This window comes from Anopheles marshallii, chromosome 2 (assembly GCF_943734725.1).
Source record: "Anopheles marshallii chromosome 2, idAnoMarsDA_429_01, whole genome shotgun sequence".
Taxonomy (NCBI): domain Eukaryota; kingdom Metazoa; phylum Arthropoda; class Insecta; order Diptera; family Culicidae; genus Anopheles; species Anopheles marshallii.
In genome coordinates, this window is record NC_071326.1 from 3,399,225 (window position 1) to 3,467,775 (window position 68,551).

General features: G+C 46.2%; 9 protein-coding genes across 9 annotated transcripts; 4 read left to right on the plus strand and 5 right to left on the minus strand.

Annotated features, from left to right (window-relative positions):
* The first annotated feature begins 3,657 nt into the window (after positions 1-3,657).
* Positions 3,658-22,526, plus strand: LOC128719399 (1-phosphatidylinositol 4,5-bisphosphate phosphodiesterase epsilon-1-like). Its single transcript, XM_053813023.1, has 14 exons — positions 3,658-4,278; positions 11,661-11,828; positions 11,997-12,142; positions 13,732-13,855; positions 13,953-14,609; positions 17,138-17,282; positions 17,367-18,219; positions 18,294-18,427; positions 18,516-18,742; positions 18,821-19,058; positions 19,160-19,371; positions 19,448-19,605; positions 19,678-19,814; positions 19,894-22,526. The coding sequence occupies exons 1-14, from the start codon at positions 3,658-3,660 to the stop codon at positions 22,524-22,526; spliced, it is 6,453 nt and encodes a 2,150-aa protein (XP_053668998.1).
* A 3,651-nt stretch (positions 22,527-26,177) lies between these two features.
* LOC128709516 (ADP-ribosylhydrolase ARH3-like) lies at positions 26,178-27,387 on the minus strand. Its single transcript, XM_053804519.1, has 3 exons — positions 27,225-27,387; positions 26,452-27,131; positions 26,178-26,390 (listed from the first exon to the last, which is right to left on the minus strand). The coding sequence occupies exons 1-3, from the start codon at positions 27,385-27,387 to the stop codon at positions 26,178-26,180; spliced, it is 1,056 nt and encodes a 351-aa protein (XP_053660494.1).
* Positions 27,388-27,914: 527 nt separating this feature from the next.
* LOC128707468 (threonine aspartase 1) lies at positions 27,915-29,132 on the plus strand. The gene is made up of 3 exons (XM_053802420.1): positions 27,915-27,942; positions 28,009-28,946; positions 29,052-29,132. Exons 1-3 carry the CDS (start codon positions 27,915-27,917, stop codon positions 29,130-29,132), a joined length of 1,047 nt encoding a protein of 348 aa, XP_053658395.1.
* Positions 29,133-29,381: 249 nt separating this feature from the next.
* On the minus strand, positions 29,382-30,469 carry LOC128709518 (cyclin-J). Its single transcript, XM_053804522.1, has 2 exons — positions 30,268-30,469; positions 29,382-30,202 (listed from the first exon to the last, which is right to left on the minus strand). The coding sequence occupies exons 1-2, from the start codon at positions 30,467-30,469 to the stop codon at positions 29,382-29,384; spliced, it is 1,023 nt and encodes a 340-aa protein (XP_053660497.1).
* Positions 30,470-31,700: 1,231 nt separating this feature from the next.
* Positions 31,701-32,606, plus strand: LOC128706868 (polycomb group RING finger protein 3). The gene is made up of 4 exons (XM_053801810.1): positions 31,701-31,806; positions 31,883-32,035; positions 32,110-32,393; positions 32,481-32,606. Exons 1-4 carry the CDS (start codon positions 31,701-31,703, stop codon positions 32,604-32,606), a joined length of 669 nt encoding a protein of 222 aa, XP_053657785.1.
* A 1,788-nt stretch (positions 32,607-34,394) lies between these two features.
* LOC128719212 (dihydropteridine reductase) lies at positions 34,395-35,284 on the minus strand. Its single transcript, XM_053812835.1, has 3 exons — positions 35,201-35,284; positions 34,568-35,088; positions 34,395-34,494 (listed from the first exon to the last, which is right to left on the minus strand). Exons 1-3 carry the CDS (start codon positions 35,282-35,284, stop codon positions 34,395-34,397), a joined length of 705 nt encoding a protein of 234 aa, XP_053668810.1.
* Positions 35,285-48,884: 13,600 nt separating this feature from the next.
* On the plus strand, positions 48,885-49,895 carry LOC128719537 (serine/threonine-protein phosphatase Pgam5, mitochondrial). Its single transcript, XM_053813164.1, has 3 exons — positions 48,885-49,069; positions 49,138-49,534; positions 49,614-49,895. Exons 1-3 carry the CDS (start codon positions 48,885-48,887, stop codon positions 49,893-49,895), a joined length of 864 nt encoding a protein of 287 aa, XP_053669139.1.
* A 1,507-nt stretch (positions 49,896-51,402) lies between these two features.
* On the minus strand, positions 51,403-59,586 carry LOC128709527 (calcium-binding protein 4-like). Its single transcript, XM_053804530.1, has 4 exons — positions 59,553-59,586; positions 59,146-59,405; positions 51,663-52,350; positions 51,403-51,565 (listed from the first exon to the last, which is right to left on the minus strand). The coding sequence occupies exons 1-4, from the start codon at positions 59,584-59,586 to the stop codon at positions 51,408-51,410; spliced, it is 1,140 nt and encodes a 379-aa protein (XP_053660505.1). The 3' UTR covers positions 51,403-51,407.
* Positions 59,587-67,082: 7,496 nt separating this feature from the next.
* Positions 67,083-68,210, minus strand: LOC128707563 (vacuolar protein sorting-associated protein 37A). The gene is made up of 3 exons (XM_053802520.1): positions 68,167-68,210; positions 67,881-68,073; positions 67,083-67,799 (listed from the first exon to the last, which is right to left on the minus strand). The coding sequence occupies exons 1-3, from the start codon at positions 68,208-68,210 to the stop codon at positions 67,083-67,085; spliced, it is 954 nt and encodes a 317-aa protein (XP_053658495.1).
* Positions 68,211-68,551: the final 341 nt, after the last annotated feature.

A 68,551-nucleotide genomic window follows, 5' to 3' on the forward strand; every position in this document is an offset into this window, starting at 1 on the left:
ACAATTGATTGCTTGTTGACTTTGACTTCCTCAAAGTCACAGCGGTGACGCGGTGCAGAGTGGAATTTAAAATGGCCACTAGAAGGAAGAATAACACACTCCCTCTCGCTCCCTCTCTCTCCGCTTCGGATACTTTTGTGCGATCGTTTCATTAGCGTGTCTGCCTGCACGAAATGTCCTGCAAAAACCTCGCACGACACTTTAGAATCCGCGCGTGCACAGGAAGACACACACGAGTGTCTCGAAAGCGAGAAAGCTCACTCACTCGCAAGTCGCTCAAGTAGCTTTCGCACCACATTTAAGGGCGCGCTCGGCTTTCTTGGTGAATGATTGCTCTAGCTGTGGATCTTTTGCACTCTTCCTCGCCCGTTGGCGTATGACATGTGGACGACTGGTGCAAGAAAGTCCCCGCCAGGGGTGGTCTCGTCCCACCCGCCCACGGGTGGCCACTTGCCAAGTAAGCTTGAGTCGTTTTTTTTTGTCGTTTAGTGCTGGATCGGTGTCCCACTCGCAACTTGCGGTTGACTTGTACGGTTGACAGGCCACACACTTTGCTGGCGATGTACTCGCCGGCCGACACCCGACACAAGGATCTAACTACTGCCGCCGTGCCGCTTACGAAGCGGCGTAAGGTGGTCTTGCAGGTTTTACTTCTTCTGCCAATGGCAATGAATTGGGTCGCTTGGTACCCGACCAAACAAGGATTACTCGGATGAACGGACAGCTATGGCGTGTCCTTTCACACACACACACAAGGACTCACACACGCATGGTTGGCTCAAAAGTGCAGCCAGAAGTGTTTTTCTTCCGTTTGTTGTTTTTTCTCTCGCCTTCCCCTCTCTCTCTCTCTCTCTCTCACTCACTCAACGGCAGCTTCTATTCTGTTCTGCCCTGTCCATGTTCTGTTTATTCATTGCCACTGGCAGTGAACACACCAAGTGCTGGTGGGAATGCATACAGTGGGTGGCCAGTGCACGTGTGGGGTGGGGTTTTCATTTTCCACAGCCTCTTAGCGTCAGTGTCAGAGTGTCGGTCGGGTTTTTGGGTTGGCGTTGGTTGATCATGGACGCCCTTCGGGGCACGTACGGTGGAGCAAAACACACATACACCGTGACGAAACATGTCTGCCGTCCCAGTGTAACCGCAGCTCTAAATCAAAAGTGGAACAAGGCGGCAGCAAAAAAAGTGCTACAACCTTCAAACAAATCATACCTAACCCCAGCTCATTACTACAAGTGTCATCGTGGAAGTTATAGTGCTTTTACGTGTTCAAGACAAGTTCACCGTAATTATCCCACAAGCGATGAGCTGCGCCCTTTGGTGGGAGTGCAGTGGATTCTGGTCCAGATTTGCATGCGTGGCGCCACATATGTGCGCGCGTGTGTGTTTTACGGCCTGTGGGTGGCTCATTTCCAATTCTTTTTCGGCACGTTGAAGCGGAAGCTTGGCCTTTTCAGCCATGGAAATCGATTAACTCCTGCTGCTGGGACTGCTGGTAGGCGGTTCTTTGAAAATGTAATATCGGAGCATCTAAACACACTTCACCCTGCTGCCCCCGGCGTTCCTTGGTGGTGCCGTTCCTTCCGAGAAATTTATGCTACAAGGAATATTTAAATTGCAGCTTGTCAGCAAAGGATGTATCCCGAGGCATCCCCCGTCAGTTGTTGGTCCGAATCCGCTATACGGTTTAATCAGTTTAGCTTGGGAATCGAATGATATGCTTCGAGCACGCTCTTCGAGCCCATAATCTTGTTTTATTTCCCCGCACGAAAAACAAAACAAGAAAGAAAACTCCACAAAGTCGTCCCCGTTTCGCCCAAAACTGACATAACCAGTTCTGGTCGGTTGTGGATTATTAAAGGGGTTACACTTATACATTCACAAATTACACTCTCCTCCCGCCAAGGTTCAACGCCACTTTACGTGCCCTTCTTTTTTTTCGGAATGATCCCCAATCGAACAGCGAATCAATAAAGTCGAAACCGAACAGCTCCACTCGTCTCTCTAAAAACCGCACACACTCCAACACACACATGCATACGGACACGAGCCGTCCATTGAGGCCCTCCTCAACGAATCGATAAATTTGATTCGATTCGAAAAGCTCCTCTCCTCTAGGGGGGGGGGGAGGGGCTTGGTTTTCAAGCCCACGAACCCAGGGACGTGATGTGGGCGAGACTGAAGGTCCTCCACCTTTTCCAGCACTGGGAGGTGTGTGAGAACGCGCCCGCCCACGGTTCGGGGTTTTGTGGCGAAGTCGTCGCATGGCAGTTTTATTGATCGGCCGTTTTTCGCCGTTTGTCAAAAAAGTTTCGAGCTCCAGCCGTGTGAACCCTTCCCATTTTCGGTTTGGTTTGTGCGCGACCCCGTAAAAGATCATCCCGGGCCAAGGGGTGATGTGGGTAGCTTTTCAAGTTGATTCCATTAGCACCTCCCGGGTTTCTATTGGGTTAATGTTTGGAAAGTGGTACGAAATGCACAAAACGTCGGTGCGCGAACGGATTCAAACGAACGAAGCCCGCGGACGGATGGATTCAGAAACAGATGCAAACTTTGTTAGTGGGTTACCCCTTGTTTTGGGGGCGAGGGGGGGTGTCTACTTTGAGTTCGGGAAATTAGAACGAAATTCCGCAATCCCTCGGATAAATAATTTCATCACGAAAGCGTACCGTATTTTCACACCAAAGCCCCCCAGGTTTGGGGCTCGCCCCAAAATGATTCGCTGGAAAATCCTTCATTAATTCCAAACGAATTACCCGCGGAAAGAATAATGCGCCACCGCTCCGGTTGCCGTACCGGTGGTTGGGGAAAGTTTTCCTACCACCAGTGTAGTTGGAAAAGCCTTCCTGGGTTCGCTGCCGAGAGTTCTCGCAGTGCTTATGCTGCTGAAAACATCTGGTCGTATTGTGTACTTGCGCTCAGTTGCAATGCAATTACAAGCGTTAAGTGTATAACTACGAGCCAGCACACGGCGTAAACAAGCGCCAAGTTGTTGCGCTTCCCCATCTGGCCCCACCCTACCGGACCCGGAAAACCCCGTTTGTCCCGCTCTTGTTCCTGGAAGGTTTTGGAGTGTAATGTTTCGCGAACCGATGTCGCGCCTCGACTGTGAATAATTAATTAATGTTCCTAACTCGTTCTCTTCTCTTGCTCTCTTCCCATGCCCCATGCAGGTTAGACACTCGCACGTAAAGCTATGAAATCTGTGCACGGCGCAGACAGTGCGAACCGTTCAGCAGCCGGGACCGCTTCCAGCGCGGAGTAATGGCCGTGAAAAGCGCCAACAGCACCGTTCACCCGAGAGCTGCTGCTGGAAAATTAGCAGCGTAATAGCGAGTGTACCTGTGTGGATGCACCTGCCGTAATAGGAAACGTAGCAGAAGAAGTGACACTCTTCAGACACTCCAGTGATCCACCTGAAAAGGGCTCTTCCGAATGTGGCGCATCAAAGCACATCGATAGAGCGCTTTGGAAAGAGAGAAAAAAAACCCACTTAAGTAACAGCAAAACACAGTCATCAGAAGGCATAGACGACACCAAAATTCCAAGCCCCTTTCCCACACACACACACACACAACTACAACAAAAAAGCACACCCACATACACGCACATACACAGAATGTCAAATTAAATTCTCCTGGCGTCGATTAGCGTAACATGCGTGAAGCTTTTCCAAGTCTTCCATTTGATAACATTACCGAAGAGAAGCTACTACTACTACTACTGCTAGCGGGCCGACCGTGCCCGACGGCGCACCACGAACCGCACCACGACGACGACCGGCGGCCGGACGAGCTGACGATAATCGGCGAAAAGATAATAATTAATCGTGAGGGTGAAACAATTAAGCAAACATTGGTGGATAACGAGCAGGACCAGCCGACGCTCCAGAAGAATGCTGTACTTGATACTGACGACACAGCGCAAAGCCACGCTGGCCATCTGCCAGCAGCAGTCCTTACGGCAGCAACAGCAGCAGCAACGGCGACGACCGCCACGACGTCACCCTCCGTCAGCTCGACGACCCATCATCAGCATCAGCATCACCAGCAACAGCAGCAGCAGCAGCACTCGGTGGCGGCATCGGCCACCGCCTCGGCTGCCGCCACCTTCTCCACCACCGCGACCACCTCGATCTCGAGCAGCAGCGGCACAGCGGCACTAGCGGCGGCTCCCGTTCCATTCTCGGGCGAGCTGGAGGAGCTGCAGTACATACTGCACTTTCCCGAGGAGGTCGCACTTCGCATCACCGACATGGAGTATCAGCTGTTCTACCAGGTACTGCCTCCCTTCGCCCTCTCCCAGAGAGGGCCGACACGGTGGCGTGGGGTGGCTTATTATTCATTTTCCACACGGCTTATCCAACGGCTTATCCGAGGACCACCGCCGAGAGGGACCCCGGTTTGGGGCGCAATTCTCGAGTATATAATCAAGTTTTACCGTCACGCTGGTGTTCCCGCTGGTCTCCGTTTGGTACTCGTTGGGTAAAGGGACATCAAGCTCGGGCTCAGATGATTCCTGTATGATATGCCGGTCTTAGCATTCAGCGAGATTCACACTAAAACTCACCATCATCATCATCACCATGGATGATGAATTGAATTGAATGAAAACCGCCATGACCAGACGACCTTACGGCAAGCACAAGCGAATCCCTGACTTGACTCGGGAAATGTGGAAAGGTTCGATATCCTCACCCACAACTTTTCCGACCAGACCACGGTGGAGTGATTGAAATTCAGTTTAATTTCAGAAAACTTTTGCTGGCCCCACTTCGCAACCCTCACCCCCACCAAGGGCGTCTTTGCTTGATGTCGCCTCGTCCGAATTCATTTTCCGCCACCATTCCACCCCCTTGCTGGGAGGGGTTTTTGTCGCAAAAAGTTCGGTTCCCACTTTTCAATGCATAACTTATCTTTCGCAACCACCCAATTTCTTGCACGTCTCTGCCAGCACGGACGTTCCCTTTGGGGGAGGCAAATCTTTCCAACAAAAGCGAAAAACACGGAAATCAGTTCCTTCCCTCAGCGCCGGTTTTTTTTTTTTCTTTTAAATCCCGCACGCCACTCATTTCGCACGCAGAATATACCTTATTCATGGTCAATTAATGCCTTCCGATTGACTGGGCCGGCAAAGTTGGGTTTTGGCAGAAAGCTTCCAATGGATAGTGGTGGTCCAACGCGTTGCCGACGCTTTCAGATGAATTCGTTCGGAAAATGTGTGCTCATCTAGCAGCCATTGAATGTTGCCGGGGCATTGTTGTGGCTCTTGATTATAACTACAAGCGCTGGGATAAAGGGACAAAACATACTAACAAAAAAAAAACAACAGGAAGGAGATTGTTAGTTAGGAGTCTCCCGGGGCTTTTGACAGCTCACAGCACATAACAAAACAAAAGCACAATACCGCTGATGATGACAATCATTTGACAGCGGGTCCCGGAACTGTAGGTGGTTGTAAATGAGAAGCAGTAGTTAACTGGGCGTCTCCATTACCGCTGTTTGGTGGAAATTGTTCTAGGAAAGGGAAATTATTTAAAAAAAAAACTCTCTCTCACACACACATTACGTATACGGGTGTGTATTTTGGTAGCTTTTAATCCGTTTTTACGCGGCCATGTCGGTTGCTGTGAAAAGTGAAACTTTACTCCATGAGCATGGGTGTAGAAAAACTTCTCGTTCCGACTAAAATCAACAGACTAACCGTTGCTTTTTATACCCTCTGCACACTCACACACACACACACACATATACGGCAAACAGCTCAATCACCGTCGTACCGTCACGATAATGACCCTGGACTCAATGGAAAAAAACTTTTCCTTTTGGTTTCCTGGATTTTTCACCGCACCATTCGGCTTCGTTTCCGCCCCACAAGCAAACCGCAACGTGTGGCAGACCGCGTTTGAGTTTCGAAATTTGGTAGCCGCCCATTCCGTGCCTCTTTTAGGACACGTGGCACGTGGTACAGCGGCAGTATCGATTACCATCAGTCAGAATAACTCGGACTAGAGGTACAACCACTGGAGCAACATATTGCTTTGGAGTTCGGAGCATAATTTTTACCCTCTCACCATGGTCCGTGGTCTGTTTCTTGAAGCAACAGGAGGAAAAACCCACCCGCTCCAAAACCGATCGGGACCACCGATCGATATTTCCGGTGCGCTACCAATGGGAAAACGCTGGAACGCATATCTAGCAGACCCCATATTTTTCCGGCTCGATTTTCTTATCACGTCCGTGGTTCGGCCCAGGCCCCGTGTTGCCCACTCTGGACGTGGAACTCTTCCTGTAACGGAGCACCATGAACGTAACTGGTGACCCGGACACAAACTCCGCCGCCACTCCCGCATCCCGTTCCACCCCCAGCTCAGCCTAGCATTGCCGAGAAGAAGTATTTCACTCAAATTAATTATCTTTTCCGATGCGAAAGCAGAAATCTTTTGCTGAGTGTGCGGTGTATTCTTCCCACCGTCCGATCAATTTACGTGCGGCGTTGTGTAACGAGCCCGCCCACCCGTTGTACAGCGGCCGGTGCAAAGAAAAGCCCCAAGAAAAGTTGGACAAGTGGAAAGAGTTTCGGTTACGCTGGCATATAGTTGCTTCCCGCTTCTTTTAGTGTGCCTACCCGCGTTAAAGCCGGTAGCTCATATCAATTGAAGATGAGCACAGCCTCTCTTCGGTGCTATCGAGCTTTTGAAGGTTCGGAAAAACTTTCCAGCGGGTGTGCGGAGTCCCCCTTGAGCAATGGGATTGGATTGAATTCTTCGAACCGGCACAAACAACTACCCCAGACGGGCTCCCCACCCGGCCGCGGCGATCGCCACCAACCTTCCGAAACGGATCTAATAAATCACAATACTAAATGTGAAACTAATTAGCTTCATTATGTCTCTGATTATCGGATCATCTTTCGGGCAGAAATGAAGCCATTCGTCCTCCACCATCCAGGCCCGGAATGGAAAAGCGCGTGAAATAGAAAGGGGTAAAAAGGTAAACAGGGGGCGAGGATGGGAGTAAAATCAGCCAACATCCCATCCCAATCAATAACTAACGAACGGACGGTAACAACCGATACGATGGATGCCCCGAAAGCCACCAACGAGGCTGCTTGCGCGCTTCATTTTCCATTTTCCTTGCGTCCGCTGTGCGAGGGGCATGGATAATGGTCGTGCTTGGGGAAAAGTTTTATTCGTTTAAATCGTCCACCCCGGGACCCACCCACCGCCCGGCCCCCCGTTTTGCCGCCCACAAACAATCGCTCGCCGCATCCGTTTGGCAGGAACACAAGTTACGTGCACGTGGTCGCGCGGACTCCGGGGATTGGTTATGCAAAATTGACATGGAAAAGATTCGGTTTCCAGATCATTAATCAGTTTCATCGTTTTTCTTCGCTGTGTCCGTGTCTGTGTGTTGCCTTTGCTGCGTTATTGTGCTGCAGAGCCCTTTTTTCGTTTGCTATTGTTGTTGCGCTCCATGCAGAAAGTCCCGGCAACCGGATCCAGGTTCCGATATCCCATTCCACCATATTGGAAGGCCGATTGAATTGTGTCAACAAAATTATGGACGAGAAATGATCCAACAGCAGTGAGGCCGGTTGCGAAACAGTTCCATTATATAGTCGCTCCACCCTGTCGCTGCTTTTTCCGGGATTCTTTTGGGCCGAAAGATTGTCCCACTTTCTTACACACACACACACACCCGAGAAAGGAGCGAGCGCGAGGGAAGGGGAACGGCGTTGCGGGGCGCGGGATAATAGGGCAAGGTCGAGTAAAAATATGCATCCATACGGCCAGTGCCGCACCGGTGCGGTAGATGGATGGAAGATAATTTTCTGTTGCATACCCAAATGGACGATAATCAATTGAATCGGTCGTTAGATAGCGAAAAAGGGATGGGACGTATCGGGGAAGCGGGAATCCGTGCCACAAAAGGGCTTTTGCTTGATTTAATGACCGGCGACGGTGGAGGTCTGTTTTGGATAATGCCGTGGGATATAATAGGATTGGCCTCATAAACGGTACCGAAAATCAATTCAATCACACCCTTTTGTATTAGCTTCCCTTTTTCCCGGGGCGGTGTCCTCGGGTGCCCTACTTATGCGCGGGACGGTTGAGCGCTCTTAAGGCGTAGCGGCAGGAAAAGTGTCTCAACGATAGGGAATTCGATCTGTAACGTTGTTTGGCAAAACGAGGCGACGATTGCTCGCTAAATTGATTGCGTTTCGCCCAGCAGCTCTCGGGGTCTGGCACAGAAGCGCGTATTTAATCGCCTTTCGTAAGGGACCCGGCGGGGTGGATACGTAAAATCCGCTTTATTTTCATTGCATGTCTGTTACTAATAGTATCTTATCAGATACGAAAAACTGGTGTGATTTCGCCCCAAATGTTAAACGCTACTTTAGAAACATTGTTCGGTTTGCCGGACGCAATTAATTTAAATGAATCTTTTAATTGTATACAAAGTTCCCTCTATCCACGGGGCAACTTAAATTGTAACCAATCAATATATGGTGAAATCGCAAAGCTCAAAGGTTCCCAGAAGAGCAAAATATACTAACAGTAAGTACAACTTTATGATGATATATGACGCTTTCCGACCGTTCTCGGTCAGGGTCGTGACATAATGTGGTGTGTGGAAGTTTATTTATTGCTCTCGTTTGCATACATACCCTACGGTTAGCCCTTTGCTGGAGGCCGGCTTCAAGGGTCAACAACTGTACCGATTAACTTCGCAATTGGTTGTGCTGATGAATTTAGTAATTAAATTTTAATCATATTAAAGAGAATGAAAGGGAGTTCCCATACGATTGGGTCGTTTTTGGGTGACATTTATGGGCTTTATTTCACCTGTTACGGATTGTCCGATTTGGGCGCAAAGTGTGTCCCGGTAGCCTCAATAATACCTCTCGCAGAAGAGTCTCTACAGACTTCGCTCGGTCCCAAAGTGAGTAGAAATCATTCAAAATATTTGTAATGGCGGAAGAAGGCGGCAATCGCCTACTACCAGGTCCGGAGACTATATGATGGATGCTTTAAAACTTCCCAACCAAGCTCCTTTAGTCTGCTCTGTTCAATTCTGACCATATCTGACCAATCTCTAGCGTCAAATAGACTAAGACTTAAAAGTTAAAAAAACTATTTGGTTTTTATTTTTGCCCGTTCAGAATCAACTCATAATGAATGATTTCCTGTCCGTTAATGCTAATTTGGCTACTGTACAAAGACATAATTAGCGTGTCATTATGTCTAAAAAAATTAATATTGTCTTTAGTGACTAGTTGTCTAAGTTCTCAAACGAAAGTTATCAAACTCTTTTCGGTTTAACGACTTGCTAGGACATAAATATATTTATCCAAATTTACCAAACTCTTCGTACCACACAATTCCAATTTTTGCTACTTGTGGTCTTCACTCTACTTGAGATGGCCCCAGCCATGGCTTTCGGTGTAATAGACGGAACATGACGGTTGACCACATGGCTACGCGACCATTCCAATAAAGCCCACCAAAAAAAAAACACCTATAAATGCTTCACAGCCACCGAGCACAGTGCAATCATTAAGAAAAATTATCCCTCAAAGGGCTTCTTAGTTTACCTGGTTCCGTCTTCCGGGGTAGAGGTGTTCTGGGCAACAGCAACACAAAAAAAATGGACCCTTTTCGCCATTCGCCCACATCGATCGGATGCTATAAAGCTTTTTCCTTAATGAGTGCGTCCCAGCTGAATGTAATTAAAAATTGAAATTATCATCAAGGCCTGCCGTAAATAAAAATCATTTGCATCGGTGTGTCCTTTCCCGTTCCGCGTCCGGTTCGGTTAGGCCTGAAAGGTAAACAAACGGCGGCGGATACATCCCGGAAGTGGACCGCTGTCAAATGGGTTGGCTCTCGCTCGCTCGCGCAACCCGCACGGTGAATGTTTAAATTTTGCAGCATAATTTATTCATTTCCCCGTGGCAAAGTGTTGCACCCCCAGTGGCAAAAGCGATAAATCATTTCCAAACCCTGGCACTGGCGATTGCCCATCACGGGCGCACGTTATCGTAACTTTGCAAACTACAATAATAGTGTTCCTGGTGTTTGGTTGGCTTCGGTGCGAGAGCACATAGCACCCGCTCACATATTGGCCAATCACTTTGTCCAATGAAGCGACGGGGCTTACGGCAGTTTATTTTATGCCGCTGCACGCTGGCGTCACACCCACCCGAGATAAGGAAGGCCAAAATTTCATCGTTTCATTGTTTCGTTAAGCTTCGTGGGCCTTCGGGCTGCAAACTGCAAGCTCTGTTTGCAGGGCTTTGGGCAAAGCTCGGGTAGGGTTCTAAAACCTCCTTCCCCCGTATGGGCCTCCCCCGTTCAACTATGAAGTCACATGAGATTTGCCTCCAAAGACCTACCCCGCTTGCCCCAAAATGGCCTCGTTATGCCCCGCTGTATCTCCACACGGCAACATTTTCTTGCTTTCCACTCATTTGATGTTTGTAAATGTGCCAATGCTGTCGGCGTGACTCATGCACGGTTCCCATCCTTTCCGGGTTTCCGAAGGTTCTTTGTCTTTGCCTCGCTGTCGTCGTGGCTCGTTTGCTCGTTCAACTCAATCTCATCTCGCATTGCCCTTCAAAAAGCCATACTGTGGCTTTCGCACAAATGGAAATCTCAAATCATGAGGAAGCGTAACATGACCTTCCCGCTGTACGGTTTCACCCCGGGCGCCCCACAATTCCCCTCCGGTGGGTTGAAAATTCTTGCCCGAAAATGTGTGCTAAAATTCGCCCATTTCTGCTTTATGCATAGCGCCGGACAAGGTACACGACACCCTGGTACGCAAGATTAGCCAAACCGTCGACTGATGGTGCTGCGTTGTTACAAAAATGACAAAATGGCCATCCGTGCCGTCGTCCGTCCGTCCGTCCGTCCTCGCAAAATGGGGCAGGGCAAAACCAATATAAGTCAAACTGTGTGCCGGTAGCTTCCCTCCATCTGGTCTGTGTCGGATGGTCGTTTTCCGGCTCGGTCACGTTCCGGAAGCGTCGTACGGTGTCGTCATCGCACACAAATGATTCATAATGAAAACGACTAACCGGCCCACATGGCGCGAACGGCGTGTGTGGGACAGGCAGAGGGGGGGGGGGGGGGGGATGCCGTACGGAAATTTACAACAAACTTCACTGCCATTTTATTACATTCTGCCGGCGTCCGTTGCCGTGGACTCCATTCTCCATGCAGCCAGAGACAGACAGCAAGAAAAGGTACCTTTCTTCTTGCGTACAACATGGCAGCACTGCGACTGATTCCATCTTCAGAACGTCTCCCTCGAACTAAAAACGGGAAAAACCTACGCGAAAGCTCGCCTGCACGTGCCTGCGCGTATGCAGAAAGCGTGCCGTAAAGCTGTGCTTCAATGCGTTCCGGGCCTCGACAGTGTCTACTCGCTCCCACCACGGTGTAGTGGCGTGGTTGGAAATTTGGTTCCCTTGCCTTGCTTTTGTTTCCTTCGATTTTCCGCTCGGTTTCGGTTCCGGAACGGCATATCGATTAGATTGTCGCAGCTCCAGCAGCCGGAACCATGCTTGAATGTGAACCGATGCGCCACGTCTTGTGATCGTCTGGTTGAGCGGTTTCCTCACTAACTCCATCTTTACTCTTGTTTGTTCCGTAGGTATCGCCGGTAGATTTCATAAACGAGGCCATCCTCGAGCTGAAGCGGGAACGGTGCGGCGTCGTCGGCGTCGGTGGTGGTGGTGGTGGCCGAGAGGGCGCAAGCTTCCAGTCGCCTTTTAGTAGCTTTATATCGTCACTGAATCCCATACGCAAACGATTCGATGAGGTAAGGGCGACGACTCCGGCATGCCGTCGAACTCATCTTCCTGCCGTGGAGTTTTACGGCAAGCGAACAAAAATATGCATATCTTGCTGATATCCTCATGTGATGTTCTTTTTTCCTTCCCTTTCCCTGTTTGAAATATGTTCTTTCTTTCCCCCCCCCACCATGTAGACCAGCGCGTGGACCAACTATATTGTGCTCTCACAAGGTACACAAGACGAACGAAAAGCGGCCTTTGCATGTCTGTTGCGTGTTGCTATTTCATGCTGGAATATCGGAAACTTCAATGGTGCTAAAGAGATAGTGGATGGTCTGAAGTGAGTTTGTTTTCCATTCCCATCATCATCATCATCATCATCAACCATTTTATTCTTCCAGCTCCACGGTGGAGATGATAGCAGCAGGCCTTAAAAATGTTATTTATATCAGTAGATGGTACGTGCGGTCTCGTGCGGGAGGCTTGGAACAAGCGCGGACATCATTTAATTAGGCTCAAGAGGGCTCCAACAAGCCGAGAGACTTTCCTCTTTTTTGTGTATGTGTGTGTGTTTGGAGCGGCGGTTATATTTTCACCTTCGTCGATTTTTCCCCACCAATTGGGCACAACAACGCTACCCACACAAACGCATCGGTGGTTTGGCAAGCCTACTAGATGCCTCCCTGCGCTTTTCAACCGAAATGGAGAGGATTTGCATTTCAAATTCAGTGGTTGTTGTTTTTTCTTATGCCTGCGTTTTGTTTGGTGTGTGTTTTGCTCCCGTTTTCTGCTCCGCAACTGAACGCCACACTACGTAGCAGCGCAGAATACCAATCGGTAACGATACGCCTTCAAGCGCCACCGAGAAGTCAAGAGTCCTTTGCCTGAATGTCGGTTAAGGGAGTGTGATGACCCCGCTCCTGGTTGCCCGGAATTCATTTTCTCTATCTACTTTAAATCGACACGATGGCCCGTGGGGTCGACCACTATGTCTTATTCTTCGCCATTCCCATTCCCCATGTCGATGTCGATGTTTATTGTGTAGTGCTGGGTCACAACTGCTCCAGGCAGGGATGAGCAAAGCGTCGGCGAAGTGTGGGGCGCACCGGGAGCAGGGGTTTCTTTCGGCCTCCAGCAGCATTTGACCGTTGTAGGCCGGCGGAAACTACTTGCTTCCGTCGTCCGAAGAAAACCGGCCCGAGAAAAGCATCAACACCAACGGATGGAGGATGTACACAAGCGTACGAGAGCGATGTCTTGGGGAATTCCTTGGTTGGAGTGGACTTTCCGCATGTTTTCGTTCCATTTTTTTTCTCTCTTTTTTGGTTGGTTGCGCCATTCTTCTAGCAAACGGTGAGGTGTTTCTTTTCAATCTGTGTTAACCATCGTGCACCTCTCGCGCCACCCTCTCCCTGGATCTGCGGATGTCCCATCCGTCCGGAGCACTCCTTCGACTGCTGAGTGGACATTATTCGGTTACGCTTTCAAACAGTGTCCGGAGGGGTTGGATGATTTCTTTTCTTCGTTGTTCCGTCGTAGCGTACCCATCTTCCACCACTGCTCATGAGGGAGTCTATTTTTTTGCCCGTCGGGTGACCACACACCCACAGCACAGCAAAAGCATTCTGCCCCACCGCCGAGTCTATAAATGTGAATTATAATTTCATTATCCAATCGGGTCACTATCGAGGCGCTACCGTTCTTCGGTTCATTGGCAAGCGAAAGCATAGCAAACAAGCATAACGGCCAGGCTCCATCATCCACGACATTGGGTGCTTTTACGGACAGTTGACCGTACCGTTTCATGGGAAAATTGGTACCACATCACACTTCTTTTCGGGCAAACACACACATGGATTTCCTTTGCTGAACATTGCTACAGCGATGGCACATCTCTCTCTCCTTTTCGCTCGTGCGCTTTATTTATAGATCAATCAAAAAGGAAGCATTCTGGACGTCGGCCACGGATCGCACGGGACGGAATACGGTGTACGAGTTTCTTACGACCGTGTTCGATAGCTTCGAGTATGATAATGCGGTTACGCGGGCTCTGGTAGGTTGTTTTTTGGAGTTTTCTCCGCCCAATATCCAATCCCCGAAAAGCGAAATAATGGCTTTGAGCGTTTGTCCCATCATTCCCCGTATTCCAGGCCATTCCCACGTGTCGCATGATACCGTACTTCCGGAACCACGTGGACGAGATCAAAACCCTGCTGCTGACCGTGCCGCAGTCCGTTGGTCCGCCAACTTCCTCCGACGGTGGTGAGAACCCGGTGGAGAAGTACTTCCTCGGAGAGGTGAAACCACTCCCATTGCGGGAAGATGAGGAATTCATTGCGCGATTGCTCCCACTGGCGTTGCCGATCGATTGCCGGGTACGGACACCAGTCCCCACGGAACCACCGGACATCCCATCGGACGAATCAACCGAACCGCTACTGTTGTCCGACGAGCGGGATGAGTCCGGTGTCGCGGACGAGGATCGCGAAGAGCTGCTCGAGCAGATACAGCTACGGGCGGAACCGGCCGTTAATCGGGTGGCCACGTTCGTCGACCACCATGACCAGCTGTGCCGGGAGCTGCCACACAGCCTACTGGAGTACCTACGGGCGGCGGCCAACAGTCCGCGCCAAACGAAAACCCCACTCTACATCTACCAGCCCTCGAACCTGCAGGAACAGGAGGAGGACTACGAGGTGGAGATCGGTAACTATAATCCGGTGCAGCCACTGTTTTACGACCACGGGATCAGCATCATACCGCTCTCGTCCAAGCAAACCAATGCCATCGATCATCACATACTGCAGGTGGGTAGATAAGACACCCCTCCCCCCACGTGATATTGTGGGCTTTATGCTTTTGTCCATTAGGATGCTATGAGCGTCGTAAAATAGATACCCAAATGCTTGGTTCTTATCACTTCTTATCAGCCGAATGCGTTGAATAGAGCATCAAGATATAGAAGAAAATTTTTATTGTTTATCAGGTACATGAGATGAGATGACATGAGGTACATCAGATGACCGGGGTTATATTGATATAGATAGTGTGGGAAGTGTTTTTGGGGGTGGCCCGGATGGGGTATTGGTAGTGGCTCCGGGTTTTCACCGGTTTTCAACCTCCCCGTACGCAGGACTGACAATCTAGCTACGGGTAAGTGAAGTCAAAGAAAGCCAGAACTGGCAGGCCCCCCTAGGCCTCTTGCGGTTGTTGCGCCGATATAGACGAAGAAGAATGTGGAAAGTTGGAGAAAAGGCACTGCTATTCACTCACTCACAACTTGTGGGTGAGATGGCCCACCTAGCAAGTAACTGATAGCGTGCCATTGAGTCAAACTGGGAGATGACAGAGAGATGGTGTTGGTGTTGTTCAAGAGATTCAGGTGAAGAATTTGTATATCAGTTCCTGATTGAATAGGTGTCAAACAAAGGAAAGACCAAATGAGTGGTCCACATTATTATTGCCCTTTCCGTTGTTAAAGAACGCCTACAGTTAAGCAGTACCAATGGAGGCAGTAGTCCACCAAACTCCACTGGAACTCTTTGAAGGATCGCTTCATATTCATAGTGAACTTTTACTGCACAGCATTAAAGTAGTTTGTGGTACAATTAGCATGACCTCCCACAAAACGGTCCGTGTCTATCCGTCTAGCGAGCGAGAACGGAAGCGCTTGTCTGCTATCAATCAGCACACACACACACACACGTGGAGAAGAATCAGCTACTTAGTCAAATTGAATCCGACTACTTCGGGCGTATAGATCGATCGTGCATATTTGCCGCTGGATGAAAATATGAAAAGCCATCGGAAAGGCTCCCCCAATTCTCATTCTCTCTCGCTCTCTCCCACATTAGCTATCGATCATTCCTCCATTCAGTCCCCGCTTGGCTCGGTGCGATACGAAGCGAAATTGATATTGGTCCTCTGCAATGGCTTCTACTCCCTTTTCCACCCTGCCGCCACTGCACTTGCTGCCAATTTGTGTTGCACGAATGCGGCCGGAACTGGCGGAACCGAGCCCGATAACACTCCGCTACACTTCCGCTATTGCCCTTCCCCCCCCATGTACGACCTCCCTGTAACTGTAAGCCTCCAACACCTGCAGTTAGCCGGGATGTTGAAATTTATTACGCCAATATTTCAACGATGATGGCGCAGGCAAAGGCAAATGGACAAGCGTACGAATGTGTACGAAAGCTCGAGTGAAAGCGTTTCCAGCTTCCGGAATCAATTACGATCGGTGCGCGAAGTGGGGTTGCAGACGGGTGACGGCGACGGCGCTAAAGTGCCTTGGTGGGGGTAGAGATGTTCCATTCTACGCATCATTTATCGTGCAGTTATTAGATGTATCGTTATGATAAGATCATACCCCGGTGGCAAAAGGTTCTCGGATCGCGCCGGTCGGCGAAGTAATCCGTGCGTATCGTTGCTGGAACGTTCCGGGATCAATTCCCTGCAATGCTCTCGACGCATCAAGTGATGGCCACTCAATGGCCACTCGATGTACGGGCCGTACAACACTCGTTCCCGAATCCTTCGGCTCTTCGCCTGGTGCGGTAAACAAAGACTGTCCAGCCATTTTGGCCGGTGTAATGGAAGCCAGCAACACCTGTCAGCTCGGCTGGCTGCTGCTGCTGCTATTGACTTCGTGTTTACGATTGGAGAGTCTGCCACGCCATTGTTTCGTTTCTCCGGGGGTGTCCTCCGGTAGAAGCATTGCGATTCAATTGCCTGCCGTACCATGGTGCTCCTGATGTGTGGTCCTTGAACACATCAGCAAAACAAACCGTCCTTACCGGTCCGGTACGAACGTTATTTGTCACAGGTTTTCGAACTTCGCGGGGAATCCATCCACGTTCGCACACACGCTCCACATCACAGGACATCAATCCCATTTATCGGTGTGCCACCGTGTATGTGTGAGTGTGTGTGGGGACACAAGCTCGTGTGCGTTTATAAACCGACATCAATTTCAATCATCGCAAATATCGAATTATTGTGTGACCTACATTAATGTCCTTAACGTCCTGCCCAACCCAAGCGAAACAGCGAAAGCGAGACAGAGCACGATGGTTTTGCCAATGTGGCAGTGGAGAGCCTGGCGGCGATTTAATGAATTACAAATTATGGCATTCCCTTACGCGAATGGCACGCCGGTCGACGTACCACCGGTGGGGAGGAGGTTGAATGGCAACGAAAGGGGACATTCAATCATTTTGGCTCGCTGTTGCTACGCCACACCGTACCATAAATACATATCAATACATTATGCTCTCCCTCCCCTCCCCCTCTTTTTATCTGGCCCTTCCCACCTACCAACTCCGGGATTCTTCAGATTCTTCATCACGGCACCACGTGTGTACTGTGGGAACCGGAGACACCGTCGGACCGGTCGTCCTACGTATACCTGCGGCTGGAGCGCTCCTGTTCGTTTGTGTCGTGGCAGAGGACGGCCTGGCGGCGAATTAAATCCCAACAAGGTACATTAGCAAAACAACCGTACCGCACGGTTTGCCATTACTCACTCACCCTTTCGATTCTGCTCTATTCCCAACCTTAAGCAGACTTTAGCCTTAACGTCAACCCGGAGGAGATAGTGGCGTGGAAGTTTGCCAATCGCTATGCATCGAATGTCGGCGAGCTGGAGGGCCAGTGCCAGAATCTGGACGAGGGCATGCTGGATCTCGGCACGATAAAGGAAATCAACATGGGGTCGCGGAACCACGAGTACGACGCGGAGATACTGGCCGCCGGCAAGCGCTTCGGTCTGACGCACGTCGAGTGCTGCGTGACGCTGCTGTACGGTAACTCGGCGAGCGAAAACCGGATACTGTGCATCCTCTGCCCGCCGATGCTGTGCCGCGCGTGGTACGTCGGCCTGAACTGGATGCTGCGGGGCATCCGGCGGCAGCAGATACTGATCGACCGGTCGATGCTGTGGCTGAAGGAGCTCTACATACAGCTGTACTTCGAGGAGGGTGCCTGCAGCGAACCGAGCGTGGCCGATGCCATCAAAGCGTTCGGAGGCCGCTGTTACGGCCTGTCGTCCATCAAGTCGTGGTCCGGTTCGCAGATTAACGATGCGAGCGAAACCACCAGTGCCGTCGCAAAGAAGGATTCGTCGACGACGAAAATACGCAAGAAGCGGTCCGTCGTCAATTTGCTGAACCAAACCAACCCTGCCGGTAGTGCCGCTGCTACTGCTGCTGGTGGTGGCAGTGGGGGCGATACAACGCCCTCCGACTCGATGCTGCTGGACACGCGCGACTACCGGACCCGGTCCATCGAGCGACGGCGCGAACGGAACGGCTCGAACGATCAGCTCTGGCAGAACGTGAAGCATCTTCGCATCGGCTCGGTGACCTACGATACTCAATTAGATTTTTTAAGCTTCGTCTCACTGTATCGATCATTTAGGTAAGATGGAGTACCTTCGATGCTCGTGCAGAGTGCTCTACTGATTCTACCAATGCTATCAATTCCCTTCGCAGCTTAATTGCACGGCAGGACCTGCGTGATATTTTCGACCAACTCTCGGTGACGACCATCTCAAGGACGGCCCTGAATGGGGAGAAAAGCCGAAGTGCGCCGGAGTTATCGGAGACCATGGTCAAGCGAAAAATCGGTAAGATCCCCTGAAGTGTCCATTTTAGCTCCATCCCCCCACCCCCCCCGAATGTCCCGACAAATAACACGCGAATGCGTCACCGCAGGACTGTTGACACGCAACTGCTCACTGGACATGGATCTGACCGAGGCGAAACACACGCAGAAGAAATACTTCGACGCGATAGCAGCGTCCAGCATCGCCCACATCGCCGCCAGCAACGATTTCCTTTCGTGCAGCAACAAAGTCATCACGATATCGACGCTGAAAAAGTTTCTCGAAACGCGCCAGATGGAAATCAAAACCGATGAGGATGTGAAAGCCATTATACAGGTAAATTGCATTACCGCCCTTTCGCACCGGCTTCTGGCTGCTGCAACCAACCCAACCAACCGTTCGGTTCCATTCCAGCGTCACGAACCGGAAGCGGCACATCGCATCGAGAACTGTCTCAGCTTCGAGGGATTCGCCCGGTACATGATCGATAAGGACAACTACGCGTTTCTCAGCGAAATCATGCCGGAAAGCACCTACATGAACCTGCCGATGTCCCACTACTACATTGCGTCCTCGCACAATACGTACCTCACCGGGCATCAGCTGAAGGGCGAAAGCTCGGTCGAGCTGTACAGTCAGGTGCTGCTGACAGGTTCGTATCGCACTGCCGAGCCACCCGAGACGGAAGTCCCGAACGCTTGCTTGCCGACTTCGCTCACGCGCCCTTCTCCTTCTGCTTCCGTTCTGTTGCAGGTGCGCGCTGCGTGGAACTCGACTGCTGGGACGGTGACGATGGTACGCCGGTCATCTACCATGGGCATACGTTCACCACGAAGATTCCCTTCCGGGCCGTCGTAGAAGCAATAAATAAATCTGCCTTCATACAATCTTCCTACCCCGTGATACTTTCCATCGAGAACCACTGCTCGGTGCAGCAGCAGCAACGGATGGCCAACATCTTTCAGGTGAGGCGCCCGCGCAGCCCAGCCAGGTCGTGGCGTGGACGGTACGTGGCATTCACGTTTGCTCGATATTCCGCAGGCAATCTTCGGTGAGAAGCTGGTGACTAACTTTATGTTCGATCAGGACTACAGCGATGAACCATACCTGCCGTCGCCGCTATCGCTCAAGCACAAGATACTGATCAAAAACAAAAAGCTTATAGTCGAAATACCGGCAACCTTATCAACCGGTTTAACGTAAGTAGCCGAACCGATTTCGTGCGTACCGATTCCGTTGCCTTTAACGTCCAAAACTGTGACCCATTGCAGACGACAGAACACCTTCAAACAATCGAATTTATCCAGCAGAGCCAGTTCAATTATATCAAACACTAGCGGTAGTTCGCTGAATGAAGAGTTTAGCGATGACGAGTATGAGGATGATGACGATTTTGACAATATTGATGGTAAGTGCCTATTCTCGCCACGACTTCTTTAGCCACCAATCATCTTATTCCTCTCTCTCTCCTACTTCTTGCTTGGTAGAAAAAACATATCATACAACTTGGGGATCAATAGAAGATAAGTATAGGCATAGTGTGTGCCATTCCAACATCACGCCGACAAAGTCGAAAGTCCAAGACCAAGACGAACGATCCCGCAAGCGCAGCAACCAGATTGCCCGAGAGCTCTCCGACCTGGTGATTTACGTGCAAGCAATAAAATTTCGCGGCCTGAACCCCTACAGTCCGCACAACTCAATACGTGCCAATCCAAAGCAGCAGCAGCAGCAGCAGCAGCAGCAGCAACAGCAGCAACAGAGTCAACAAAGTCAGCAGAATCTGCCCAATGCGCAGCAAATGTCGCAACAGCAGCAGAATGTGCTGAAAACGAGCGGTTCGGTCGTGACGGTTGGGAGCATACTGAAGAACAGTTCCGGCGACACGCTCAGCCTGCCCTCGTCCAGCCATCTGTCGGACAGTCTCTCCCTGAGCTACGACGCGTCTAGCATCAGCGGAAGCGAAACGCACCTGCCACCGCTAGCGAACTCGACGCGGAACCGAACCCTGCCGAACGCCAACCATCCCTGCTACCAGTGTTCGTCGATCAATGAGGCGAGCGCGAAAAAGCTCTGCCGGAAGGATCCGCTCGGGCTGATCGCACACACCGAATCGCAGCTGATGCGGACCTATCCCGCCGGTCTGCGGATAGACTCCTCCAACTTCAATCCGGTGTTTTTCTGGTCGTTCGGCATACAGATGGTGGCGCTCAACTACCAGACGGAGGACATTCCCATGCACATCAACAAGGCGATGTTTGAGGAAAACAACAGCTGCGGGTACGTGCGCAAACCGGACGTGCTGTGGAACCGGTCGCACCTGATGTACCGACGGTACAGCCCGCTGGAGAAGGAGTTCGACGGGCTGCACGTGACGCAGCTCGTGCTGAACATTGTGTCGGGCCAGTACCTCAACCAGTCCAGCCTGTACTCGAGCACGTTCGTCGAGATCGAGCTGCTCGGGATACCGGTGGACTGTGGCAAGCGCAAGACGAAGGTCATCCGCAAGAACTCGTTCAATCCGCTGTGGAACGAAACCTTCTACTTCAAGATCATGTTTCACGATCTGGCGTTCCTGAAGTTTAGCGTTTACGATGCCGAAACGGGACTCGTGATCGCGCAGCGTGTAATATCGCTGAAATGCATTCGGCCCGGCTACCGGCATGTTCGGCTCCGCTCGCCCACCAACCAGCCGCTCAACATGGCCTCGCTGTTCGTGTACACGCGCGTGGAGGAAGAAAGTCTGGATCGATCGTACGACGAGATCGACGAGCAGTACCTGCAGCAGCGCGGCGAGAAAAACCGCGGAGGCCGGGGAAACAACAGTGGCGCGGAATCGAGCGATGTGCCGGTGCTGTTCGAAGCGAGCCGGCTGGACGTGGCCAACAGCCTGGAGAGCAAGGTGCCGCAGCTGAAGCGGAAAATGTTTTTTCTCACCGTGTACGACGTGGTGCCCGACAAGCCGTACACGATCCTGAAGATCACCCAGGAAAGCACAACGAAGGACGTGCTGACGCAGGCGATGGCGAAGATGAACAAGTCGGCTCAGGACATGTCCAACTTCATACTGATTGAGGAGGTCTACCGGGGGTGGGAAAAGAAGGACCGCCTGCTCCCACCGAGCCAGCGCGTACTCGACATGACGGAGAAACCGCTGCAGGCGCAGGGCCACTGGAAGGGCGAGGGCCGCTTCATTCTCAAGAAGATCGGCAACGATCCGAGCAGTCGGGCGTGGGTTACCTCCATCCGGCGGACGACCGATCGGAGGGCGTCGCTCGCGGCCTCCATGGCGGGAGCGGCCGGCGGCAGCGGCGCCTCTGGCGGACCCGGCACCGGGAAGGAACCGACCGCGGACGATCTGCTGGCGCTCGAGAACGTGGACAACTTCCTCGTGTGCGTGTACAACGTGTCGCAGGACATCCCGTACGCGATATTGCGCGTGCCGATGAAATCGACCGCCCAGGACGTGCTGGCACAGGCCCTACTGAAGGCGCGCCGACTCGACAACCCCAACAACTTTGTGCTGGTGGAGGAGCTGAACTACAGCAACAAGAGCAACGACACGATGCAGCGCATCCTGCTAGACGACGAGAATGTGTACGTGACGCAGGCTAACTGGAAAACGATCGGTCGTTTCGTCATCCACGAGCGCAGCCAGCTGACGCCCTCGACGATCCGCAAAACGATCCTACCGATCGAGAAGATCAGCCGCGGATTCAGCATAAGCCGCGGATCTTCGTCCTCCTCTACCTCGGTACACTCGCTGGCCTCCAAATCCCCGATACAGGTGGCGCTGAGCGATCCCACGGCATCTTCGTCCACGTCCAGGTTTAAGTCGCGTTCAGCCGGAGCGCACGAGTCGGCGTCCGGATCGGGGTCGGGCGTGGGGACAAAGTCACGCCACCACGGACATGGTCGGACAAAGTTCAGCTCGGAAAAGGATACCTCGTTCTCCAGCACCAGCGCCGGCAACGCCGGCTCGAAGTCAGCCAATCGGCGGGAGGTCCACTCCGAGGGTGAAACGCTCAGTGACGAGGAACAGAAAGAATCCGACATTATGTCCACGATGTCGCGCTTCAAGCGTATGTCCATCAAGAAGCTCAAATCCTGGAAATCCTAACTCGGTACCCTGCGGGATATTTCCGCCAGCAGTGAAACGCTTTCAGCAAGCTAGCACAACGGGCGAGATACAGATAGGTAGCGCTAAAGGAAAGAGAGACACCCAGGCACACAGATAAAACCAGATGCACAAAGGCCGACCGCGAAGCAGCTATCGGTACGGCACGGCTTTACTTTCTCACATTGGCAGCAGAGCTGCATCAGGTTTTCTAAGCCAGCAAGCAACACTATACTCTAGGTACTCGTTTTACTGCTATCAGCTACACAACTACTACTACTTATATCGCGCTTGCGTTTGTAAAAGGCTTCAAGCTTCCAGCAAACAGAACGGTCGAGAGCGCGCTTTGGACGATGCTTCAAACACTAGGACATTTGATAGCACAAAAACCAAACCACCCGCGCACGCCACACACTCACCCGCGCGCGCGCGCGCGCCACGAATAGATTATGTCCATTTATGTCCGCAAGAAGAAAAAATAGAGTTGGACCATCCCCAGTACTGTTTCCTGTGATTTTGTGCCCAGTTTCACGCTGTTCGCGCCCTCCACCCTAGAGAGAAACGTGTTTTAATCGATGGCAAGACAATGCGAAGGAGCAATATGGAGGGCACTACACGCATTATAATAGATATAATTCTAGAGGCACCCGATGGAGAGGAGTATTTGAGTAGGAGGAGCAGTCGAGACGTGGAGCCTACGGTGGAAGAGGAAGGAACGGCATCATGCAGCAGCTGCAAACAATAAACAGACGTAGCATATTCTAATCATATTCACACTAAATCTCACAACTCCTCGTTAAACTAGCTGATGAAATGCAGAAATTACAACTCGTTTGCGACACTATGATAGATTCAATGTCCGTGCTAAATGGGGAACTACCCCACAACTAGTGTGGATGGAGGGAAGCAAATAAAACATCCCTTCAGCGTTAACGATGACGAAGATGATATGATAGTATTAGCAGTAATGAAACATAATCTTAAACAAGCTCTCCCCCCCCAAAAAAAAAGCCCTTGGGAGAGAAATGAGAACAAAACCAACAAGCAAACAAGAGAAAACGAGCAAAGCGAACACATGTTGATAACACGTTAATAAATATTTAATAAGCTAGCGAGTTCAAAAACCAAAAGTTGGGACAGCCCAGGAAAGGAAGAAAATAAAAACAAAACAAAAAAACAGAAGAATAAGTAAAAAGAAACACAAAAACGGTATTGGTAGTGCACCAGAATAGAAAAAAAGGACAAGCAAAACAAATGGGAAAAGTAATAATATCAAGCAGCAAGTGCATCTAAAGAAAGGACACAAAGGGGGTGTAAGAACGAAATGCACAGAAGGCAGAAACAAACCATGTGATAATAAAAAAAAAAAAACAAGAAAGAAAGTTTAAATTGGATATACATTTTTGAAGTATCAGATTGACCTATTCTTTCAAAACCAACTAACTAAGAACATTGAACGAATAGTAGGAGGAAAATGTTATATTTTGTATACACCTTCTTACAAAAGAGAGAAAAAAAGTACACACACACACACACACACACACACACACCGCGCATACTTTCACACAAAACACACACGCACACATGCATGTTCTTCAAGTCGAGGACATTTGATGAACAAAATCATTCGTCAGCGAGACAAAACAAACAAAATAGATATTCAATAGAATACGTAGCACTAAACAATTAATTGTTGGAAGAACTTGAAACGAGAACGACTAAATACGCTCTTGTTGTATATCAAAACCTGAACCACGTGTACAATATTTCCAACGTAGAACCCGAAAGACACACATACGCCAAGCGCCATAGCAGTTATGAAAGGAAAAAAATCCCAACAAAAAGAAATTGGAAACAAAATAAATCAACAGAATAAAAAAAAAAGAAAATCGAATGCAATCTCGAAACAAATGGAATGAAACCATATCCACAAAAGAATAAAAGAGGGAGAATTACCAAAACGAACAAAGATACAAAAAAAAAAAACATGCGAAATATACACGCAAATAACAAACAAACAAAACAATTAACTACCAGTAGTGAAAAATGGTAAACCAAGCCGCTTCATTTTAAACTAACATTTTGCAAAACATATTAAACATGTAACTCTTCAAACAGCCCAACACAAGTGTGGCAAAGCGCGTTAGCGGCTATCTGTTCTTTCTTCCCCAACAAAAAAAAAAACGCCAATGCCGCCAATGTTAATAGAGAGTTCTCTTTTTTAACTTGTTGTTCAATGCGAAAGATAAGCAAAAAATAATCAAACCTAACAAAAGCAAAGCAAGAAAAAACATACACACAAATGAAACCAAACAAACGAGCAAAGAAATATAGAAGTTAAATCGTATTTGAAGAAATAATTAACTAAAGCGCTTTACTTTCATTTAATGAAAAAAGAGAAAACATAGTAGTAGATAAACCTATGCATCAGCGGGGGCCGATTGATAATAGCATAAAGTACTGTTTATAAAAAGTAGATCACTCGTCCCCTTTCCACTCTCCCAAATTCCATTTCACACAGATTTCATCTACAATTACATCAAAACATAGATGCACCGAGAACCAAAAAAGAAAACCATATCCTACAACACAGGACCCAGCAGCGATTCCTTCTCCCAAAAGGATAAAGATAAGGAAATAAAAAAAAAAAAACGAAACAAAACAAAAAAGGCACAAAACCAACAAGCTACCCACTAAACAAATTAACATTTAGCGTTACACGGAATTGAAAAGCAAAGTAATAAAACATAACAGTTTATTCTTGATGTTTATATGTGTCAATCTGAGAATTTGTACGAATATTTATATACACATTATAGAGAGAAGGATGATCACACGGGGATGAACGCAAGAAAGCTCATTCAAATCGAGACAACAACACACAACAAAACAGACACACAGACTTACCTAAAACAAACGGGGACACAACAGTAACAACACACCCGAATTGTGGAAATCCCATAGCAATGCATTAGTGGCAGGTTGCAAATAATAATAATAACACTAATAATAATAACAACTAAACTAATGAAAGTAATGAAAATAACTAAATACAAAAGTAATAAATATCAGACATTATGATAAATTAATACTAATGGAAACGGATAACAATAGTAAAAGGATGGAAACACTAGTAGAGAGTAATTTAATTAAAACGTGCAACAAGAGCAGCGGTTAGATTTTTTTAAATAATAAAATGAAAAACCAAAACAAAACAAGACAATTCATTCATGTTGCAGGAAACCGCATCGAAACGTGACCACAACACCAAATGGGAACAATAAAACAGAACGCTGGAAAACTGAGAAATGCACCGAACGCACGCGGCTAAGAGAGATTTGACCGTTATGGATAACGTCCGAGCCTCAGATGCGTATGTGAGTACCGGAACTATATAAGTCCTATACATAGTCTTAACTTTGTTCATCGCGACAGGTGTTTTGAGTGGAGAAGTTTCCTCAGACTGTGGAGAGACCGGTTGGCTAGCCCGTATCTCAACATCAATGCTGTCCTGGCTGGGGTTGTAGGATGTTTTCTCAAATAAATTTGAAGCAGGGCTTGGCAATTAGCTACGATATACTCCTCCACGTGGAGGTTTTGTTTATTTTACATCGCACTCAGGCAGTGCATACTAGATGCGATCAATCTACGCGACTACATTATTTCTGCACCAGCAACCTTAAACAATTGCTCGCCGAGGAAAGCCACATTTTCAGCGCTTTCACAGTGCTTCAACAATGCGGATGATATTATAGACTCACCATAGTAGGCGCCACTTATTGCGCAGGCCATACTCCCGATCGTATCACAATCTCCACCGAGAGAAATAGCGTATTCAAGTGTATTGCGGAACGACTTACGGTCCGTCTGAAAAGTCAAACGCTTAATGGTTACGACATAACATGAAAACTACGCTTAAGCTACTTACGTCTTTCAACAAGTCTTGCGTGTGTCGCAAAAAACAGTACACTGCAGTTGGGACGGAATATAGCGCTGCTACGCTGTGGCCCATCAGATTCAACACATTCTCATCCGACGGTTCGACTGTGTTGTCTAGCAGCTTTTCCATGTTCTGCAGCTGTTTCTCGTATGCATTTGGATTTGCATCCAAATCTGGATCGTTCTCCTTCTCTATCTCAACCATATGCTGTTGCAGCTGGGCAAGAAACGTTTTCCAGCAGAATGGTTCGTTCGGATTCAGAAGAAAGCTCTGCCGAATGGCCAATGCTTGCAGGATGGCACCGTTCACACCGAGCACGTTGGTGTGTGTTACCTGGGACGTTTCTTTTACCAGCCGAACCAATTCATCGATACTCTTGTTCACGCAGTACAGAGCAACTGGCGACACTCGCATTGCTGCTCCATTTCCAAACGATCCGCTGCCATTGAACTGAGCTATGGCAGGACACGTTGGATCGGCTATTTTGGTTTGCCTTAATTTCTCAAAGACTTCCCCCACAGCCTCACCATAACCACGATTTGGTTCTTTGAAGAACTCAACCACGTAATTTTTTGCCAGCAGCTTCTGCGAATATCCAGCCGGGTCGAGGAACGTTTTCGCTGTTTGTATGGTCATAGCCGTGTCGTCTGTGTACTTTTTGTAAGGTGCTACAATTATACCAAAAGAAAACTACATTTATCGGAGGTTAACTTAAGGGGTCGGCCCTTTGTTTGCCCTTTGCCGGGAAGATTTGTACGAACCACTGAAATCAGGACCCTCTAGTTTGTCCAAGTTTTTCTTCAAAATTAGCTTTACTCCACTGTCCATGAGTTGACCTTCGAACGGTGCTCCACAGCAATCGCCTACCAGTGCACCTAGAAGGCTTCCTCGGAATTTCGATAACATTAACGATTTTTCAAGCATGGTGTGTTAAATTAAGATGCAAATCAAATAAAAATATACAATAAACCGTCCTGCTTTGATGGGATTAGTGTGCTTTCACGCGCAAAACAGGCAATACTGAACGTAAACCAACGCACCAGCTGACACAAATGTCCGGTGAAAATGCTGCCTCAATCATCCAGCCAAATTTGATCATTTTTAACGATATTTGCTGAACTATAGTGATGTTTTTTGTACTATAATTTACAACAACTTTTAAAATATAACACTTGCAGAACGTTTCAATTTCAGTTGCACCGAATAATTCACAGACACAAATAAATCCAACTGTCGTCTAAATGCCAGACTTTCAGTTTGTCTGCCCAGTGAAAATAGCTACACACTCATATCGCCAAGCAAAACACTCGGGCTGTCACCGCAAATCTGTAAATAGTATGTAAATAAACAAAACTTCCTGCGGAGAACGGTCCTAAAATCGATACAACGGCCGTCCCAACATACCTGTGCCAATGTAGAGTAATTTTTAATGTGACTGTGCGAAACAAACAATGACCGGATTCGTAGCAGTGCACACAGGTAACATTGGAGCTGCTTTTCCTTTGAGACATGGTTGTAATACACATCACGATATTCGGTTGCTAGGTGCGGGAAATTTCCTCGATGAGACGCTGTACGAACATGTATGCCGAGAGGCCTGCAATCAAGCGATTAACGTGCTGTACGCTGGCGGAACCGCGTTAGACGCATGTGAGCGTGCGATCGTTATACTGGAAAACTCGACCGCCACGAATGCGGGTATTGGCTCGAACCTAAACTGGGACCGACAGGTTGAGTGCGACGCATGCATCATGGACGGTGCGTCGCTTCAGTTCGGAGCCTGCACAAATGTATCGGACGTCAAAAACCCAATCAGTCTGGCACGGCATCTTTGCGAGAGACAATCAAAACTACTCAGCTTCGGACGGATACCACCGATGGTTTTGGTGGGCCAGGGTGCGTCGGCGTATGCGCGAGAGATAGGACTGCAGATAGTGCCTGCGGAACATATGATCTCGGCCAATGCGGCTAAAAAGTACGACCACTACCGATCACAAATCATGCAGTACGAGGAAATCAATCGAGCGAAACTGTCTCCGCTGGATACGGTAGGAGCTGTGTGCGTCGATGCCGAAGGTTCGATTGTGGCCGGTTGTAGTTCGGGAGGGCTTATGCTCAAGCTGAGCGGGCGTGTGGGTCAGGCAGCAACGTACGGAGCCGGCTGTTGGGCATTGATGGACGAAAATACGAGCATGTCGGCCGCTTCTTGCACGACCGGTAACGGGGAATATCTTATGAAGACACTGTTCGCCAAGGAGCTGGTGGATGATCTGATAGGATGCAATTGTCCCATCACTTCACAACACCTGACATACAAGAAGAAGCTGCTTGAATCACCATTCCTTTCCAAGCAGAAGGCAATACACGCAGGTTCGCTATCGATCATCTACAACACTGCCAGTGGCGATGGCGATCTACTCTGGGCACATACGACCAACTCCATGTGCATCGGATTCATGTCAACGAAGCAGAAAAAGCCGAAGGTACACTATTACGCTTCGAATAGTACATGTATTAACTGATTCCATTTTCATTTTTAAACGAGCCACCAATGTTTTTTTTTCCTCTTACCCTCTTTCACGAGACAGTTTGTACTGTCGAAACTTCCACAGAATCTCACTTGTGGGACAAAACCAGTCATCAATGGGCACCATTTCAAGCTGATCTAAAGCATGACATCCAGCCGTACTGCGACGTCGTCGACGGAGACGCTCAACAAACTAATCTACAACCTGAAGTGATTCGCAATCTGATAGAGTTACTATAGTTTCACCATAAAGAGAGAGATAGAGATTTAACCTGAGATGGTACCTTCCGATATTCCTTGTATAGAAATAACGCCTGCTAAACCAAACGATTCAATTAAATCTACGAACGTAACATAACTACTCTCATGTACTGTTCTACAGAACCTACTCTCACTGAGAAGACCAATCGACAACCACTATTTTTCGTTTTTTAGCGCTCGGCTCACCAGTATCGTTCGCAGAACCTATTACACCTTTGTCGATAGTAGCTTCGCTACAGATGTTAGTGATTGTCGTGTTGTCAATATCCTCGCTCGTGATGTTACTTGACTGGCCACTACTATATGAACTATTGTCTTCATCCGTTTCGTGGCATTCAGACAGGTATCCTGCATCAGGATAGGGTGTACCAATCAATGCCGTTGATTGGGGGAATGATGCGAACAGAAGCAGTTTACAAATTGAATGAATGTCGTCATAATCATATCCAGTTATACGCACTAGACGGTCGTTCCAAACAGGCATGTTTTTGATGTTGAAACGACCTGCTGCCACACAGCCAGCCGCAAGTAATGACGGCTTAATATTACACAGTTTTAACTGTTGCAAACTGTTCTTCAAAAACATATCACTGGCATCTTGTATTGCTTGTGCGATCCGCTCGACTGACGTCTGTTCAGTCTCCAAATTCTTCGGCATGTCGTTGTAATCCTCCTGGTTGAAACTGTTCTGCAAAAATATGTCCAGAAAGGTGGACGCCGTCGGGATGGTTATATGCCAGTCGAAGAAGGTCAAGATCGTCACTTCCATAGCGGTGAAATCGGCTGGCGTGTACGCGTTCGCCAAGATCCTATTCAATTTCAAAATCGTGGGCACATTCGGTTCATTTTCTTCGATTTTACAAGCCACATACAGACACGTTAAGGCTACAAGACCAAGCCGACAGTTGGGTATCGCATGGTTACACATAAACACGTCCAAAAGGTAGATAGCTACAAGAAAAAATCATCCAACATGAATGTACACAGTTAAGACTTTGTGTTACGAGCAAATTTACCCAAATGGAGAGTATCCCGACGATAGGATTGCTGTTCGCATACTTTTTCAATCAACCGAACAGTAGCTGTTCGATATTTTAGCTGAGGCGATACGAAATACACGGTTCTTCTGTATCTTTCACATTCCTTCAGTGTTTCCAGTATGTCCTGTTCGTACTCGTTGCAATACACTCCATTGGAAAAAATGTTCCACCGATCCATGGTTGCCTTTTCTTCTTTCACTTCAATTAAATCTTGACCAACATCGCGAATCAACCGTAACGCTAATGTTCTTCGGTTTGGAATCTAGCACAAGCGTGCATTTTTACACAACCAAAACGTAGACGACAAAGTACAGCACAATTCCATAGATACAATAGAACGATCAGTAATTTCCTAGAAACACGAGTTGCGATCAATGGTCGCTTCAAAATGGCAGTTTTGTATTTTGTTTCATGAAACATTTCAACTCCCACTCGATTCGGTGAAAGGTGAAACTTTTCCAGAGCAGGCGCAGAACCGAAGTTTGATTGTTGTCCACGGAGTTTGACAGCCAACCCACAAAGCAGTCCCGAAGTGGGCACAAAACGAAAGTGTGTCCGGTTTTGGGCCAGATAATGGGCCCGACAGCAATATTGTCCGGCTAATCGAGGGGATGTGAAAGGAACGAGAAAGGGGCCATGCTGGCGCCTGCCTCTCTTTCTCTCGTTACAGCGATTAGTCTTGTACAACGGATGCGCACGCACCACTTTTCGGATGTGAATAGAAACAAATATGCAACAATTTTTATATTTTTCGATGCACATTTTCAAGCGCATCAAATGAGATTTTATTCCATTTATCCTACGAACACAATACAAATTGAAGACCGCATACACATACACACATATACACACTTTTCACTGCATTTACTGCATTTTTACTGCTTTTCTAAGCCGCTGTCATACGCGAATGGCTATTGCGATCCTGCAATGGCCGCCTGTATAATGCCTGCTCCTTGTTTTGGGAGAAAATAAGACGTACAGGTTAATTAAGACGTTCTGGTAGCAGTAACCCTTTCCTATTTTAAGCACTTTTATTGTAGCAAAACACTATGCGAATCAATAATTGCATTACAGTGCGAGAGTGCCTTTTTTTACCACCCGGTACACGCCAGGACGAAAAAAAACATTTTCGAGTTTAAACGAGCAAGTTAAATTTGACAAATAACATCGAAAGGTCTTCCGATCGAAACAAAAAGTTTTGTTTCGACCTTCCGATAAAATCGGAAGCTTTTGCGAACTGTCATAAAAATTGTTCCTTGGGTTTGACAGTCAAAGCAAACGATGAGGGAGGAGAAAGGAAAGAAAGCAACAATAGATAAAAAAGCAGTTTTCTAAAATCGCGACCAACAAATTCGTACGATCGTGGAAAAACTCATCATCCCTGGGCTTGCCAGGTGCCTGTCCCGACAATGGAAAGACGGATAAAGCTGAAAACATTGAACGAACACATCACGTGCGAAATTTGCAGAGGCTATTTCATCGATGCAACCACCGTAACTGAGTGTTTACATACGTGTAAGCAGCGAGAGGCCCTTTGCATGGTTGACCGAGATATGCCCTATAATCAACGTGGTTATTCTCCCTTTTTCAGTTTGCAAAAGCTGCCTAGTGAAACACTTAGAGGAGAACAATACCTGCCCAACGTGTGAAAATGTTATCCACCAGTCGCATCCGTTGCAGTACATCAGCTTCGACCGCACGATGCAGGACATTGTGTACAAGCTGGTGCCGAACCTTATGGACAGTGAGTACCGTGGGGGGCACGGCGTTTTCCAACACGGGGGGAAGTGAACACGCGTAAATGGCTTGTCGTTTCAGATGAAATGCAACGGGAGCGGGAGTTTTACAAAACACGGAACCTGCCTTGTCCGAAAGATATGCCCCAGGTGCACGACAGTGACGATAAGGCGAACGAGCAGGCGCACCAGGAAGCGGACTACCATCGGCAGGACGAGCAGGTTAATGTGTGCCTCGAATGTATCAATGACAAGCTGCGCAACCTGAAGCGAAGGTTCATTCGGTGTAGTTCGCAGGCCACGATAACGCACCTGAAGAAATTCCTCGCGAAAAAAGTACTGAACGGTATCGACCGATATAAAGATGTGAGTGTGAAGAACAAGGAAGGCTCGACGGTTAAAAGGATATAAGAGTGAGCATTAAATCCGGTTGTTTTCTCCTGTTTGTTTTAGATCGACATCCTGTGCAATGACGAGCTGCTGGGAAAGGACCACACGTTAAAGTTCGTGTACGTCACGCGGTGGCGCTTTAAAGACCCACCGCTCAAATTACAATATCGACCACGGGTTGACCTTTAAGCAGGGCGCGTACCGAACAACGGCAGTTCTATTCAGCCTGTCTTACGGAGTTACGGAGGGCTATGTAGATAAGAGATTTTTAGGTGTGGGTGTGGACAAGCGTTCGTCCTTCTGTAGTTGATGCGCAAACCCGGGCGTTGTGATATCAGGAAGGTTTTTCGCGAAATAGCACGTGTGGGCAACACGATTGGCGGTGAATGCTTTTGCATTCCCACAGTCTTCGTGTTTTACCACCAATAAGCAAAAAGGAAGGAGTCCCGCATGGTCACATGTTGAAATAGAGGAGAGAGAGGTATAGAAAAGATTCGTTTTATGCTCTAGATGTATTTGTTTATGAGTTATTTAAGCATTGTGAATGTACATAAGGACGTGAACATAAAGTAGACGAACTCCGCGCGGACATTGTTGCTCCCCCGAGAAAGGTTTTACATCGCGAGCGGGACAGCATTAGACTGTGGTCGCACAAGAGAAACAGAAAATGTGCGATGAAATGTATAGAGCAGTGGTGGTGCACAACGATGTCATTGTGCGTGTAATAATTCTCAATTTGCAAATAGAAGAAAGTGCGTAGGGAGCGATGGGATCACGAGGATCACTCAAGCATGACGTAGTAGAAAAGATGATCTGTATAAGTATTACAATAAATTTATATTCTAAAGACATTAAGTCAAGGGAGGTTCGTTACCATTCCACTAAAAAGAAAGATGATACCCGGCAGCATATGAGAAGTGTCTCGTGGAACACAACCTTTCGACCCGCAGAGCAACGCAGCTACGCCATCCCTAGCGATTAGCTCTTATCTGTGGACGGAGTGCGATAGGTATGCCACATGGGTAATTATGCTCCTATCGGTTATGCTCGGTAGCCAATGCTACGATGTGTTTGAGATTCTGTGATACTTCAATTAGCTATTGCAGTGACCCAAAAAATCTTTTCTTCCGATGAGTTCATGTACGCAAAACGAGCTGTTTCTAATGTGTCTGTGACGTTAAATGCAAGTTAACGACTGGTAATTGCTGTTCCGAACCGGTCACTTGACTTCCGATTCGCGCCCCCACCATTGAACCGGTTCTGGTCGACCATGAGATGTGGGAAGGAATACATTTAATATAACTTCCCGTTTTCACTACGCTCAGCTAAAGTAAAGGAACCAACATTTAGGCAATTCAACTTCACACTAGTGAACCCCTTCACTAGAGAGCGCCACGGTCATAGTTAGGAGAAGGAGAAATCGACTAGACTGATCGCGTGAGACAATACAAATGATCATGAGGAATGGAGCCCATTGGCGAGATCGTGTGTAACAAAGTCAAGGTCCCTTCAATACCACGCCATATCTCATTGCTTCGGTATGATTTGCACAAGCGTTGTTTTTCATGTTTTCTTCAAGGACGTCCGACGTCTGTGGTAGCGTTCGTGACGTTGTGTGTGAACCATGTTACGATGAGCGATTCATTTCGGTCAATGCTATTCGCAAGCCAGAGCATTCTTCGGTTCTGTTTTTAACAGCATAAGTATTACCCACTTTATTTTCACTTAAGTTTTCTATCAACGAATTCGATGTATGCTCCAACTTTTAACAATTAAACAACAATGAGCGCTACCCAACACACCAACGCCTCCCGTCAGTAAGTTGGGAATCGTTTAGTTGCGGATATTTTACGATTTCTGGAATGATTTTTTAAGCGCCCGTGTCATGGAATGAAGATAGAGAGAAAGAAAAAGAGCATACAGATTGAGATTCGAAAGGACATGGAATGCGGGGAAGAGATGTGCCGGGGAGGGCGCTTAGACGATTACCAGCTCAGTTTTGGAGTCTTTGGTAATCAGCTTCACCAGGCTACCGTTGGCGGGACGTTCCTCTCCTTTGGACCACTTGTGGAACAACCTGTAATGAGAATGGTGAATTACTTCATTTCACGGCCAACCACCTGAAGGTTGGGTCATTGAAAGGTACTTACTCTGCAAGGAATTCGAGCGGCGTCCAAGTAGAAGTATCCGCATCCGGCATCCATTTGCGGTTCATCGGTGTATCCAGCGTCACGGGAAGGATGGAAATGACGAGCGAATTATCTGGCAATCCGGATTTGTCACCGGCCAAGCTTTTCGTAAGCTGATGCACGGCTGCCTTCGCCATACCGTAGCCAATCATTCCAGGGGTTCCCTCAAGTGCGGGATTAGCTCCAGTCAGCACAAGCAAACCACCCGGCTTCAGATGGTTCGCACCTACCGTAGCCGAAATGGCTGACGACCACACCGACTGCTTCCACATGAGGTCGGAGTTTTTCGCCAGATCCTTTTTTGCGTTCCCACCAGCCCAGCCACCGGCCACACAGATGATGGCGTCCAGCGATTCGCCATTCAGCTCCGTACCGACCTTGCTCAATACGGCCGCTTCTTGGGACACCCAATCCGCATCACGGTCCACCACAATGTTGGCGTCGGCCGCATCATTCTCTGTCAGATCGATCGAACCAACCCACTTGAAAGATATTACAGGGAAATAAAGCAAGAGATAGATTAAATAATCTTCCACACTGGTGTTTTGGGGCGAATTATGCAAAACTGCAAGGAAACGAAGGCGGGATGCTTACCCAGTTGTTCTTTTTGAAAAACTGCACGCACGAAGCACCGAGTGCACCGCGTCCACCGTAGATGAGAATCTTTCCTGAGGCCATTTTCTGTGAATCACACTTTTTTTTGTCTACTTCGATCGATCGAACCCACGAGAGCAGCTGAAGCGGAGAGGTTTTCGTTCTCTGGCGGTTGCTAAGCGATTAAATTCAACAGGTTACTTGGCCGCTCCGAAGCAAAGAAAACGGTAAAAAGGTAAAATAGAGTCCCAAACAAACATTTGACATTTCGAAAGTGCTAAGGGGCTGCGCACACGCAATGTGTGTTTCTTTCAATCGCTGGTGTGTTGTTTGTTTACATTTGGCATCGTGATCGTTACTGTGCAGGGAAGTGATGATTTTGTCCTCGCTTTGGATTTTATTCTGTTAATTGTTGTACAGTGTTTTAATTAATTTATGTTTCAGCTAATTTTATGCGACCTGCCGTGTACCGTTGGCGGATTTTTGCAGAATGATGCAATGCAGGTGATCGTTTGGTGATATTTTCCGGGCCGGTGCAACTCCCGGTCGAATGATTGCTATCGGAGGATGCAGCAGTAGACGAAGTGTATGACAACAGTAGGCGCAACGGTACCAGCGCTAGCAGCTAAAATGATGCGCCAAAACTCCCGGAATATGTTTTCTACCGCTGGAAATTGCTACCGGATGTTTTCCACCAACGTTTGGATGCGGCAGCAGCGGCTACTGGCGACAGTTCGTCTGCTATCCGAGCAGACTGAGGCACATTCCCGTTGAATGTTTGTCGTCTGATTATGCAGCAGCATAATCCAGGAGAACTCCCTGCGCGAAGTTCACCGCCAGAGGTTACCGTTGGAAAAGTGATAGGAGTGTTTTGTCATATACAAGTGATTGGTTATTGTATTAGGATGTGCACCGGATTGTTGAGTTATGTGTGCGTTAAATATATGTTGTATGTATGTTGTAAAGATATGTTGTATGAAAAAAGAAAACATCATCAGATAATATAAAACATAATCGTATGCCTAGCGTGATCGTGCTGTGGAAGATATTTTAGTGCGAGACATCCGAAAACGCTGGTGGAATTTAGGCTTAGTAGACACGTGTGCATAACGCCGTTGAGTGATATTCTGGTCGAATAATACTTACGGTGGCTGAACGTCTTGTAGAACCATCGTAGCTCTTGTAGAACCATCGTGTGTTGTAATTGAACATTGTTTCCTGTTTCACGGATGCTAGATCGCGTTAATTAATCATCAAAAGAAGGATATGTTACGATGTATAGCAGCATCGTCATGTGTCTGTCCTTCTTCATAAACCTTCTAATTAAGTGGTTCGGTTTCAGTTTATACGTTAAATATGGTAGTTGCTACTCTGCGGAAAAAAAGAAACCGTATTGCTGTTACACTTCGCCTTATGAATCGGCTGGGCAAAGGTGCAGTGATTCAGAAGCATCTTGAATTCGGCTCTGCCTCTTACAGATTTCAGACCATCGTAAAGTTCGCAGATAGAACAGATGCACGGGCCAGCTTGCCAGTGAAGTGGATCTAGTGCTTGCTGATCAGTAGCTCGTAGTGGAATCAGAGGGAATGAAGCACATGCGTTTAATTAGTTCCAATTCTACCGTCGGGATGGCACATACGTGACGTATGAAGTTAGTAGCCGAATGGATAGCACAGCTGGAAACGATCACTGTTAAATAAATAACAAAATTTACTCAACAACAAGTGCGTTCGTTGCCGAATCAAGTATCAATCAAGTTAAGTCAAGTTCATATCCAGGGTTACGTAGCGAACGGATAACGAATCTATGCAGCATCTCGTAGTAGAAGAATAAACGAAGGTATTTCTTTTAATTTTACCTGCTTTTTTTCTTTATTCATCAATGCAGTGCCGTCATAGACTAACGAGTTAACAGGATGTTAATAGGTTTATGGAGTTTGATTTAAATACAGAAGTGTTCGATATTGTTCTCTTGGATTGCACTGATTGATTTTCTGATACAAACTTAAATTACAAATTCATTTGATTGCTTAGATTGGATCTGATTTTTTGGTTGAAATGGATGCGATAAAAGCGAACATAAATTAATTCGGCGATTCGTTACACAAAAAACTGCTTCTGTGTTTAATATATTTACATTATTTCAATGCACGGATGAAATACATATCTCAACTGTTGTCCCCACAGTCAAATTTATAAAGTATGATAGAAAATAACGAACGAATGTAATTTTTTAAAATAAAGAAATTTAAATCAGATGTAGTTAGTTAATGTTAAATACAATACTCATTTGATAGCAGCCGACTTATTTGTATTTAACATTTATCATAACCTATACTAAAACACATAAATTTGATATTTCATAGCTTTAACGTCGCGTAAATGTTACAAAAATACATAAAACTTTATTAGTTAAACGGTACAACGCGCAAAGCCATCCGTTTCTGGATAGCAGCTGACGCTCTCTGATCGGGATCGAAATAACGATCTCGTAAATGCCGATCCTTGTTACCGGGCACTCGTGCTCATCAACCGACGAGAGGCTTCTTGCGGAGAGCACACGTGAGTACCAGTTTATGCGTTACGCACGCAACAATAACTAACCTTACTTCTGAGCAAATGCGAAATCTTGACGATTTGATACCTTTGTTCCCTGTATGCAATCATACTTCCTACAGCGGACATATGAGGTAAGTATGGTGCCATATCTGTCGTACTTCTGATTTACAATTATGGCCCCTGCTATTCCTAATTTACATCGACTATCTATTCCACTGCTGTACCAATGAGATCATACCTGACGTATGCAAAAGTTGTGAAAATTTTCACTGCAGTCAAGTGACTATCGGCATCTGCAGGAGCAGACAAAATAATCAAAGCTTATCCCGGGCATACTTGACTCGACAGTTATTAAATGTTAGTTTTTTTTCCTTTTTTTTATTTTTACAAGGAGAGTGGATCTTCTAAAAGACACCCATACCCCGGGTAGTGTGGGATTCTTACCCACTAAAAACTCTCCTTCATATGCGGCGTAAGCTTCTTCCGACACCATTGAAACCAATATAGCGCAGATCAATAAAATTGGAAAATCTGAAAAACAGATAATCAATGGTTGGTTTTTTCGGAAGAGCTTGATAGCAAGTATGCACCAACAGAGTACATCCTTGAAAAAAAATTGTAATTCCCGCAAACCCTCCATGCTCGTGAAATAAATTTTCATCGAGAAAAAGATGTGCTGGAAAGAGCTACCGCCAGCTGGTAGGTTGTTGCCTCGTTCGTTCAGAACGCAGATGTAGCTAAAACGAAAATACAGTGTTAAAAAATTGTTCAAAGCATCTTTATATTCACTTAGATAGCTTACCGCTTAAAATATGTCACACATTAACGCCACAATGATGCAATGGCCTATGAAAACGATCTGAAAGCTGGAAATAGACGCTAAAAGAAATATCACATTTATGCTTAAATTTTTTTTTGTTTTTTTTTTTTTTACAAGGAGGAGAAATCTGGTCCAACTTGGCATGTTACTGCCAAAACCCTCCTCCTCCTTGGGTCCGTATCGCATTTGATCTTCTCAGGACCATGTGAGAAGTTGCTGTGGGCCGCCCTGCTGAAGGAAAAAATAAAAATTATTTAAAATTTCCTACTTCGTTCCCCAAGGCATCAAGAAAGGAGACAAATACATCGTCATTGCATCGTCGAAATTGATGCTCAGCAAAGTAGTGTTCTATATTACTTTTTATATTCGTCCCTTTTTTCTTCAAAAATGCCTTCAACCATCGCCATACGTTCTCAATCCGTTGCGTATTGATGGTGTTATCGCTCGGGTTGAGAAAGTGGATGGAATGGTTGACTGTCGCATGGGGAAATCCATGGGCCATTAGCCCATTGTAACCGGCCCAACAGTCGGTCATGATTGTGGTACCGGCTTCCACATGCCGTACCACAAGATCGTTGAGGGTGGCTTGTGAGCGGTTTAGAACACGCTCAAGGAAAATTTCGCTCGTTTCACGGCATATACCTCCCACAAGCCATTGCGTGTTAGACGCACTTACCCGGCCGACATTGTACTTTCGACGAGAGATGGCAGTCTCGTCGATTTCCACCGTCATACCGGGCCCTCCGATCTTCCCACTGGTGCAAACGAACGTTTCCCAAAGAAACGTTCGAATAGTTTCATAAAACTTCAGCACCGTTTTGTGGGTGACGTTAATTTCCCTGGCGCAACGAGCAGCATCCGCATTGTTGGCCCACTCATAACAGCAGCGCATAAGCTTGCCTAGCGCAAGCTTATGGTTATAAAATATAGAGCCAACACGGATGCTGCTTGTTCCGCCACACTGATAATCGTTGCATACATACCTGTATCCATCGATGCCCTTATACCGCTTCAACCGCATATCCCCAGCACATTTCGGACACAGAACCTGGGGCTGAAGTAGTGCTCGCTGCTGCATCCATAAAATGCCTCCTAGATCGTTCTGAAAAATAGCAGTCAAAGAGTTAGAGTTGTATGCCATTGCAAACAACACTTTCACTACGTTAGCGAAATTAATCACTATTTGGCGCCAAAATTTAATGACGCTTACTGTAAAGTGAGGGAGTATAGGAAAGCTATACATTACCGATCCCAATACATGTATAAGCAAATAATGGATAGCTCGAATGTAAGTTTACACGAACGTATTATCCATTTGTTGAAAAATGGGATGGTTTTACATAATTGTAGATGAATTGCCATAAGAATGTTTTATTTCATTACAGGAAACAATAAAAAACAATAGAAACAAGTGAAAAATATATTTGAAACCAATTTCATTTTCATGCTTGATAATTAGTACAGGAAAATCCGTTACATTTAGTACATGTCCGGATAATCACCATTATCGTAGTGTGCGTAATTGTTGACATATAATCCATCAAGTAAACAAACCATTCCTGTTCGTATGATCAAACCGTATACAATAATCTGAAACGCATTATCATATGCAGTGCCTTAACCTGTAAGGGCAGCGGGCTTAATGCACGCATACTGTGCAGCCAAGTGGGGCCCGAACTGGAAAAGGGACTCGAAGTCACAAAGAACCGCCTACCGGTCAGCAGATGTAATGTGATAGAGGAATAATAAACCATGTTTGTTCTGTTCTTTGTTTACAAAGTGCAGTCGAAAAAGCACCTGTATTAGAAGGTACAAGGTTTCATAAGCCCCCATTATCGATACATTCGTGATGCATTTAACATCTTGTAGAATTTGCGAGTTTAGCCGCTTGAGACAGGTTCTATTTCAACAAATCATCCGACTCGTCGAAGATGCACTTCTAATCCTGGAAGAGTTCTATCTGCTGCTTTCTCATTCATTTCTAATTTCCCACGTTCTGCCGGGTCTCGCACTGTAGTATTTGGGCACGTGTTGCATTCGCCATAGTGCCATAGTGTGCGCCTGCACTCATTATCAAACCGTTCGCTCTTCTGATTAAATGTTATGCATTCAATTAGTCACTCGCACAAGTTTTTGAAAACTTGTTTTACCACGCATCAGTGCTCAAATGCAGTGCAAAAATCAACGCTCCTTGTAGCAAATAAATATCAGCCATATATAGATAAAAAAAATCATCGCTTTATTGATTACCGAAATCCGCAGAAATGACTGCACCGCTTTGTAGTAACTCTTTGGTACATATTTGGTACGTATATGAATATAATATGCTCTGTGCGTTCCATTCCACTACGTAACATGTATGTTCGCGCTGCTTCGATCTGCTTTACTTTGGTAGAGGGTAAGCTACATACGAATGCAGCACAAAGTCTACACAAGGGGTACTTATACTATTTATTATTTTTATTTGGGCACTACTGAAGTGCAACTTTTCATAATGCAATAAGTACTTGTTTAATCGCAGTGACTACTACCTAAAAAAATGTTCTACTGCCTACTCGGGGTAGATCATATGTTTTGTATAGAAGTTTGCATATGCTCTGGTCGCAAAGTTAATATCTTTTGATTTACTGGCCCTATTTGCTTGAAATTTTGAAGAAAGGTTGAGCTTCTTGTTGTTTAACTAGTAATATGTATATAAGAATTTTAATATTTTTTTCTGTTAATTATTTGCTTTCGTCATTTTTAACTTATATCTACTGTAGCCAATTGTTCGCTAACCAAGATTTTTATTTTTAAATTTGGTCATCTTTGTTCTTTATATTTATATATTTTGCTCTAGTCATCCTTGCAAATTTGTTATGCATGACTGGCTGAACGCATGTCCTAAACGGAACAATATATTATTTTTTATTGAGAGTAAAACAAAAACTAGAAGCGACATTTAAAATTGATATTGTAGTAAGTTGAAAAGGATAATAGAACACGTGTCTCGTACACGACATTGCTGTATAATTTTATTGCTACCTCTGGTTGATACAGCCAATTGATTTTAATAAACTTACTGCTTCGGGTTAACAATAGAATGTATCCGTGCATGAAATGCTCCTTCTTTTATACTCATTTCCCAACACATAGATGTCTACTTGATTAAGGAAAAAGTTAATTAACCATTGAATCAAATGAATTACTTTAAAAACCAACCTATACACACGCTCTTTCACTGTTGTGGCTCTTATATTTATTAAGAGCATAAAAGTGTATTTTTGGACAATTTTTAAAACCATTTCATTGGCTGAGGAAAACATTTTCCACAGGTGTTCGCATAGTAACATAACTATGCTTAGAGCATTTTTGTAAGAGCCACAACAGTGAAAGAGCGTGTGTATAGGTTGGTTTTTAAAGTAATTCATTTGATTCAATGGTTAATTAACTTTTTCCTTAATCAAGTAGACATCTATGTGTTGGGAAATGAGTATAAAAGAAGGAGCATTTCATGCACGGATACATTCTATTGTTAACCCGAAGCAGTAAGTTTATTAAAATCAATTGGCTGTATCAACCAGAGGTAGCAATAAAATTATACAGCAATGTCGTGTACGAGACACGTGTTCTATTATCCTTTTCAACTTACTACAATATCAATTTTAAATGTCGCTTCTAGTTTTTGTTTTACTCTCAATAAAAAATAATATATTGTTCCGTTTAGGACATGCGTTCAGCCAGTCATGCATAACAAATTTGCAAGGATGACTAGAGCAAAATATATAAATATAAAGAACAAAGATGACCAAATTTAAAAATAAAAATCTTGGTTAGCGAACAATTGGCTACAGTAGATATAAGTTAAAAATGACGAAAGCAAATAATTAACAGAAAAAAATATTAAAATTCTTATATACATATTACTAGTTAAACAACAAGAAGCTCAACCTTTCTTCAAAATTTCAAGCAAATAGGGCCAGTAAATCAAAAGATATTAACTTTGCGACCAGAGCATATGCAAACTTCTATACAAAACATATGATCTACCCCGAGTAGGCAGTAGAACATTTTTTTAGGTAGTAGTCACTGCGATTAAACAAGTACTTATTGCATTATGAAAAGTTGCACTTCAGTAGTGCCCAAATAAAAATAATAAATAGTATAAGTACCCCTTGTGTAGACTTTGTGCTGCATTCGTATGTAGCTTACCCTCTACCAAAGTAAAGCAGATCGAAGCAGCGCGAACATACATGTTACGTAGTGGAATGGAACGCACAGAGCATATTATATTCATATACGTACCAAATATGTACCAAAGAGTTACTACAAAGCGGTGCAGTCATTTCTGCGGATTTCGGTAATCAATAAAGCGATGATTTTTTTTATCTATATATGGCTGATATTTATTTGCTACAAGGAGCGTTGATTTTTGCACTGCATTTGAGCACTGATGCGTGGTAAAACAAGTTTTCAAAAACTTGTGCGAGTGACTAATTGAATGCATAACATTTAATCAGAAGAGCGAACGGTTTGATAATGAGTGCAGGCGCACACTATGGCACTATGGCGAATGCAACACGTGCCCAAATACTACAGTGCGAGACCCGGCAGAACGTGGGAAATTAGAAATGAATGAGAAAGCAGCAGATAGAACTCTTCCAGGATTAGAAGTGCATCTTCGACGAGTCGGATGATTTGTTGAAATAGAACCTGTCTCAAGCGGCTAAACTCGCAAATTCTACAAGATGTTAAATGCATCACGAATGTATCGATAATGGGGGCTTATGAAACCTTGTACCTTCTAATACAGGTGCTTTTTCGACTGCACTTTGTAAACAAAGAACAGAACAAACATGGTTTATTATTCCTCTATCACATTACATCTGCTGACCGGTAGGCGGTTCTTTGTGACTTCGAGTCCCTTTTCCAGTTCGGGCCCCACTTGGCTGCACAGTATGCGTGCATTAAGCCCGCTGCCCTTACAGGTTAAGGCACTGCATATGATAATGCGTTTCAGATTATTGTATACGGTTTGATCATACGAACAGGAATGGTTTGTTTACTTGATGGATTATATGTCAACAATTACGCACACTACGATAATGGTGATTATCCGGACATGTACTAAATGTAACGGATTTTCCTGTACTAATTATCAAGCATGAAAATGAAATTGGTTTCAAATATATTTTTCACTTGTTTCTATTGTTTTTTATTGTTTCCTGTAATGAAATAAAACATTCTTATGGCAATTCATCTACAATTATGTAAAACCATCCCATTTTTCAACAAATGGATAATACGTTCGTGTAAACTTACATTCGAGCTATCCATTATTTGCTTATACATGTATTGGGATCGGTAATGTATAGCTTTCCTATACTCCCTCACTTTACAGTAAGCGTCATTAAATTTTGGCGCCAAATAGTGATTAATTTCGCTAACGTAGTGAAAGTGTTGTTTGCAATGGCATACAACTCTAACTCTTTGACTGCTATTTTTCAGAACGATCTAGGAGGCATTTTATGGATGCAGCAGCGAGCACTACTTCAGCCCCAGGTTCTGTGTCCGAAATGTGCTGGGGATATGCGGTTGAAGCGGTATAAGGGCATCGATGGATACAGGTATGTATGCAACGATTATCAGTGTGGCGGAACAAGCAGCATCCGTGTTGGCTCTATATTTTATAACCATAAGCTTGCGCTAGGCAAGCTTATGCGCTGCTGTTATGAGTGGGCCAACAATGCGGATGCTGCTCGTTGCGCCAGGGAAATTAACGTCACCCACAAAACGGTGCTGAAGTTTTATGAAACTATTCGAACGTTTCTTTGGGAAACGTTCGTTTGCACCAGTGGGAAGATCGGAGGGCCCGGTATGACGGTGGAAATCGACGAGACTGCCATCTCTCGTCGAAAGTACAATGTCGGCCGGGTAAGTGCGTCTAACACGCAATGGCTTGTGGGAGGTATATGCCGTGAAACGAGCGAAATTTTCCTTGAGCGTGTTCTAAACCGCTCACAAGCCACCCTCAACGATCTTGTGGTACGGCATGTGGAAGCCGGTACCACAATCATGACCGACTGTTGGGCCGGTTACAATGGGCTAATGGCCCATGGATTTCCCCATGCGACAGTCAACCATTCCATCCACTTTCTCAACCCGAGCGATAACACCATCAATACGCAACGGATTGAGAACGTATGGCGATGGTTGAAGGCATTTTTGAAGAAAAAAGGGACGAATATAAAAAGTAATATAGAACACTACTTTGCTGAGCATCAATTTCGACGATGCAATGACGATGTATTTGTCTCCTTTCTTGATGCCTTGGGGAACGAAGTAGGAAATTTTAAATAATTTTTATTTTTTCCTTCAGCAGGGCGGCCCACAGCAACTTCTCACATGGTCCTGAGAAGATCAAATGCGATACGGACCCAAGGAGGAGGAGGGTTTTGGCAGTAACATGCCAAGTTGGACCAGATTTCTCCTCCTTGTAAAAAAAAAAAAAACAAAAAAAAATTTAAGCATAAATGTGATATTTCTTTTAGCGTCTATTTCCAGCTTTCAGATCGTTTTCATAGGCCATTGCATCATTGTGGCGTTAATGTGTGACATATTTTAAGCGGTAAGCTATCTAAGTGAATATAAAGATGCTTTGAACAATTTTTTAACACTGTATTTTCGTTTTAGCTACATCTGCGTTCTGAACGAACGAGGCAACAACCTACCAGCTGGCGGTAGCTCTTTCCAGCACATCTTTTTCTCGATGAAAATTTATTTCACGAGCATGGAGGGTTTGCGGGAATTACAATTTTTTTTCAAGGATGTACTCTGTTGGTGCATACTTGCTATCAAGCTCTTCCGAAAAAACCAACCATTGATTATCTGTTTTTCAGATTTTCCAATTTTATTGATCTGCGCTATATTGGTTTCAATGGTGTCGGAAGAAGCTTACGCCGCATATGAAGGAGAGTTTTTAGTGGGTAAGAATCCCACACTACCCGGGGTATGGGTGTCTTTTAGAAGATCCACTCTCCTTGTAAAAATAAAAAAAAGGAAAAAAAACTAACATTTAATAACTGTCGAGTCAAGTATGCCCGGGATAAGCTTTGATTATTTTGTCTGCTCCTGCAGATGCCGATAGTCACTTGACTGCAGTGAAAATTTTCACAACTTTTGCATACGTCAGGTATGATCTCATTGGTACAGCAGTGGAATAGATAGTCGATGTAAATTAGGAATAGCAGGGGCCATAATTGTAAATCAGGAGTACGACAGATATGGCACCATACTTACCTCATATGTCCGCTGTAGGAAGTATGATTGCATACAGGGAACAAAGGTATCAAATCGTCAAGATTTCGCATTTGCTCAGAAGTAAGGTTAGTTATTGTTGCGTGCGTAACGCATAAACTGGTACTCACGTGTGCTCTCCGCAAGAAGCCTCTCGTCGGTTGATGAGCACGAGTGCCCGGTAACAAGGATCGGCATTTACGAGATCGTTATTTCGATCCCGATCAGAGAGCGTCAGCTGCTATCCAGAAACGGATGGCTTTGCGCGTTGTACCGTTTAACTAATAAAGTTTTATGTATTTTTGTAACATTTACGCGACGTTAAAGCTATGAAATATCAAATTTATGTGTTTTAGTATAGGTTATGATAAATGTTAAATACAAATAAGTCGGCTGCTATCAAATGAGTATTGTATTTAACATTAACTAACTACATCTGATTTAAATTTCTTTATTTTAAAAAATTACATTCGTTCGTTATTTTCTATCATACTTTATAAATTTGACTGTGGGGACAACAGTTGAGATATGTATTTCATCCGTGCATTGAAATAATGTAAATATATTAAACACAGAAGCAGTTTTTTGTGTAACGAATCGCCGAATTAATTTATGTTCGCTTTTATCGCATCCATTTCAACCAAAAAATCAGATCCAATCTAAGCAATCAAATGAATTTGTAATTTAAGTTTGTATCAGAAAATCAATCAGTGCAATCCAAGAGAACAATATCGAACACTTCTGTATTTAAATCAAACTCCATAAACCTATTAACATCCTGTTAACTCGTTAGTCTATGACGGCACTGCATTGATGAATAAAGAAAAAAAGCAGGTAAAATTAAAAGAAATACCTTCGTTTATTCTTCTACTACGAGATGCTGCATAGATTCGTTATCCGTTCGCTACGTAACCCTGGATATGAACTTGACTTAACTTGATTGATACTTGATTCGGCAACGAACGCACTTGTTGTTGAGTAAATTTTGTTATTTATTTAACAGTGATCGTTTCCAGCTGTGCTATCCATTCGGCTACTAACTTCATACGTCACGTATGTGCCATCCCGACGGTAGAATTGGAACTAATTAAACGCATGTGCTTCATTCCCTCTGATTCCACTACGAGCTACTGATCAGCAAGCACTAGATCCACTTCACTGGCAAGCTGGCCCGTGCATCTGTTCTATCTGCGAACTTTACGATGGTCTGAAATCTGTAAGAGGCAGAGCCGAATTCAAGATGCTTCTGAATCACTGCACCTTTGCCCAGCCGATTCATAAGGCGAAGTGTAACAGCAATACGGTTTCTTTTTTTCCGCAGAGTAGCAACTACCATATTTAACGTATAAACTGAAACCGAACCACTTAATTAGAAGGTTTATGAAGAAGGACAGACACATGACGATGCTGCTATACATCGTAACATATCCTTCTTTTGATGATTAATTAACGCGATCTAGCATCCGTGAAACAGGAAACAATGTTCAATTACAACACACGATGGTTCTACAAGAGCTACGATGGTTCTACAAGACGTTCAGCCACCGTAAGTATTATTCGACCAGAATATCACTCAACGGCGTTATGCACACGTGTCTACTAAGCCTAAATTCCACCAGCGTTTTCGGATGTCTCGCACTAAAATATCTTCCACAGCACGATCACGCTAGGCATACGATTATGTTTTATATTATCTGATGATGTTTTCTTTTTTCATACAACATATCTTTACAACATACATACAACATATATTTAACGCACACATAACTCAACAATCCGGTGCACATCCTAATACAATAACCAATCACTTGTATATGACAAAACACTCCTATCACTTTTCCAACGGTAACCTCTGGCGGTGAACTTCGCGCAGGGAGTTCTCCTGGATTATGCTGCTGCATAATCAGACGACAAACATTCAACGGGAATGTGCCTCAGTCTGCTCGGATAGCAGACGAACTGTCGCCAGTAGCCGCTGCTGCCGCATCCAAACGTTGGTGGAAAACATCCGGTAGCAATTTCCAGCGGTAGAAAACATATTCCGGGAGTTTTGGCGCATCATTTTAGCTGCTAGCGCTGGTACCGTTGCGCCTACTGTTGTCATACACTTCGTCTACTGCTGCATCCTCCGATAGCAATCATTCGACCGGGAGTTGCACCGGCCCGGAAAATATCACCAAACGATCACCTGCATTGCATCATTCTGCAAAAATCCGCCAACGGTACACGGCAGGTCGCATAAAATTAGCTGAAACATAAATTAATTAAAACACTGTACAACAATTAACAGAATAAAATCCAAAGCGAGGACAAAATCATCACTTCCCTGCACAGTAACGATCACGATGCCAAATGTAAACAAACAACACACCAGCGATTGAAAGAAACACACATTGCGTGTGCGCAGCCCCTTAGCACTTTCGAAATGTCAAATGTTTGTTTGGGACTCTATTTTACCTTTTTACCAAGAAAACTATCTCGCGATTGCACAGCTTCTTTTGGAGGGGGAAGTTCTTGCTGTCGGATGTGCGTTTTTTTAATATGCAATAAGGGTTGAAGAAGCCTTATTATTTCAGTATTTTGAATGTGTTCCTCATAGCAAAATTAGAACATTTCATGACTAGAATATTACGGACTAGAACAAAACATTCCCAAAAATCGGTCGACCTTTCGAATTCGCACATGCCGCAGACCAAAAGGGTTAACGGCAACGTTTGCAACTCTACATTATAAACATGCGGAGACATTTCGGTTTGACAACATTTGCAAAGAAAAAGGAAAACATCCGCGGGAAAAATAAGTTCCGTTGTGTTTTACTCAATCCGTACTTAATAGTTTATTCTGCTGTTCAATTTTATTGTGATAGTTGTTTTGGTTTAAGGAAATAGAAAACTTAAAGGTTGTAGAACGACCTACTAGCTATACGTTGTATTTTAACCGAAGAATAATCATTGTTTGTGTTGGTTCGCCGGCATTCGTGTTCTAACCTCAACTTGTTTTTGACGAAAGACTGAGACTGCAACTTTACACCATGGGGGTTTGGAGCCGTTTTATGTCCAAAAAGCTTGTCTCAGGTTCAGTGATCGGTGTGGTTGGTGGTGCATCCGGTTATTGGTTTCTTTCGAAAACCTCCCCAGAACGCCAGACAGTCGAAAATTCATTCACAACCAACTATGAACCGTCTCCGTGTGCACGATGGGAATGGAACTGGGACCAGTAAGTGCTTCGGGAAATATTAACGTTACATGCATTTTGTTAAACTTAGCACATCTTCCTATTTCTAGCCGGGATCCGAAAAGTCTCGTAAAACCACTTAAAAAAGTTGATGATCCAGAATCGCAAAACGATTACAATAAGGCGGTGGAAATGAAGAAAGGTCGTGCCATACGCCATCTGATTTTGGTACGTCATGGCCAGTACAATCTCGACGGAATGACCGACAGTCAGCGAACGTTAACCGAGCTGGGACGTAAACAGGCCGCCTTGAGTGGAGAGCGACTGAAGCATCTCGCTCTACCGTACGATGAAATCGTTCGTTCGACGATGACCCGCGCACAAGAGACAGCGGAGATAATAGGCAAATCATTGATGCATCTAAAGCTGGTTAACTGTCCACTGCTAGAGGAAGGATCGCCCATTCCTCCGGAACCACCGGTTGGTCACTGGCGTCCTGAAGCATCGGTAAGGATTCTAGGGTCCCTTGGAATTAAAAGTTATTCTTTAACTAACTAACGTACATACACTCGCTGCGCTTTTTTAGCAGTTTTTCCAGGATGGTGCTCGTATCGAGAGTGCATTCCGGAAATATTTCTACCGTGCCGATCCGTCCCAGAAGTCGGACTCGTACACCATCATCGTATGTCACGCAAACGTGATACGTTATTTCGTGTGTCGTGCTTTACAGTATCCCGCCGAAGGATGGCTACGCATTTCGCTCGGGCACGCATCGCTAACCTGGGTATCCATATACCCGGATGGACGGGTGTCACTACGCACGCTAGGCGACTGTGGTCACATGCCGAAGGATTGTCTTACACGATAGAATGGGTGAGTCTATTGGCGTGAGTAAGTTAATCAAAGGTGCGGCAACAATGTTGCAGTGTAAAGTGAAATGCAATCTCGGAGGAATATCGCTACATTTTAGGAATAAGAATCCATCGAAACGAAGCATTAAATTCGTTTACTGAATACTGAAAGAACTACATTAAAACGCAGCGTTTCCCGAGGGGCCGGTCGTAAAAAGGTAGGTGATTTCATTTTCCTGTCGTTCTAACAACGTTACATTTCGGATGCACAAAATTCACATGCAACGATGATGCATTGAAACATACATAAAATCCCTTAGCTTTTATTGATGTTCTGTGTTACTCTCCAGATTGTACATGGGTCAAATGTGGTAACGAACGTTGTGATTTTTTCGTTTTGCAAAACTTTGGTACTTGATTACGCGTGGTTGCAATGATTTGGTAGCATCTTTAGTATAGTATCGTATGTGTTTGATTTAGTGGATATTTGTGTTTTACTTTAAAATATAACTCCAACAGCACTGTACGATGCTTCGTCACTATCGGAACCATAATGCATAAGCTTGCGCAAAACGTATACACAATGCAACAACGCAAACAAATGCCTAAAAGAGTGTTGATTGGTATATTAACGATTTTTTTTTCTTAATTCCCCATATCTATTAGCTAATAGTTTCTTTTTTTTTTGAGTTTCGGTGGCGTATAGCCGACACCTTATCACCTTCCGTGATCTTGAACGATCGTTGAAAGGATCAAAACTGAGATAAATGTACAGCTTAATCATCAGAACGAACGATACGTAACGATGATCCAAATAACTATGTTTGAATTAGAACTACCGAAAGATCCGCTACAATCATCATCATCCTTTGCGGTTGATATGTTTTTCGTAGTACCTGCGTGTACATACATATCATAGTGGATGAATATTCATTAGATGATAGCAAAAGGAGAGAGAGAGAGTTTCGGAAAAAATGTCACTTTTCTCGATATCTTTAATTTGGTTTGCTTTCCACCTTTCGTGCTTGCGCCTCTTCATCGTGAGTTGATACTCTTCATTATTATTCTATCAAATATGGTATTTAGTAATTGCTTGCATGTTAAATCTCAGTGTATAGTTTCTTTTGTTAATATTTTTGGTTTTATTTGCTTTTGGAAACGGTAAATACGATGGAAAAAGAGTTTAAAAATTTGGCTTTTGTAAGTTATGCGAGCAAGGGTGCGCCCTCTTTGTGTCACTGTGTCACTGTGCGTCTTCGTCGTCTTTGTCGTGCACTTGCAGAACATTGAAAATGGTATCTTTCGAGCGAGTTACTTCACATCTATCAAGTTATGATGAAGCAAAAATACGATTATATTTCATACTTCCTTCCCCTCTTGAACGTACGATAAAACTTGTTGTGCCGTTTTACTTGTGCTTCTTTTAATATGTTGCTTCTCCGATCGGAATTTCCCAATCGGATCCGGCTCGCAGACTCGTGCCGATCGAAACCCCAGCGCGTTGGCGCGGTGGCGGGGTGAGTTTTGGTTTAAACTTGCACATCAAACGATGGCGAGCGTTGCGAAACGATTTCATCGTCCTCGTCGTTTTCCTGGGAATCTTCCGGCTCACCGAGCGCATGGACGAACTCGTAGAAATCGATCCGCCCATCGCCATCCACGTCCACCTCTTTGATCATGTCCTCGACTGCAGAGGTGTTGAGATAGAAAAAAAAAACAGAGAGTGTATTTCGTTACAATCAAGCGCACAGCACAGCGCGGTGTCAGATAACGGCTCTACTCACTTTCTTCTTCATCCAAATCTTCGCCCAAACACTGCAGCACCGCTCGTAGATCGGACGCGGTGATGTAGCCCCGGTTGTGTTTGTCGAACACGCGGAACGCGTCGCGCAATTCGCGCTCCTCCTGATCGGCCGACGTTTCCGCGACCGTATCCGTCATGTTGGACATGATGTCGACAAACTCCTCGAAGCTGACGTTCCCATCGCCGTCCACATCGATCTCCAGCAGCATCTCCTGCAGCTCCTCGACCCGGGCAAACTGGCCGAGCGAGCGCATCACCGTGCCGAGCTCCTCCTTCGTGATCGACCCATCGTTGTCCTTGTCGAACAGCCGGAACGCTTCCCGGAACTCCTTCATTTGGTTCTTGGAGATGAAGCGTTTGTTTAGGCTGTAGCTGATGTTGTTGCCGGAAGTGAGCGAATCGGTTGTCTGCGAGCGGCGCTGTTTGCTGTGCAGTGGCACGTTCGCCCCATCGGCGAACACGTTCCCGTCCAGGCTGGAACTGTCGCTGGGCGGTTGGTTAATGCTGTCCTGCCGGTACGGATCGATGGGAGACCGTGAACTCGAACGGCCACTGTGGCCGCTGGTGGATTCGGGCCGGTGCGAATATTGCTGCTGGTCGTTGCCCGCGCCTGTTGCATTAGATCCCGCTTCCGGTGCTGTCGAAGGGTCGTTGTTTGTCTGACGGGTCTGTGGTGGGCAAAAATTTGGGCAAAAGGAAAATGTTTGCTTAGGTCGGTGGTACGAGTTTATGCGCTGCTGCTCAACCCCATCTGATTGCACACGGTAATGGGTGGAGCAATTGATTCAATACCACCAGAGAGAACAAGGGTTTCACCCCAAAATGAACCGTGTGTCCTGCGTTCCCTTATAATCCACCCGTTGACAAGTGGATATGTTATCGGTCAAATCGAATAAACAAGCCCCACAACCGTACGCTACTGTTTGCTAGCTTTGGGAAGTGAAATGTAATGTGCTTTAATGTTGATAAAGCAAACAGTTCAACGTTTTTCGACCGAGGTTTCCTGAAGAACAGTGAATTAGAATCGATGTAATGCCTGTCTTCATCATGTCAGCAAATTTAAGGTACGCTACCAAGGTATTGATCACTAATGCATACAATTTCTTTCACTTTACTCCCTTTGGAAAGGACCAAGAAAATTGAAAACATGTCTCCGGGACCGATTTTGGGACCAAAACACATTGAGGATCCCTTCTCAGTATCTTAAGCCATTCCAGAGTATCCAAACGTAGACCGTTCTCACGTGTCAAATGTGGTTCACTTTACTATTTCAACAGCAAATGATTTGATTTACTTGCAGATATAATCAGTAAAGCGAACGGGAAAAATCGCTTCTTCTTGAGAAAACACACAACACGACAGGAACTTTGGGAAGCAGGACTTCTATTTTCAATTTCAATTGCGGAAATGCACTCCACCAAGCAAGCAGCTTGCATTTTTAATGATCTTTAAACGAACATGTGATTGCATTCCTTGTATTTCTAGGCAAAATCCTTGGAGGATTGTTGACAGAAGAACTCTCGTGTGAAAGAAGCGATTCTCCTTCTTCTGCAGACGTTAAAGGCAAAATAGTCCTCGCGGTTACAACAATCGCTTAAACGGCTCGAAATGTTTGCCTATGGCAGCTCGCGACGATTCCGGGTCCGGTCAGTCGTCCAACAATGAAAGTATAATTTGCGAACCTCAAGGGAATTGAATGGACCAATCCCATCCGATACGATTGGTAGTATTAAAAACAAACCGCCGGGCAGATAGTAGAACGCGTGACAGGGACATGAGGATGCGAATGATGGTATTGATTTTTCGTACCATATTTTAAGCATAAAGTTTATTTTCGCTTCGGATTTCGCTATGTGCCCGCAGTAGGTGGAGTGGCTGAGCTGCCGCTGCTTCAAAGTGAATTGTTGGCAAATATTTGACGAGTTTTTGATGTTTCTGTATGTTGCCAGCGGCGGAGCAGTGTAACGCTTTCGTTTTGTCGATATAATTATGCGTCGGTTTTCGGTAGTCGTCGGAAGGAATTAATTTTATCCTTGTGAAAGCATCAATGGTGGAAGTTAAAGCCCCTCAGATGTGCTTTTCAGTCAATACGGAAACAATCGGAAAGGCGCGTAGACCTAGCGAAAGCCATTAAAGGAGAACCTTATAAAGGCGCATGGTGTATCCAGATGGTGCAACTGATACGTTGAAAATGAAACACTTACCATCACCTGACCGCCCTGAACCTAAAGCCTCCTCATGTTGCCTCGTGGCTAGTGTGAACATTTAAGCAGGTTTTTTGGAAATTTGTGAACCCTCCACTGTCGGTACGGCACAGTAGCCAATTATCACGCTGTATCGCTTCAGGTTGCACCATCTGGTAGCGGCATTTCGGCACCCCGTGTCGTTTGGCCTTTTGTGTACGCCATCGGTCGCTAATCGTTTCATCATCATCATCATCATCACCGTCAGGACGACAAAAATCGATTCACTCTAGCGCGTTCCGTGAACACTTAATCGAAACATTGTCACAACGCGACAGCTTTGGAAACAGTGATACGTACGGCGAGGTTAAATGGGAATGACAAGCCGCGACAGGCCCTTATTATCGTCAAGTGTCCGTCGTCACCCGACGCAGCACGACGGTGCCTGAGGACGCTGCACGCTGACGGCGAGCAACAAGTCACATAATGGAAATCGAATCACTTCTTTCGCGATAGGCATCATTTACGGGAAATTGTAAATTTAATGACATTGATACGCTGCGATCACGTCGCACGGTGGCTCATTAAAATGCGTCCCCGTTTTGCGACACGGTGTCGAGCTGCTGTGTGCTGGTTGTGAGTTCTTTGCCGACTTTTGGCAGAATGTTGGGACCGGCTACACCGTCGCTTACACACCACGAATGTTGGGTTTTGGCGAGAATAATGTTTCGAACAGGGCAAAACCCAATGTAGAGTTGGCACTGGCAGAATAAATCCACGGCTCTTTAATAAGTTCGTTCACAACTTCTAAACCCTCGGGGGAAATTTTGATGGACCTTAAGCGCATCTTAGCGAGAGCTTTTTTGGTCAGTGGAATTGAATCATTTCTGCTGCCCGGTTTGCAAATTTCCAATCGTATTTAGTGAGCACAGTTTAAGCATGCAAGTACAGCAGAGACGAGATCAGTTATCATCCGCCACACGGAACGCCGGAAGGTAATGGAGCCCCGAGACACTGACAGTTCCTTTCTAGCGCCAAAGGTTAAACACTTCAAGGAGAGCAAATGAATCCGCTGTGAAGGAAATGGTTCCGCAGCGTACATGCAATCAGTGGATCGTGTCCCATAAATGTACCACTCCAGATGCCGGGAGCACCGAAGGACGAACCACAACTGCTATGACAGACACATTTAGTGTAGCCAGCAGTAGGTCGCACAACGCTAGCAGCATTCATGGCTTAGATTGCCATGTCGTGTCACAGCGTGTCCATGGCGCGTGGAAAGGAGGAAGTCGATAAAAGCTAATGGTCAAATAGTGTTTTCCGTTGAATCGCTTGACCTTTGTCCGGCGGAGGTATGAAGTTGCCGAAGTAATCGCGTTCGCCCGTGGATCGTGGAGGATTAATGTGTCACGGAATGGTTTCTCGACGGCCAGGACACAATCGACACTCACGGTGCGTGGCGTTTTCGCTCGTGTCTAAGAGGCACTTAAGCAGATTCCAGCTGAGACAGCTCACCGTTGAAGCGGGCTGGAAGTTGGTGAATTCATTAAACGCAATAGGTAGCTTAATGTCTAAGCGTTCTTTGAATGTTGTGCCGTGAGACTTCCATTTGCAAGGAAATAGTACGAAAGCGCGCCTTCTTCTGCTTCTCCCCGTAAAATCTTTCGCATTATGTAAAATTAGATACAGTTTTCAGTCGGTGAGAAAGCTTCCTGTGGGGTGTGGGTCGACATACAGTCGAGTTCACATCCCCAGGACACGGGATTGTTTTCCTCGTGAATGTGGTTGCGCAAGTTGTACCACAAAGTTCCGCAATGTATCAGCGGAACGGAACAAGGGATTCTCCATCCGAACATGCATCGGAAATGGATGGGGCGCAGGGAAATTATTAACACACGAGCAAACGGGTTCGGGTGGAGGACTAATACCAAAACCCTCCGTAGATCTTCGAACCCTTACTCTCCAGGGCACACCAATCCCCGGCTACGGCTTTACGGTGCAGAACCGAGAGACGCAATGCGCTGTTTTTGCGAGGAACCGTTTGTAGGCCCCTGACGGTTTTGCTAATGACTAAATTATAACGCTTTGTTTCGCTCCTGATGAACCGTCCTCGGTCGGGGTGGTCGTAGAGACAGGTTTATAACAAGCCACTCACATGTAACCCACCTACCCAACCGACGACCGCGACCGGTAATCAGTTTAGGTAGATTAATTTATGGCAGATTAGGATGAATCAACCTTTGGCTGGGGTTGATGTCAAACGAATGAACTCGTCCTCCCACCGTACCGGGGTCGTGTGACGCACCGTGGGAAACTGGAGTCATGTGCCCGTTGCGCGTTACAATCAACCTGGAGAAAGTGTCAGGTGTGAGACTGTGCCGCGCGTCATGCCATACAATTGTGATAAGATGCCTTCGTGTACGTAATTTCATTAGCATTATCTCTCCGCGCTCGTCGTTGGCCGTGTGCGATTAGTCTGCGGTAGTAATTAATGGTCGGTTGCTAATTAAGATCTTTCTGAATGTTGTGTCGGAGCGTTAGAATGCCTTTTCCGCTTCGAATAGCTTCATCGGGAAGAAAAGAATGTTCGGCAGTTGGGCATACTTTGTTTCTTCTGACTCTACCCACAGTTCTCCACTGTGAAAAGAGGCTCCCAGCTCAGGATGCAATCTAATTATGTTAGCGCTCAGAGCGAATTATAAACTGTAGCTGCTAGGTGGAGCCCCGAAGCGGTGAAAGTCTCGAGCAAGTTCCCACATCATCCACATTATTTCTGACACCATTTCACACCTTTTGCGCGCTGAGTGTGGTGTTTGCCGTGCACGCGTTACGTTTGTGTTTTGTGACCATAAAGAGTTCTGTATGTTCCGTTCCCCAATTCCCCACCCGTCACAGCCGTACTCACCATGATCAGTTGTCTGATGTCTTTGACGAAGGTCGATGCAGTGAGAAAGTTGTTCACCGCCGAGAAGATTTTTCCTTCCAACTTGAAACGGTTTTGGGGGTGTGGGTCGCCTACGTAGAATCCGTGATGGGGGCGATATGGGTGGTGGTGGTCGGCGTTCGTGCCCCTAGGTGCGTGGCGGTGGGAAGGGATCGGTGCTGGAACGGGGTAGGTTGGGTTGGGATCCGTTTGCCGCGATGACGGTGATTGCGATTGATGATGCTGCTGATGGGTGTTGCTGATTATGATGTTTGACCGGTTTGGGCCACGGTTGGGCTTGTTTTTTTTTTTTATTTGGCTGCTGCTAAGGAAGATACCGAGAGGTGACGGCCGTTCACATCGACATAAAACCAAACCCCGACGAAATGTTTGGATATATTCCTGTTCCACGCACGCCAAAACCCGGCACACACTTCTCACCACGACCGAACCGTGCAAGGATGTTGGTGATGCGAGCGGCTTTTAGTACCGGTGGTTTATAGCGTTTTGCTGCCAGTTTCGATCAATCTCGAACGGATCGTTTGACGAACGAATGTTTGCACTATTATCGAGCACCAATCAACACATGCTTCAGGAAAAAAAACACCTCTAGAGAGAGAGAGGGAGAGAGGGTTATTGTGGACCGAATGGCTGCGAAATGAAATGAAACTTTATGAAGAATTCGCTACAACACACAACGCGTGAAGTCCCGTCCTGGAGAAGATCTAGACTGCGGAGTTTGTTATACCGTCGAAACATCCCCCAAGTAAGTAAGTTCCCCTACATCATGACACACACATGACCCAAAGTTGACTGAATGATTAATAATGGGGGTTTTTTTCTCTTCTATTTTTCTCATTGCAGATTTCTGATATTCTGATGATGGGATGGTTCGCGCGAAGACGACAATCGTCATCAATAGTTTGTTCGTTCCTGTACAGCTGCATGTTTGTTTGTTGTTTTCACGCACGAACTGAAACACGGTGTCCATCGTGCCGTCGTTGTGGTCCAGCCGTCCAGCGCGTACTTTACGTCGACGTGTATTCTCGTTTGTTTTGCTCTTATTTGCACTTTGCCTGCGTCAGATCCCCAGCCGTAAGTGCCGACAATGCCGCTGTGCATACGTTATCCGCTTAAGGTAGTCCCATTCCGGTCAATCCGTAGGTCACCGATCGTTTTGTTGACTGGCTGCTTGTAAAGTTACGACTCGCTGTTCAGAATGCAGACATCGTGTCTGCGCGATTGCGACCGACCTTCCTTCTACCCGATGGATGCGCCCGGTTGTCCATCAATTGGTGACGTTTTTGAGTTTTATTGCTTGGGTAAATGGATTTAGTGCTCAAGATTGCGATCATTACGGGCAAATGGTGTCGTAAAAACAAACAAGATAATGTCACTGTGATTAATGGGATGCGATGGGTTAATATCATTTTTTTGTTTCCTGGAATCTTTACAAAATCTGGGCTGGAATTCCTGCAGCGCGCAATTTAATTTAGCTTCAACAACTCGCTTCCGTTGCATTTGCATCGTTAGAGTAGATTGTTTATGTAATTTACTCTCGCACGAAATTAGGAAGCCAGCCAGAACGTAACTTCAGATACTTGGGCACCAGTTAGCAGCGCGAACAACAGAGCAAGATAAAAGTATAATTACTGTACAGCTGTAACAAAAAAAAATAGGACAAATGCACACAGGGAAGGAACGGAGAGCCACAGGGATGCAACACGGAAACACGGAACAATAATGAGTTTGAGCTGAGGTGCAGGTTGTTGTAGCAAGACCAAAACAGGAACAAGCAAAACATTTCACACTGTTGTGGGGAAATAAAACAGAACGATAAGATGGGAAACATAAGGAACTTTGGAGCGGACACGGGGTTTAGTGCAGCAGATATGCAGCAGTGTTAGGGTTTTGTGTGTTGCCCGGGTCAGTTTTTTTTCTTTTTGCTTACGACAGGCGCGCTGGTGAGCAACACTTTTGGGCGTTTGGGAGCAGCGAAACTTTTGGCTTCCGCTATTCCACGGCAAGCTAGCTGAGACTGTGGGGCAAAAATTGTGAAGCATGAAGTAGTAGCGCTAGAAGGAATTATGTTAGCGTAGTTTCGGCTTACGGAAGGTGGGATGGTAGTTTGGAAAGTTTGTGTTTTTTTTTTTGTTCCTTTCCCGGAAGTACGGCCGGTTGTTGTAAGCGGAATAATATAAGCAGCTTTTTGGGGGAATGCAAAGGCACAGCAAAGGCAAATTAGGATCCCCGGGGGAAATGGGAAGGGTGTTATCTTATCGCATGGAAGCGTACAGCATGCGTAACACCGTAACGAACGAACGATCAGCGCACACGGGTGATGGTCGGAAACCTACTTTGCGGAACTTTTTCTCGCCATTCTTCGCCTTGGGACAGAAGAGCGATACGGACGCTTCCCGTTCGCCCGACTCCTGGCAGCACATGCACGACCGCTCCATCTGCCAGATCTTGCTACCGGACACCTGGATGTAGCTGGCACAGCGGCCAATGCACGCGAACGATGGGATGGGCTTCGGTACGCAGCCCGGATACTGGAGCACGTGGATGACGGGCGTTACCTGACAGTCATCTCCTGAATAGTGAGACCCACCGTCCTCTGACCAGAAGTGCCGAGGTGGGTTCGGATGGATCGGATGGATGTGCGTGTGTGTCGAGAGAAAGAGAGAACGGGAGGGAAAGAAAGAGAGCAGTGCAGAGAAAAGGGATACAATAGTTTAATTTCAAATCTATGCACAAGCGGTACGATAAACACCACCCAGCCGCTCATTCGGCATCATCTCGGCGGCTAGTGACAAAATTCGGTCGGGGTTGGTACACTGTGGTCGATTAGTTTGGTTTGTCGATTGGGTGCAATTGAATTGTGGTGAGTGCTGTGCAGCGTGTGTCGTCATAGGGTGTCACCCGATGTTAAACTGCAAAGTACACACAGAGCTGGAAAATAGGATTACAATCATAAACTCGAACGTGCATGAAGTGGTCGGATCGAGGAGACCGGACTGCGAACAAACGAAAGTAACACAAATATCGTTAAATGGAGAAAAGCTGGTGCACAACCAATTGAATGCCATTGATTTAGAATTTAGCAACAGAAGCGATTTGTCAATGGGTTTTTTTTTTGTTCTTCGGTATATCATCCAATGAAGTCAATTTATCACTGTGAAAGAGGAGTAATCCGATTTGCAGACAGCAAAAGGGAACGCAATTCTACAACCCCCCCTCCCCCCGTCGTCAGTCACATGCTGCTGAATTGCATTAACCTACACGGGTTGTACATTTAAAAAATGGCTATCTCTACAATTTATTGCTTTTGCTCCATTCCGTTTCCAGTGGCCAATCGTACGATTGCATTTGCACTATCTCCCGTGTTGCGTTCGGGAATGCGATCGACCTAGTTGATTCGCCAATCTATCCACACCAACTGGGCTGGGGACTGCACCGAAAACACCGGGACTCGTCCCGATCGATAGACAATCGCTGGCAGTTCCTGTGTGTAGCCTTGCCGGTGGTGGTGGTAGCTGCAATACAGCTATAAATTCAAAACCTGTTGGACAAAAGCGCTGGCAAACGGGATGTTATCCTCACGTGCGAGAGTTCGTTCGCCCACGACACAAGGACATTCAATTGCGCTTCTCCGCGTTGGATACCGCTGGGCTATAACTGCTATAACTCTTCCGGTACCACCTTTCGCGTGTAACCGTTATTGCCCCAAAACAAATGGGATGAATTAACGTACTAAAAAATGCTACGCTGCACCATAAAGTAACGAAGTAGTAGCGAAGTGCGGTACGCAAGTTTTGAAAGTTAATAAAATAACAACATAAAATTACGTTTATTGCAGAAGCGATGGCGAAGGAGAAAGTTTTGTGATTAATTTTCTTGTTAATATTTATTATCCACTCTGCGGAGGAGGAGGGGGGGGGGGATGGGGGGGGGTTGTTTGGAATGTTATTTCGGACGGTTTGTCTTCCGAAAACCATCCACTTTGCTGCTGGCTCTCAGTATGCCAGCACCTGTACATGGCACGGTTGGAGTTAGAATGTAATCCCAATAACGCAGAATTCTTGCTTGACTTATGTTCACCTACCAAAAAAAAAAGGGAAGGTAAACCCGGATTTGGGCTAAAATCGTACATAGTGATGCTGCCAAGCGTGGAAAGTGGAGAATTTGTTTCGGTGAACTCCGTCCTCTGTTGGGTGGCACATCCCGTACCCGGGATCTTTGCACTAATGTTTGCTTCCTTAACGTTAACGATTTGTTTAACAAAGAACAGAAAGTTCCTTTTTCCCTTCATGTGTATCAAGAAAATGGTTTCCCCGGGGGAAGCTAATCCCGCCTTGTGGAGGAGCAAATCGAATGTCTTTGATGGTCGCGAAGTAAAAGCTTGACGCTGCTTACGTTCAAGAATTCCATCACCAGTATCGACGGCAAGAGTAATAAATCTATCGCCCTTCGTAAGCCTTGACGAGCATTCTCGCCCACACGGGTGGGTGGGTCGGCAAAGTACGAAAGGACGACGTGCTGTTGCGAGCATATCGTTATGCCACTCCGTGCAGGAACTGTCTGCTGTGAATCAGTCCCCTGTGTTTTTTTTTCTCTTCCCAACTGCATCTCGATTTGTCGAATTGTCAATCCTGTTAACAAACCCGAACAAAGGCAAGTCAGCAGTGACGTGATTCGTGTTGTCAAACAACTCCCAGTATGTCCGTTTTTTCCCACATTCATCGCCACGTCTTCACATCCACTGGTGAGTGAGAAGTTCAACGACGACGCGTCGCTGTTGACATATTTGGACACTTATCCCACATGCTCTGACCGATTCTCGTTTCACACCGTTATCTTTCAGCCCACCGAATGATGATGATGAGCCTGAGTGCGCTGTGGACATGGCCGGTGGTGATGGAAGAGAAGGATGTAATCAAACTTTGGTCCTGCCGTTCGTCCTAACCCCACACAACACGACCTCGTCGCGGATGTTCTATGCATGGACGAAACTTTGTCAACACTATTGCATGGCAAGTTGTTTGATCATGAGAACCCCACGGTATTAGCAATGGTGGGCTTAGTAAAAACACATGACACATGATGTCGACGGTTTTTATTGCGAATTGGGGAAGAGTTTTGGCTTTCACCAGTGGAACGCCCGCCCGCCAAGGGTCATTGGTTAAAAAATAAGAAATCGATACGATGCAAACGACGATGGAGCCCAATAGTGCGGTTGCTGGTGGTGGAATGTGCTTTGATGTTTGTCTCGTCGTAATGACCATCTGGCGCGCAGTTATCATACCATCATTGGTTCGGGCTGATATCCTGACGCCACATGGAAAGAAAGTAGAAAGTTTTACCAAATGCTTCTTTAGCTGCCTTTGCACCGAAAGGCTTCCAACGCCACTAAGTTATCAGTTTCGATGGACTTATCGGATTTAACGCTGGTCAAGCAGAACCGTAAATTTCGACATGTTGAAGTAAGAGTTTCACTGTGTTTTTTTTATGGGGGGAGTAAGGAATTGGTCATTGGCTTTAGGCCAGTAAGAAAGCTAAATAGTGGATGAAGTATTCGATGATGCGTTAAGCGTGATTGGGTTTTATCGAGTGAACGTAACTGCAAGAGAACATACTCCCATCTACATTCTGCTACTAACAGTGAACATAGTATATTGTTCGAATTGATTTCTATTCTTTGTAACGGTTACGGAGAACACCGATCTGTTGATTGCGTTCGGGATATTGGTCACATAATTTAATAGCGGCCATAGATCAGATCTTCACTATGCGGAAGGCAAGTCTTACCAAACTTAAATTATAGCAGTTAGGTTTTTTGCAATTCTGACTAAGCTTATCAGGCATCTCAGAATGACCGTGACTAACATCCACAATGGGAAATCCTCAATGCTATTGGGTGCTGTAATGCTTCAGAATAAAGTCCAGGGTCTGCGAAAGCGAGTTTCATCTCATGTTAGAGGTGAGTCAGTCGACACCCAGAATTAACGAGACCTTATCAAATTTGTGGAAAATCTCTTAGTAAGTAAGAGTAAGATGACCTCACTATAGTGCTTTGCAGTAGACTTGGCAAGCCCTTGACGATGTAAGCTGGTGATGTCACCGAAATGGCACCGAACAACCAGAACTCTTAACAACTTGTTAGATTCGAAAGATAGAGAAGATATGTCTGATGTTGTTGAGCGGCTATTTGAGGCACTCCAATGTCAGCCCAAGAACCCGGAGAAGATTTGTTAGACCAGCATGGGAAATGTTAAGATGTTGATAAATAATCACTACTTATCACTACTTGCTTCGATTCTGTTGGCAGCATATTATTACAATAATAGACCCAGTATCGGTACACTTATTTATGACACAGCGCAAATATCTTTGTTCCGTTGGTCGGTACACACTAGTTCCAGTGAAAATGGTAGAAATGAATAACCACCTTTACGTATTTCGTACGTCATCAGCCCCCGAACAACAGGGGAAAAAAAACACCAGGAGAAAGGGTCATTTATCATGCCAGAAGATGTTGCGGGGCAGAAAAGGAAGGAACTCGCACAACTCGCCCAAACCGTTCTAGCGGGTTGTGCGTTTGTTTCCACCCACTTCGGCGCACGTTTTGTGGTACGATTTCGATTAAAAATGACTAGCATCAATCATGATCAAGCCAGCAAGCTGACTGACTGCCGTCTGAGAGCCAGCCAAGTCCAAGTCTTCCGCGATAGGTTCATGCTTCTGTTTCACGGTCTGCACGGTCAGTTCTTACACGGGAGACAATATTTAGATGAAAGTATCTTATTGTAATCGCGGAATGAACGATGAAAGCAGAACAGGATCCAACCGCTAAAGCACAAAACACTTGACTAAAAGCCGGTGATTTCGCTTCCGCGATTGTTTCGTATTGGAAAATTAGGCAAATTGCTGCCCGATGCACGGAACTGCTGCCGCCGGAGGAGGAGGAGCTGGTGGAGGTGGATGGTTCGGTTGTTGTCTTAAGAGATGTACTGGAACCGAAACGAAACCAGCTGGAAATCCGTACCAGCATTATTACCGCAGAGCAGATGGTAGCGAGACGAAGTCGGTTAGAAGTGAGTCAATATTCAAATAAGAGACTTTATCTTCACCACTACCGGAAGCAGCACCACACCGGTAACAGAAGCACCGTGTGCAAAAGATATGAATTCCGCCACAGGGCCTTGGCATTATTGTAACGTTGGTGGGTGGTGGCACCACAACGGTAACACTCGTAGTTCCGTTTCCGTGCCTCGAGTCACACAAAGGGAGGAATGGTGTATTTAATAAAGAAGGAACTTCACGGTCGTGCTTTACCTCAGCGAGCCCCGTATCGCGTTGAGGCTTTTTCAAGAGATTGGGCTCGTGTTTATTGCGGTATTGTGGATTGTATTGTAGCAGCACAAGCGACAAGTGCTGTCCCGTAGACACTCGGGACGTACACCGTGTCGGAGGATATGGCACAGGAAATTCAGTCAAGCAAATTCGATAAAACCACGAATGCTTTCAAGCAAAGTCGCAGCTTTTAAAGATGAGTATCTCCCAAAAAGCGCATGCCACCCCAAAAAAAAACCCCCCCGTCCCACCGTTGATGATGAGCTAGATACGAAATAATGATCAAGAATGTCGGAATGCATAAAACTTCCAAACGCAAAAGACGCTAAAAACGATCATCGAGGGCTGCCCGCGCATACAAAGCACTTCATGCAAATCCCAAAAAAGCTCATCTTTACCGTCGGAACGTGACGCCTCTGGAACCTCCCTGGAGCGAGTTGGAAGTGTCCAGTGCATCTTAAGCTAACTCCCCGTACCGCTACAAACCCCGTCACCTTCCGAAGATTATTTTGCATTAAAAAAGTGAAACGCTCAGCGGACGGCCGTGGTTTTACGGCATAATGTGTCCCAAAAACCGTGGCGTGGCGCAGTATGGCATTTTATGCTTCTTTTTTTTTGCCTTTTGCTCGTTTTTTACAACTGCAAAAGGACACAGCGAAGAAAACAAAAAGGTTCTTCTATTCACAGAACGAAACGTCCGGAGGGGTGTTTTTCCATGTTGTTTGTTGCTGAATTGGAATAGCTGTAAAGATGCTTTTGCCTCACTGCCTGCGTGTGTCTGTTGTGGGAAAATTGTGGGTTTTCCTCGAAGAACCGAACAGAAATACTACGGCGCCCTTTTGCTGCTGGGGCCCCCCATCTGGGATGAGCGATGCAATAGAAAAAGATCACGTTAACAGCAGCAGCGAGATGCCTCCAGGGAAGGAACCGACTAATTGGGGACAAACGGCAAACGGAAAACGAAAACTTGTGGCTGTGGCGCAAGGTGAAGGTTGATTTGAATTTCATTATATAGCATATTCTCTCCCAGCCAGCCAACCCCGTAAACGAGCAAATTCTGTCCACCCGGTGCAAGACGTTCACTCCAGCAGTCCAAATCCCTTTGGACGCGTTTCAAATTACACTGTTTTTAAAGACACTCCTGCACCTCTGTATCAGATGAGTATTCCAGGGAGTAGAGGGAACCCCCTTTTTCCACTGCTCTGCCATACGACACCAACTCGGGCCAAGGTTAAGGGAGCGGAGTTAGTTAGTTTTTCACTAGACTGCACAGGGACACAGGGAGTAATTAAAGTCGTAGATTTGTTCGTTCGCTCAACTTCACTTCTCACGTGTTATCTTTTGTTTGTATTCCCCGTGAGTCCCCGTTCGCAGCCGCGGGGGACAGGCTTTTACACACAGTCAACACACTTGACACTGATTCTTCATTGCACTGTTGCTGCGAAATACACTCGCGGAATCCTTTGCAGCCCCAATCGGGTCCTCAGGGCCACCGGAGTGTGGGAACGGTTTTAGAATTCCCGTTCCCCGTTGCGCTTCTTCCACAGCGCCAATCAACCCCTCGAAAGGTGAACCGCATCAAACACAAGCGACAACAACCTTTGTTGGGCAGCAGATGCTCCTGTGTGTCACTCTCCACTTGCGCTTCCGGTTAGAATGAGTCCCGACGTTGTGGCCACCGTTCGCCGCGCACTTTATACCGAGAATGAGCATCTTCCGAGTGCGGACTGTTTATTATATCCCGAATCCGTGTGCACTTCTGGCTCTTCGTTCTCCGGAAGCTCTCGCCAACTCTCCAGAGTTTTGGGGCTGCGTATGTATGTGGCGGCTTCGTGCGATGGCAATCGGGTTTCCTGCGGGTGGTGTGTGCCTGACTCCCATGCGGGATGGTAAAGGTCGCACCGGAGTGCGGGGGGAAGTAGTAGTAAAGTGTACGCGCCCCGAGTGGTCGGTGGCCCTACCGAGCAGCATTCGTGCGGCGAGCGAGAGGAATGTGTGCATGTGCGAGAAGAGAACTGTTCCTGCTGGATGTGGAAGTTTTTATTTCGTTGGTGGGAAAGGGCTTAGTGGCAGGAAAACGGGAAGCGGAGGGTGGTCCTTCGGGAGGGAACGTACAGTTTGCCCATTGTACGTGAACATCATCTCGGTGCAACGCGGGAGTGAGTGAATGAGTTAATTTTAGTTTAAACTTGCCATGCAGTCATTAAGCATTTAGGGCATTTGATAGAATTTTACTACAAACGTAACGGTTATGCTTTATATATTTCACATATTTTATCTATTTCAAGGAAATACCAGCTGTTAAAGGTTAGGCAACCCTTTTTCGTTATCGTAACCGTTACTCCCGCTAAACCCAGGTTGAATACATCCCTGGAGGCGTCATTGAACTGATTAGACTCTCATTCCGGCAAACGGAACAGAATGGGGAGGTTCGTTCGGAGCGCCCCGCTGCGCTCTCGTGCTTTCCTTACGATCGACTTTGTTAACAATGCTAAACATGCCTAACGCATTGTGGTTGTACGGCCCTCACACCGTAATCCTTTAAGGACAACCATGTTAAACAACACTGTTGCGTGCGCGCCCAGTGGGAGGTCGCGTCGGTTGGATTTGTTTGCTACACGGTACGGTGCCGTTTTGTCGTACAAAGAAAGAGAGTGATTTTCTCTAATTCGCTAATAAAGCGAAGCCGGAAAATTCACACACTGCCACGCGCGAGAATGGAGAGCTTGTGGAGACCTATCGCAACGTTTCGCGAGACTGCGCAAAAGCTCGGATTTTTGCTTGCCAGTTTTTTTTTGTACAAGAGCCGCATATCATTGTCACCGAAACGCTCCATTCGGGAAAGAATGTTTATTTCTAATAATTAATATATCCTCTACGTTGGAATATCACAAGAAAACGCATGCTTTAATTCCCCACTTGCTGCGGTAGAGGAGTACCCTTAAAAGGCGGCACGCTCCAGTGCGGTCAGTTGCTGAACCAATCGTTCCTCTTTGGCTTTACGCATCGTGTACAGTTTGCGGGATTCGATAAAGTTTTGCAGAAATGTGCCAACGTCACTTTGGCCAGCGAGAAACTGTTGCGCCTCGTCGTCGCTTTTACCGTCCGCCGTCGATACGGCGATCTGCAACAGCTCCTTGATGTGCTGGGGGGAAAAATCTTCCGCCTTTCGTTGATATCGTTGGTTCATGCTTTCCCACTGCTGACCCAGTTCCTTGAACTCGAGCGCTAGCGATTCCACCTTCGCTTTGCGCTCCTCGACTGCTTCCTTGCGGGCAAGATTTTCCACGGCAAGCGACTCTATGCCCGCCAGCAGTTGATCCATTTCGTCATTTTGATGTTGCACAAAGGGAAGTTTTGTGATAAACTCTTCCAGACAATCATCATCCGTGTTCAACCGACTCAGCTCATCGATGGAAAGATTTCGCAAACCGAATTGATCCGATTCGTGTGACGGGGACAGAAGGGCGTTACGGTTATCGGGACCGAACTCTTGGACGTTTCCGTTTCGACACGCCTGATGCGCTGCTGGTGGCGCGTGATGTTGGGAGTGGTGCTGCGGTGTGGACGTTGGTTCATTCACGAACTTTGGAGGATGTTTTTCAAATTCCCTTCCAACCGCTTGCACTATCCTTCCGAGATCGGAATGAATGGTATACTGGAATGGACAAGGGACAGAAATCAATCGATTAATGCAACTGACAGTGTGTGAGGAAATGAGCATTGCTGATAGGCTTACGTTCAGTATTCCGGGCGCATTATCTATTTCTCCCGTCGTTCCATTTACCCACGGATGGCGAAGAATCGGACTCACTATAAGCTTGGGCTTTTCGTTCGGGAAACCACTCCCAAGCAAAATATTAATGGCAATTTCTCGTCCACCACAGTTAAAGTTGACCAAATACTCTTCATTTTCTTTCACCTCTTGTACACTAGCGTGCGCGAACGAAGGAGCAAGAAAGAAAACATGCAAAAAATCGTTAATGAATTGCAAAACTGCAGGTGCAGTTAGGATTTATGCTCACTTGTGGTTGAATATCTTGAGCGTATCGATCTGGCGTTTACGCATCGTCGCGAATGTGACTATCCTGGGGTGTGTTGTCGATGATCCAGCACCAAAAATCCAATACGGCCTACGAGGAGAAGGGCATTTATAATCGGTAATTTGATTTACACACCACGGCCGGAGCGAGGAGCAGAAAAAATTGCGATGACAATGTTTTGATTTGTTTTGGTTACGTTTGTGACGTCATTGTGTTTTTCTTATTTACGCGAAACGTCAAATTTCGGGACAGCGATGTCGAAGCGAAATCGCGTTTCCAGCCGAACTTCGAACGAATCGTGCAGGGTTGATGCGTGGAATGGATTTTACGGGGACGGAAAAGTGCATGGAATGATGTAGAATTTAGC

What these genes read in the sequence shown, in the direction of transcription:
- LOC128719399 (XM_053813023.1), top strand. Translation starts at nt 3,658, where the DNA reads ATGCGTGAAGCTTTTCCAAGTCTTCCATTTGATAACATTACCGAAGAG. An exon ending in TCGATCATCACATACTGCAG is followed by an intron (nt 14,610 to 17,137) that starts GTGGGTAGATAA and finishes GGGATTCTTCAG; the next exon opens with ATTCTTCATCACGGCACCAC. An exon ending in ACCTTATCAACCGGTTTAAC is followed by an intron (nt 19,606 to 19,677) that starts GTAAGTAGCCGA and finishes GACCCATTGCAG; the next exon opens with ACGACAGAACACCTTCAAAC.
- LOC128709516 (XM_053804519.1), bottom strand. Translation starts at nt 27,387, where the DNA reads ATGCTTGAAAAATCGTTAATGTTATCGAAATTCCGAGGAAGCCTTCTA. An exon ending in AGAGGGTCCTGATTTCAGTG is followed by an intron (nt 27,132 to 27,224) that starts GTTCGTACAAAT and finishes GTATAATTGTAG; the next exon opens with CACCTTACAAAAAGTACACA. An exon ending in CGCAAGACTTGTTGAAAGAC is followed by an intron (nt 26,391 to 26,451) that starts GTAAGTAGCTTA and finishes TTGACTTTTCAG; the next exon opens with ACGGACCGTAAGTCGTTCCG.
- LOC128707468 (XM_053802420.1), top strand. Translation starts at nt 27,915, where the DNA reads ATGACCGGATTCGTAGCAGTGCACACAG. An exon ending in ATTCGTAGCAGTGCACACAG is followed by an intron (nt 27,943 to 28,008) that starts GTAACATTGGAG and finishes TTCGGTTGCTAG; the next exon opens with GTGCGGGAAATTTCCTCGAT. An exon ending in CGAAGCAGAAAAAGCCGAAG is followed by an intron (nt 28,947 to 29,051) that starts GTACACTATTAC and finishes TTCACGAGACAG; the next exon opens with TTTGTACTGTCGAAACTTCC.
- LOC128709518 (XM_053804522.1), bottom strand. Translation starts at nt 30,469, where the DNA reads ATGGATCGGTGGAACATTTTTTCCAATGGAGTGTATTGCAACGAGTAC. An exon ending in TCGGGATACTCTCCATTTGG is followed by an intron (nt 30,203 to 30,267) that starts GTAAATTTGCTC and finishes TTTTTCTTGTAG; the next exon opens with CTATCTACCTTTTGGACGTG.
- LOC128706868 (XM_053801810.1), top strand. Translation starts at nt 31,701, where the DNA reads ATGGAAAGACGGATAAAGCTGAAAACATTGAACGAACACATCACGTGC. An exon ending in GGTGCCGAACCTTATGGACA is followed by an intron (nt 32,036 to 32,109) that starts GTGAGTACCGTG and finishes TTGTCGTTTCAG; the next exon opens with ATGAAATGCAACGGGAGCGG. An exon ending in GTATCGACCGATATAAAGAT is followed by an intron (nt 32,394 to 32,480) that starts GTGAGTGTGAAG and finishes TGTTTGTTTTAG; the next exon opens with ATCGACATCCTGTGCAATGA.
- LOC128719212 (XM_053812835.1), bottom strand. Translation starts at nt 35,284, where the DNA reads ATGGCCTCAGGAAAGATTCTCATCTACGGTGGACGCGGTGCACTCGGT. An exon ending in TTTTCAAAAAGAACAACTGG is followed by an intron (nt 35,089 to 35,200) that starts GTAAGCATCCCG and finishes ATATCTTTCAAG; the next exon opens with TGGGTTGGTTCGATCGATCT. An exon ending in CCGCTCGAATTCCTTGCAGA is followed by an intron (nt 34,495 to 34,567) that starts GTAAGTACCTTT and finishes TTCTCATTACAG; the next exon opens with GTTGTTCCACAAGTGGTCCA.
- LOC128719537 (XM_053813164.1), top strand. Translation starts at nt 48,885, where the DNA reads ATGGGGGTTTGGAGCCGTTTTATGTCCAAAAAGCTTGTCTCAGGTTCA. An exon ending in TGGGAATGGAACTGGGACCA is followed by an intron (nt 49,070 to 49,137) that starts GTAAGTGCTTCG and finishes TCCTATTTCTAG; the next exon opens with CCGGGATCCGAAAAGTCTCG. An exon ending in ACTGGCGTCCTGAAGCATCG is followed by an intron (nt 49,535 to 49,613) that starts GTAAGGATTCTA and finishes GCGCTTTTTTAG; the next exon opens with CAGTTTTTCCAGGATGGTGC.
- LOC128709527 (XM_053804530.1), bottom strand. Translation starts at nt 59,586, where the DNA reads ATGATGCCGAATGAGCGGCTGGGTGGTGTTTATC. An exon ending in GCGGCTGGGTGGTGTTTATC is followed by an intron (nt 59,406 to 59,552) that starts GTACCGCTTGTG and finishes ACTTCTGGTCAG; the next exon opens with AGGACGGTGGGTCTCACTAT. An exon ending in AGATTTGGATGAAGAAGAAA is followed by an intron (nt 51,566 to 51,662) that starts GTGAGTAGAGCC and finishes ACACCTCTGCAG; the next exon opens with TCGAGGACATGATCAAAGAG.
- LOC128707563 (XM_053802520.1), bottom strand. Translation starts at nt 68,210, where the DNA reads ATGCGTAAACGCCAGATCGATACGCTCAAGATATTCAACCACAA. An exon ending in CTCAAGATATTCAACCACAA is followed by an intron (nt 68,074 to 68,166) that starts GTGAGCATAAAT and finishes CGCGCACGCTAG; the next exon opens with TGTACAAGAGGTGAAAGAAA. An exon ending in ATGCGCCCGGAATACTGAAC is followed by an intron (nt 67,800 to 67,880) that starts GTAAGCCTATCA and finishes TGTCCATTCCAG; the next exon opens with TATACCATTCATTCCGATCT.